The sequence below is a fragment of the Chelonia mydas genome, chromosome 1 (assembly GCF_015237465.2).
Source record: "Chelonia mydas isolate rCheMyd1 chromosome 1, rCheMyd1.pri.v2, whole genome shotgun sequence".
Taxonomy (NCBI): Eukaryota; Metazoa; Chordata; order Testudines; family Cheloniidae; genus Chelonia; species Chelonia mydas.
The window spans coordinates 83,804,532-83,876,620 of NC_057849.1; positions in this window are offsets into that span (position 1 = coordinate 83,804,532).

Consider the following 72,089-nt stretch of genomic DNA (forward strand, 5'->3'; position numbering starts at 1 on the left):
GTGGTCTACACTAGACAAATAGGCTTTGAAACTGGTGAGACATACCACAGTAGGGAGCAATTTTTTAAAAACAAACATGTTTTCAAGTGAACTTTTAGAAGCCAAGAAATGTGGATGATTGCCTATCCTCAGAGCCTGGAAGTCACCTTTGCAAACAGGAGTGAATTTATAAAGATCATATTTACATTTGTAGGATACAAATTATTACCAATATTTTCGTATTAATAATAATTAGTGCTTATATAGTAGTTTTTGTCCATAGAACTAAGACTTCCAAGACAAACATAAATTTTCTAGTGATTTATTTTGCACAAAGGCCATAACTTTAATCAGTAAATGTCCATAACTGACATCATCAGAGTATTAAAATCTCAAATGAAAACCCCAACAAGTCAGATCATCAGAATGAATAGTTAATAAATGAAAGCCCATCTCACGATATTTGATTGCAAGAGCCTTTCCTGGCCACGTGAATGGGTCAATTTGATCACATGGACAATGACTTGTAATTGACAGAACAACTTGTCTAATCAATATAATCATTAATGGAATCCTCTCATGACTCTGCAAAATCTGAATCAGGTAGTATAGGCTGGAAGCCTCCTTCGGCTCCATGCCCCAGTGGTGAAACCCACAAATTACTATTTAAAAAATAACCCTAATACCAGAAGGGGTCAGCTATCCCACCAGCCTTAATTTCACTAGGAGTCTTCTTCTACAAAACAGCAGGAAGGGCAAAAACTGACTTCAAGTTGCTTTCACCTCTTCCACAGTATTCTAAAACATAGCCATAGCAGTTCATACGGGTTCTGAACTGGATAACCCTGAAACAATCCCCCAAACAAAGGAAATTAATGTGGGTAGGCCTGCTTACCCTTAAAGGGTCTCATTTTGAGCTCTCACAGCTTGTCTTTGTTAAAGGTACATATTGCACTGGTACATCTAAAACTCAGGTGTATCAATGAGCATATTAGGCTAGAGATATTTTAACCTCCTGTGCATTATTTTTCATGCTTTAATGGCAATTTCAAAATTATTTTTTGATATCAGCTACCAGAAAATCCTACTTTTCCCTGTACGCTTTCATTACAAAATGCATGCTTCCCTCTCCAGTGAATTCAGCCTTTTGAAATATTTTGGAACTCAGTGCAGAAATTTCTTTAGCATGTGGAATATACCTTTTCCTTCTACATTGCCAGCAGAAATAAGAGTTATAAGATTATTCAAAGAATGAGGCATCTGCTTTACAACACCTTACTTTCTGCAAAGAAAAAAAAAAGAAAAAACACAGTGGTCATTGGTTCCCCATTGTTCTTCCTTAATTTAGCATCTTGATATTGTAACTCAATTAAAGTTCAAACCCTACAGACAGATTTTAGCAATCACCTTTCTTTCTCTGGATTCACCTATTTTGCCAGCTTCGCAGAAATATGTAAAACCTGAGATGACTCAAATTGAAGTAGTTTATCAAAGCAATATATTACCCTGTTATATTTTCTAACCCCCAACTAATGGTTGTAATCTCTCAGGAATGGATAATAGCTTTGATTCTTCATATTAGGTATTACAACAATTGGAGAGAAGAGATGATTATGGTTCATACTTCATTAATTTTATGTGACTGATTAGACTGAGCCATATGTTCATCAGAAGTTATGGGTCTAGAAACTCAAACTTATTCCAAGTAAATTAATCAAAAATCCCACTGCATACTAGCAATTCATGTTGTACTAAAATGTCATTTATTGATAAAGTTGTCAATCTTTTAAAAAATAAAATGGTTAGTGAATGTTGAAGCTTCAGAAATGTTATATTAAAAATAAACAGAAATTAATTGGGTGGAAAACCAGCAGGCTTATCAAAATGCTTGAGCTATGTGAGAACATATGAGCACAAAAACAATAACATCATTTTCTGACACATTGCCTCCTTTGGAAAATGTTAAGTTTCCTGTGCTCAAAGAACAAAACATTTACTTTCAATGTAGATGAGTTTTATTTTTACATAAAGGGTAAGAATAAATAAAAAGAAAACAAACAAGATTTCCATGAGTGAGAAAGCTTTCCATCTTCTTCTTAAATTCCCTCTCAATCCTGCCTCCTAGTGGACAAGATAAAGGGCTTCTTATATTTAATTCGGTACACAGAAATCAGAGTCATGCACAGATGTTGGTATTTTGGAGAGTAGTGTTTTAGCTGCACCCAGTCATGGGCTTTCATTCTTGTTGTTGTTGGTTTTTTTTTTCCCCAAGAAGCTTTAGAAGGAAAGTTATTTGTACATGTGCATAATATAATAACAACTATTAGTTTAAGTAGATGTAATGTACACAGCGTAAGGAAACTATCCAGCCATTTGGGTTGTTGTCAGTATGAATATTATTACCCCAAGAATTTTGAGAGGTTCAAATTAATTTAGAAACATTTCCCTTTAAGCTACACTGTATTGGCATTTTATTTACCTTCATGGCCATCTATGAAATGGGAAGCTGGTATGCAGAATGGTAAAAAAGGAAGAAGAGGGAAAAGAGGAAGTTATAATTGATAGTTGCATCTGAACTCATGCCAGGAGTTCAACAGTAGTCCTGAGCTAATGAAAAGGGAAGAAATATCTAGAAAAAGTAAGGTAAGAGAAGCCTTGAATGTTAGAGAGGAGGAAGACGATCTGAAAGTAGGGTGAGTAGGTAGCAACAGAATGAGGGAAAGAGCCGAACATCAATGAGAAAGTGTCCTGCAGTGCTTGATTTTATTCACATTAATTTCAGTGAGAACTGGATCAAACTTTTAAAAAAGATTAGGCTCTGCATAGAAAACAATCACACATTGGGACATCTCCACTGAACTGTGTGTGGGGGGGAACACATTAACAAGCAAACCTGGGAGATGTTAGAGAATTACTAGTCTAAAAGTGACCAAAATGTAAAATATATTTTTCATATTTTCTTTGGAATCCCTTTTTAACACCCTCTAAAGGAAGCAAGCAGCTCTCAACCAAGATACATACATTTGCAATAACTGCCAAAGATCATGCAAATCTTGGATTGGACTATTCAGTCACATGAGACTTTGCAAACTATCTACATCATAGGCTGCAATTCCCACCATCTCTCGCAGACGAAAGGATGTGAACATAAAGGTTTCACAAAACCCCAGGTTCTTCTTCTCCCTAGGCAGCATATCATTTGAGATAGTCTTTCATTCCCCTCTACATGAGTGTGCCAGAGAGAAGAATTTGGCTTCACTTCAGGATAACAGGCACGAGCAAAATTTCCATTCTGTATCTTCCAACTTGTCCAACTTCTGCTCTGAGAACATCAGTGATGTAAGGAGAAAAAGAAAAGAAATCCTTCTTTTATGTCATTCAAATTTCAGTGTAACTTTGGCAAACTCCTACTCATCTCTCACACATACTTTCTCTCTGCCAGAATTTTAACTTGTTGTGAGATGCACAATTTAATGCTATAAAATTACAATGCCAATCTGAATATTCTACTTTGATAACTTGAATTCTGACTAGCCCATATTTAGATTTGAATATGTCTAGTTCAAACTGTATAAGTACTTACAAAAGATACAGAACATTTCTCACTACATTATCAACAATATTAAAGTTGCACTGTTCTTTTAATCAATTCTTTGTATTTTTCTGTCTTTTTAATATTATCTCATTCTTTCAATTCTTCTACCAGAGAACCACAACTTCCTCATTTTCAGTGCATATTTTGTATTATAAATATGTGCATGTTCTGTAATCGTTAAAAGGAATGAAAAATGCCATAATGAAAAGGACTCAGTGGGCCCTTGTGTCAAAACATTTAGTTGATAAAAAAAGACATTGCTGTATCTGTGGGATTTTGGGGGTGGGCTGGGGGGATAGAACATATGGGGCATCAGCTGCACGTAGAGGTGGTGAGAGGAAAAATGTTAACAATAAGAGATTTTTTTTTCATCTCTGAGCTGCAAACTTTATGTCAAAATGGAGGAGGTGATGAATAGGATCTAAGTATATCATTAGGATGAGAACATGTAACCCATGCAACTTATAAATTGCAAACACTTTTCTTTCTCAAGTTGGTAAAAGACTAAATGATCTATAAAAGTGTATTTTTCTGGAAGATGTCATCTTGGATCTTTGAAGCAGGTGATTGTTATTCTGAGATTTACATATGAAGTAGTAGAGAGATGTTATTAATATTAAACCCCTTTAGTGTCTGATTAAACTACCACTGTAGTCAATGGGAGTCTTTCTATTGACTTCAATGGTAGTTGAATGAGCCCCTAAAAATATGAGTGCCCACCTTCTATACTTTTATTCATGCTTATGTCACAGGTAGTTTCACTGAAGTCAATGTAAGGCAATAACAATCTGGCACATAATGACCAAGGACTAAATTCAACTCCATTGAAGTCAGTGGACTTAAGTGGATGTGGGATCAGGCCCTAAACCAATAACACATTGATAATGTATTGTGGTTAAGGTTAAGATTTTGTCATGGTTATTTTTAGTACAAGCCATGGGCAGGTCACGGGCAATAAACACAAATTAATGGAAGCCATGACCCGTCTGAGACTTTTGCTGCTGAAGTTCCATGGTTTCCCTCACCATCGTGGTGGCTGGGAGCTGTGGGGTTCCCCCTCTGCCCGCAGCAGCTGGAAGCTTCAGCCCGTCCCCCTCCCCACTCTGCCCGTATCAGCTGGGAGCTGCAGGATGAGCAAATTTCCCAAAGAGAAAATGGGACCCCCACAGCTGCTCGCTGGTGGTGCTTCCCCTCCTCCCCCGCCCCCGTTTCGTCCACGCCCGCACGAGGCTGTCGCTCGTTGCTGGAACCCTGAGGAAGGCCCCCTCAGGAGTCTGTCACCTGTCCCTGGAATCTGTTGCCAGTCACTGCTGTAACCTGTTGCTGGAACCCTGTCAGGTCCCCGCTGGCTGCCAGCTCCAGAGTCCAGCAGCCCCTGAGGCTGAAGTAGAGAATGTCACAGAGGTCTCTGGAAGTCACGGATTCTGTGACTTCCATGACCACTGTGACACAAATGTAGCCTTAACCATAGTAAATTTGATGTAGTGTGTGTAATATGTATTGAAATCTATTCCATTCATGCAGAACATTTAGAAATTGCATCAGCAAAGCTATGATAGTGACTTAGCAGCTAATGTGATTTTGCTTGATAAGATTAATTATGCAATTTGATTAAGGGTGCTATATGCATTAGAATGATGGTTTACAGCATGTAGGTTATTTCTATGTGAAGTCATGGACATTAGAATGAGTTTTCTATGGGTTTAATAAGGTAAAATGAAGGACATTAAAGAGATTTTATACATTTTGGTCTGAAGGTGGTAGACAAAAAGTTGTTGAGCAAAAAGTTTTTAAAATGATTAAAAATAAACATTATAGCTGAAGAATGTTGTACTGTGACTAGCAAAGATGGCTTTCATCTGTCACTGCCAGAAGATTGCCTTCCATCCTATCATATGCTGCGATGATTCTGACCTGCAGGCCTGATTATTGCCTCATTATTTATACCTAGGAATGAAGGCAACAGACTAAAAATCTAGTAAAAACAAAACAAAACACAGTAGCCCATCTATTTACCAGCCTAAATCATTACAAATACAGCATCCCCTGTTCCATTCTATGCATTGTGCCCCCTTTCAACATAGAGTCCACTTAAAGGTTTCTGTTCTCTTCTTCAAAGCCTTCTGTGGGAATGGCCATAGATCCCAGGAAGATAATTCTCCTTTCATGAGTGTTACCTTCCAAAAGAAATACATTCCATTGGTACAATAAACCAATACAGGGAAGTAGGGGACAGAATTTTCTTAGGAATTGGATCTAGACTAAGGAACTCACTAAATGAAGACATGTTCCTAACTAAATGCAAAAGTGACAAGTTAGCTTTCCCTCAGTATGTTCAATAAGTGGAGTGTAGGTGCCACAGGATGTACTGCTTAAGGGAACCAGAGTGACTGATCTGTCACACTGATTGTCCAAGTATCCTATTTAACCCTAGAGGGCTGCCTGGGAAGTTGTCTGGATAATTACAAAGGCTTCTGGCCTGTTGCAACTCTAGATGTCCTCTGGCCTCTGATCCTCTGTAAACATAAGCCCCCACCTAAGAGAAAAGGTGTGTGTGAACCAGCCTAGGAGCTTTTGGCAGAGTATTATTTTGGATAGTGTTGTGCATATGAGAGAAAAGTCGATCTCACAGAAACTGAGATCAGACTGAAGGAGCAGCTGAAAGCACAGTTGGAAGAAACCTCAGAAGATGTTATTGGGTCAGTGGTGCAAGATGAAATAAGTGTTCTTGGTGTTGCAAACAAAAGAAGCTGTTCCCTGTTTTTTTAATTTCTTTTGCATTCAGAGGCAAAGGCCTCTGTGCTTTCTTTGTAAATAAACACAATTGCATCAAAGAAATACCTTACTGTCACCAATTTCTGCTCCCAACTGGAAAACCCACAAGACCCCAAAATTTTGAAGAGCCATTTGGATTGAAAGGAGGCAGAATTATTATGTTATTAAACTACTGATAAGGCTGTTTTGATATTGCTGAATTGAAATAGTTTGGAATTTTCATTCTCCAAAGTATTGTGAGATTTCAACTTTTGTCTCATTTTGGACCAAAAACATATTTTGAAATGTTAGAATTTTCTGTAGGAAGGAAATTCTGCTTTCTGACCAACTTTGATTATGGCAGCTATATAAATAGATTAGGCAGATAGAAACTAAGCCACAGACTTTAGTCTTCTGAAAGAGTAAAATGGACTTTTTCCCATGTAGCATTACAGAGAAATATACTGGGTCAGAAAAATGTATTAATACTTCATCTATCAGTAATAAGGATCATGTTACTATGAGGTCCATGGCTGCCAAGTATCTAACAAACTGTTCTGGGTTTTTTAAAAAATATTATTACTTTTTGGTTGGATAGGTTGTTGCCTTGGCTGCAGCTACTTCAATTAGTACTTTTGTAGGGTCATTAATTTTCAGCATACATTCTAACAGCCATTATCTCTAAGGCACCTATACACTGGTCAGGTCTTTCTGGATAGAAGAATCTGTTGTACACAAGGACTGTTTGTGTTTTTCATCATTACTGGAAAGGACAAGATTCCTGTTAACTCCCTGCCTCTCCCCAACAAAGTTTAAACTGAATATCTAGAAAAATAAATTGAATTAATTTATTGAGACCATCCTAGATCTTAAAGCTAGGACTCCAACCTGAAATATCAAATTTTTTTGGGGGAAACATCCTTGTAATTCTGAAAAAAAACCTGTAGACACGACTGAATTTGTCCATCTCTAGTAAATAGCATTAAATACTGGATGTTTGTACACTCTCTATGTATGTTGTTGTAGAGCAGCCACATGAAACATTATATATTGAAAACACACATCAATCTTTGAAATATTTCCCGGTGCATTTAAAAACATGGTGATTCAGTTAAAAACATGCTAAACTCTACATATGCATATAGTTAGATCATGTCTACTTAGCATAGCATGACTAGGGGAGTTTCCATCCTGATACAGCACTTTAGGCTGGTACAGTCTATTTCTTTGGTGCACCTGGCCCACGTTGAACTCAGCACAGTGAGCCAGGGGAAACAGAACAGATGGGCAGCATCACGGCCTTACATCCTCCCTGCCCTCAGGAGACTGCAGGTGCTCCAACTATTGCATAGACAGTGCAAGGAAGGCAACAATTGGGCCCATAAAGTATGTATGCTACACAAGAGATTTATATCTTGAGATGGTGGAGTCTTACTATACCATGATGATGCAGTTCCTTTGGGAAATTTCTGGGCTGATCTAGGAGTCATCCCTTTTCCTTCTTTAGCATTGCCTTTGGACAAAGAACTGTGCAGTTGAGGGTAAAAATTCATTTTCCTAGGTGGTGATGGTGACAGTTAAATGACTTTTATTCCTCCCTTTTTCCAGAACATATTATTGTCAACAGGGCAGGGAAGGCGTCCTAATTAGTGGGATTAGCCCAAAGGGGAGCCAGATATCTCTTGCTGCTAAAGCACTTGTCATAAATATAAAGGGAAGGGTAAACCCCTTTACAATCCCTCCTGGCCAGAGGAAAAATCCTCTCACCTGTAAAGGGTTAAGAAGCTAAAGGTAACCACGCTGGCACCTGACCAAAATGACCAATGAGGAGACAAGATACTTTCAAAAGCTGGGAGGAGGGAGAAAAACAAAGGGTCTGTGTCTGTCTGATGCTCTTGCCGGGGACAGAACAGGAATGGAGTCTTAGAACTTAGTAAGTAATCTAGCTAGGTATGTGTTAGATTATGATTTCTTTAAATGGCTGAGAAAATAGCTGTTCTGAATAGAATGAATATTCCTGTCTGTGTGTCTTTTTTGTAACTTAAGGGTTTGCCTAGAGGGATTCTCTATGTTTTGAATCTAATTACCCTGAAAGGTATCTACCATCCTGATTTTACAGAGGTGATTCCTTTTTACTTCTATTAAAAGTCTTCTTGTAAGAAAACGGAATGCTTTTTCATTGTTCTAAGATCCAAGGGTTTGGGTCCTGGTCACCTATGCAAATTGGGGAGGATTTTTACGAAACCTTCCCCAGGAAGTGGGGTGCAAGGGTTGGGAGGATTTTGGGGGGAAAGACGTGTCCAAACTATGTTTTTTCAGGAACCCAGATAAAGTTTGGTGGTGGCAGTGGAAGTCCAGGGGCAAAAGGGTAAAGTAGTTTGTACCTTGGGGAAGTTTTAACCTAAACTGCTAAAAGCAAGTTTAGGAGGTTTTCATGCAGGTCCCCACATCTGTACCCTAGAGTTCAGAGTGGGGAAGGAACATTGACCTTGGGGAAGTTTTAACCTAAGCTGGTAAAAGTAAGCTTAGGAGGTTTTCATGCAGTCCCCACATCTGTACCCTAGAGTTCAGAGCGGGGAAGGAACCTTGACAGCACTTAACTAATCTTTTGCGTAATGCTCCTGAATATTCAGTGACATGTAGCTCTCCTACCCCAGTAGAAACCCTATGAAGGCATTTTGATTCAGCTTGCTCCTGAAGGGAAGAACACTATATCACTTCTTTACTGGACACAGATTACTTTCTCCTTCACTCAGCTCCATTGGCAAGAAGTGGAAACTTGGAGAGATTACTGGGGAGGAGTATAAATATATTGCTTAAGCATGCCGGTGTGTAATCAAGAATACCAAAGCACAATTGGAGTTGCATCTAGCAAGGAATGTGAAGGGTAACAAGAAGGGTTTCTATAGGTATGTTATCAACAAGAAGAAGGTCAGGGAAAGTGTGGGACCCTTACTGAATGGAGGAGGCAACTTACTGACAGGGGATGTGGAAAAAGCTGAAATACTCAATGCTTTTTTTGTCTTCGTCTTCATAGGCAAGGTCAGCTCACAGACTGCTACACTGGGCAGCACAGTATGGGGAGGAGCTGAGCAGCCCTCAGTGGTGAAAGAACAGATTAAGGACTATTTAGAAAAGCTGTACATGCACAAGTCCATAGGGCTGGATGCAATGCATCTGAGAGTGCTGCGGGACTTGGCTGATGTGATTGAAGAGCCATTGGCCATTATCTTGAAAACTCGTGGCGATCAGGGAAGGTCCTGGATTATTGGAAAAAGGCAAATATGGTGCCCATCTTTAAAAAAAGGAAGAAGTAGAATCCAGGGAACTACAGACCGGTCAGCCTCACCTCAGTCCCTGGAAAAATCATGGAGCAGATCTTCAAGGAATCCATTTTGAAGCACTTGGAGGAGAGGAAGGTGATCAGGAACAGTCAACATGGATTCACCAAGGGCAAGTCATGCCTGACCAACCCGATTGCCTTCTATGATGAGATAACTGGCTCTGGATATGCGGAAATCAGTGGGCATGATATACCTTGATTTTAGCAAAGCTTTTCATATGGTGTCCCACAGTATTCTTGCCAGCAAGTTAAAAAGGTATGGATTGGATTTAATTATTCAATTTTAATTAAAGTGGAACAATTTCAATAGGAGAGATTGAAGGCATCATACCTCAGACTATCCCACAGTCCAATGGACACTCACCTCAGAGGGAGAAGATCCTTGTTCAAAGCCCTTCTCCCCTGAGAAGGAGGGGTGGAACTGGAGGTGTTCCCCATCCTGGGAGAGTACCTTGTTCTCTAAGCGAAATGTTGTAAGGGAGCTCCACTCCCTTGTTTAGTTTTGGACCCCACACTTAGGTCTGTGGATCACATGCAGAAGTAGGTGCCTCCCTGAAGCACATATTTAGGTGCCTAACTCCAAGAGAGGGGTGGGAGCACACCTCTGTCATCAGCATCTCCATTGGCTAGCTTAGGCAGCTCCCTGCCTCGGGTGCTGGCTTTATGGATCACATTCTAAGGTGCTTATATTTCCCCATTCATTGTATAAGGAGCATAGGCATAGGTGTGTCTACCCTGCAGATGGGAACAAAACTCCTAGTCTGAGAAAACAGTCTTGTGTTAGTGGAGCTTGTCTTAGTGAGATAAAAATAGCTGTGTGATTGTTGTGGCACTGGTGGAGGCTTGAGTTACACACTGGAGCTTGGATCCTGGGGATATGATGGGCTTGAGCTTGGGTAGCTAGTCCAAGACTCTGCTGGTGCCACAACATCCACATAGCTATTTTTGTGTGCCAGAAAAAGTACCGCTAGCAACACAACGTGTACCGAGGCTGAGAGGCTCATTCCCAGTTTCAGTATAAATGTTTGTGGATCACAGTATTCTTTTTGTGATTTTCAAGGCATCACAAATCTCAGCACCACAATACCTAAGTCTCTTTGTAGATCTCACCCACAGAGTTTAAGGTGCTTGAGAGGGCTCTGCTTTATTGTGTGTCCAGTTCTTTGTGCATAGTCAGAGCTTCACCGTGCCCCGCTCTATCTGCAAAACTCAGGCTTTAAAGGCACAATCCCCAATACTACAACATCATACTCCCATTTATGCTCAGCCCGACTTTGCATTGACATAATCTGGCCCAAAACACATGCTGAAGCCAGCTAGAGATAGCTACCTTATTTTAGAATATAGAACACCTTTGTTTTCCCATCTTATTCTTTTTTTTCAGTTTCTGCTCGATATTGTTTAGTAAATAACTGGAGCCTAGACATTTTATTAAGCCTCAGATGTGATATATCGGAGTTAACACTGGAAGTCTTCCCTCTGGTACTGCATATGGCATTACCACACACATACACATTCACAGCATTAATGAAAATAATAATAAGCGTACTCAGGGAACATCAGTCAAAACAGACCTTTCCCAATGAGTCTAATTTGAAGATTGTCTCCACCAGTAACACTAATTAATTATTTATCATAGAGCACTATCTGTCAGTGAGCTATGAGTGTGAGGGGAAATCATGATAGAAACTTGTACCAACCACTAAGAAAAAATGCAAACTTGGAAGTGTCAACATTTGTCACAAGCAAAATCACTCAAATATAAATACATAGTCTCATACCATGTTAGCAATTTAAAACTGTCAAGCTGAACCACCAAAAAGTAGGGATGAGTGAAATGTTTCAGAAATAAGATCCCTTACCACTGTGAACTCAACCTCATTTGAACCTTTTAATTTTTTTTAAATGTTTAAAGTTTGACTCCAAAGAGAGATGGGGAAAAGTTCAATATGCCTGTATGTCTGTTCATTCACCCAGCCATTCATATGGCCCTCATCACCATATGATTTGAGCACCATGTCATCTGTGCACTCCAATCACTGTTCCTTCCTTACTTTTCTCACATGTAGCAGCAAAGCATCTTAAGGAGAAGACTACAGTAGTTTTGGGGACTAATTTCTAGAAGATGATTGGCTGCCCATTACAACATTTTCAAAGGATGTCCACTCCGCCTCTCTCATGGTGTTTACATGGCAGAACCTCTCTTTGTGTCTTCAGGAAGCAGTCAGCACACCTGATTCCCTTTGTGGTTCTTCAGAGGTGGCTTTCTCCCTTCCTGCTTTATCTTTTGAGGTATATGGGGCACGTGGCTGGACTGGTCCAACATTCTAGAGTGTTGAAATACAAACATAATTTTTTTGGGTCCTATTTCTTTGCTCTTTAGGGGAGAAAAAAACCCAAAGCAGGAACATGTACAAGGAAGCTCTGTGTGTGTGTGTGTGTGGGGGGGGGGTGTTGGAATAATGACCTGTGTAGTGATGGTCTTAAAAAAAAGTGTGTGGGGCAACCTTCTCAAAAAGTTCTGATACTTCAGATTAGCATCAATTGCTTATGGAGTAGATTAAGAGCAGCCATAACATTGTCAGCTTCATGTGAGTTTCTTTGCCCATCACATTCAACTATCTGCTAACCTACTGCACCTTGCCATGAAATTCAGTCACATGTTTCATAAGACTGCTCTTCATTGTTATGAAAAATCTACTTCTTTTCAAGAGAAGTAGAAAAAACAGATAAATGTCAATTCTTTTCTCCTAAAATATTAATTTGTCAAGTATTCTTAGAGGCTTCTAATATCTGTTTCTTTTTAAATGGAAAGTAATGTAGGTCAAAATGACAACTATGAGTTGCTTTTATTTACCAATGTCTGATAAAATAGATTGCAGAGTAACAGCCGTGTTGTTAAGCTTATGCTCAAATAAATTGGTTAGTCTCTAAGGTGCCACAAGTACTCCTTTTCTTTTTGATAAAATAGAAGATGCCAGTGTCTAGTACAGATTCCAGTCTTAAAGTTCAAAAACATATTTTGCAGAAACAATGTACTACAAAAACAACAGTGACATGAACCATTTCCAAAACTGGACTGAACCTTCACCTTAGTCCTCTACTCCGACATTTATTTTTTATTTATTTGGGTGGAAATAAATGCAGTAGACCCTTTCCTCTTCCTTTGTCTGAAGTATCTCTTCCCCCATTTTGGTAACCCTCTGTAGCTTCCCTGGAAATTGTGCATTTTTGTACTTAACGACTAGAGTAAATGAAATACATCTCTCCCTCCTTCCCAAAGATTTCCCCTTCAGTGAAATGTGTGTGTATGATAGCAGGGAAAGAACCAAGTAGAGTGACCTTTCCCTGAAGAGGAACGTCTGGGAAAGTAATGCAAATTAGGGAAAAGCAGGCTTCTTAAGCACCCATCAAAACAAAAAACAAAACAAAACAAAAATAAAAGCTATGGTGGACCTTGTGTGAGGAGAAAGATAAAGCTAAAGGGAGAATGGAAAACTCTGAGTTTCTTGTCACAAATAAGTAGCCAGAACTTTGGATTCTTATCTAAAGTAAAAAAGGAATTCAAAGGAAGTTCACACATCAGCCATTCTAATGTGAATTTTTTTTAACCTCATCACATCTTCCAAAGAAGATCTTTCCATCTCTTTTTTTCCATCTGTGATTAAACGTACTGTAACAAATTCATTTCTATCCGGGAACCTAAGGGTGGCTTCAGGCTGCTCATTATGGTTACCTAGAACTTCTCAGCATAGCAGAATAGATCCAAGGTTCTCCTGTGGAAGCTACTACCACTTGAACTAAAGGATCATTTCTGTTAGCTTCTAACAGTTATAAGGCACAAAGTTGAGCAATTCTGATTCAATCCAATAGAGGGCAGTGACACAGTTAGGTAATAACCTGATGTAATAATATGAATTTAATAGCTCCTGCACAACTGAGATTTAGATGGTATAATTTTGTTTTAAAATTTAAAGCATGCTTAACTTGAGCAGTAATCAAATGCACACAATTATAAAGTGCTACTGTTACCCTTCCACTAAGGACTTAATGGCAGTAATAAGGACTGCATTCAAGAAATGTAGGGTCCCTTTTGACAAATAACTAAATGATCTCAAGCGTTTACCGAGAAACCTGGGAAAACTAAAAGCTCCCTCCCTGAATGCCTTTAACAGGCAGATAACTGCCCCATTTACAAGCACTCTGGGACTGTGGACAAACAAGAAAAAAAAATTTGGGAAAGGGAACACAGTTATAAACTTGAGAAAACAGAACAGCAACAGAATATATATGCAAATAAAAAGTAAAGTATCCCCAACCTCTTCCAGCAACAGTCTACCTAACTCCATTCCTACCCACTAATGAGAATGTCCCACAGTGATAGTCCCTTGGCCTCACCACTTTGTCCATCTGCCATCTGCCACTCACTTTTTGGATTAGCAAGGAGCAGTCATTCATGTATTTATTTGTAGGTCTGTTTCCAGCCTAAAGGGAGCTGTTTGGCCAGTCTCACTGATAGTCACCACTACTTCTCCCAGCTTATTCAGTTATTCAGCTTTATTAAGGTGCTGCGTAAGCAGGGCCTTACCCAAATCCACCCAGTTCTTCTTCTGTCTTCTGCATCATCGCTCAATGCAAAATCCTCCATTAGCATCATCTCTCAACATGAAGTTCTCATGGGCAGTTAAGACCCTTGAGCAGAGTCCTGGTTACTTGGAAATAATTTCATTGCCACAAACTAAAACCTCTTTCCTCTCTTTGAGCTTCTTTAGAACCCGTATCTGCCAAAATACAAGTACATGTATAGTTATGCTGACTTTCCAAGTGTGACTAGAGTAACTGTGAACTGTGGATAGGTAGCCTATGCAAATGAGGCTATCTATGGCAGTGGTTTTCAAACTGCAGGTCACAACCGAGTACTGGGTCGTGGAAGGTAAGACACTGGGTTACGGCGGCTTTGGTCAGCACCGCCGACCGGACTATTAAAAGTCCCATTGGTGGTGCTGCCCAGCTAAGGCAGGCTAGTTCCTACCTGTTCTGACACTGTGTTGTGCCCCAGAAGAAGCCAGCAGCAGGTCCAGCTCCTAGGTAGGGGGACCACGGGGCTCCACACACCGCCCTCGGCCTGAGCACCAGCTCTGCACTCCCATTGGCTGGTTCCCGACCAATGGGAGCTGGGGGGTGGGGGCAGTGCCTGCAGGCAAGAGCCGCGCAAAGCTGCTTGCGTACCTCCGCCTAGGAGACAGATCTGCTGCTGGCCACTTCCAGGGTGCAGCGCAGTCCACGGTGCCAGGAAAGGCAGGCTTCCTGCTTTAGCACCCTGGCTGCACTGCTGACCAGGAGCCGCCTGAGGTAAGCCCATGCCCCAACCCTGTGCCCCAATGCTCTGCCCCAGCCCTGAGCTCCCCAAACCTGGAGCCCCTTCCTGCACCCCAACCCCCTCATCCCCGGCCCCACCCCAGAGCCTGCACCCCCAGCCCAGAGCTCTGAACCCCTCCCACACCCCAACCCCCTGCTCCAACCCACAGCCCACTCCCACACCCTGAACCCCTCATTCCCAGCCCCACCCTGCAGCCCTCACCCCTGCACCCCAACTCTGTTCCCCAGCCCTGAGCCCCTCTCATACCCCAAACCTCTCATCCGCAGCTCCGATGGGTCACGGGCATCAACAATTTTCTTCAACTGGGTTGCCGGAAAAAAAGTTTGAAAACTACTGGTCTATGGCACCACTTTTCCCTTTTCATCAATAGAGGGAGTAGAGAGCTCTTTACCTTCTGGAGCCCCTGGCCATATTGTACAGCATTCTCTCTCTCTCTCTGTCTCTCTCTCTCCAACGATTGTATTTTACCATTAGGTTCGCATTTTATTATCTGTAATTTTCACCCCATCTCTACCCTCCCCACTAAGAAAGGACATCTTTCTACACAAATCATAACTCTCATTTTCCAAGATGACAAATTTTCTGTTCTACCTCCAAATAAAATAAAATCCTCCTTTCTCCATCTTTTAAAAGCATCTGAGCCTGCCAAGACTTACTATGCCTCAAAGGAACTTCAAAATAGATTGCCAATTGAACTCCTGAACAGTTAGGCCCAGATCCAGAAGTTATTTAGGCACCTAGGGATCAGGATCTTAGTCCCTGTGTATGGCTAGTTCACCAACCCATTGCACCCCATGTTAAGGACTGCATTAATATTTATGTGTTTAAGTATTAATTATAAGAACACTTAATAGGGTGTGAAGAGCTAAAATGCAAATTTTGTTGCTGTTTGGTTTTCTTAAATTACATAAGCAATACAAGTGTAATGGGCTCCTAGTAACAGATTAAAAAGTAAAGGATGCCAGCATTTTATTGATGTTTAACACGATAATTAGAACAAGTAAATTAGGTATTAACATAGTTATTAGAAGTCAGTATTTACAGATTGATACCCCATCTACTTACTTTAGGCTACCGCTACCAATGTTAATTAAGGGTCTAATTAGCAAACATAATGTAAATAGGTCTGTAGGCCAAAGTGCAGAAGCGCCAGCCTCAGAAGATGAATTACACTCTCATTAGTTGCAGACTTGCAAGCCTTTTCTTCAGGGCTTTCTTTTACTCATTCATAAACCATAGGATTTCAGATAAAAGAAGCCGCTCAGAATAGTGGCCCCAACTGCCAGTTTCTTGACCAGCTGGGAGGGGAGAGGACAAACCTTTTCCCCACATGTAGATAATATTACCGCTACCTCTCCTCTACCTTTATATCCACAGCTCCTTTCACTCATGTGACAGGCAGGGGTCTGCATTAGCCCTTCATGTACTGGGGCTTGTGGAGCATCTTTCCACTTTGTCACAAGATCCTATAAGGTTTGATGTGAATATTATGAGGAGGTAATATACATATTCTGGGTCTGATCCAATGCCCAATTAAGTCAGTGGAAAGACTCCCATTGATTTCAGTTGGAAAAATGAAAAACAATCTCTGAAATATATTGGCTACTGAATAAGCATAATACATTGGCTACTGGATTTGCACAGCACCAGCTGTACATGACTGTTTATTCTACTGACCTAATATTGAAACGAATGAGAGATTAGGGTAACATGTTCAGAAGCACATCAAATATATTTTTCATGTAAGTACTTGTGCAATAGAGCAACAGTCATATTATTAAGGAACAGCATAGACTCCTTTAAAAGTTTGCCCTGAATATTCCTTACATTTACAGGGTCAGAATTTAAAAAGACTCAACTCCCAGTTAGGTAGTTCAAATGAAAGCTGCTGGATGCTGAGCACTTTCAAATTCTAGCTATTTAATTTAGTTGCTTTAGTGAGAGCTGATGTCTTTTGAAAGTCTGTCAAGGTGCTGGACATGCATTGAGTGTCTGATGAAGTGTGCTGTAGCCCACGAAGGCTTATGCTCAAATAAATGTGTTAGTCTCTAAGGTGCCACAAGTTCCCCTGTTCTTTTTGTGGATACAGACTAACATGGCTGCTACTCTGAAACCTACTGCTACTTTAACTCTGTAGTGTTACCCGGCCTCAAAAGCCTGAAGACAAAGAAAATCCTATTTTTAATTATTAAATATACTGGGCCTTATCCAAAAGCCTCTTTGTAAACCTTAAAAAAACAATGAAGAGTCCAGTGGCACCTTAAAAACTAACAGATTTATTTGGTCATAAGCTTTCATGGGTAAAAAACCCTACTTCTTCAGATGCATGGAGTGAAAATTAAAGATGCAGGCAAAAATATACTGACACATGAAGAGAAGGGTGTTACCTTACAAGTGGAGAACCACAGCTGATAAGGTCAATTCAGTCAGGATGGATGTGGTCCACTCCCAATAGTTGATGAGGAGGTGTCAATACCAAGAGAGGGAAAATTGCTTTTGTAGTGAGCTAGCTAATCCTAGTCCCTATTCAAGCCCAAATTAATGGTGTTAAATTTGCAAATGATTTTTTTGTTGTTGAAGGATAGCTATGTAAAAGGATAAATGGATACAAATTAGACATCAGGAATGGTAACATACAAAAGCCAGTAGGAGAACAATTCAATCTCCCTGGACATTCAATAACATATTTAAAAGTAGCCATCCTTCAAAAAAACCTTCAAAAACAGACTTCAAAGAGAAACTGCAGAGCTACAAATCATTTGCAAACTTAACACCATCAATCTGGGCTTGAATGGGGACAGAGAATGGCTGGCTCACTACAAAAGCAATTTTCCCTCTCTTGGTATTGACACCTCCTCATCAATTATTGGGAGTGGACCACATCCACCCTGACTGAATTGGCCTTCAACATTGGTTCTCCACTTGTAAGGTAACTCTCTTCTCTTCATGTGCCAATATATATTTATGCCTGTATCTGTAATTTTCAGTCCACGCATCTGAAGAAGTGGGTTTTTTACCCACAAAAGCTTATGCCCAAATAAATCTGTTTGACTTTAAGGTGCAGCTAGACTCCTCATTGTTTTTGTGGATACAGACTAACATGGCTACACCTCTGATATATAATTATAGAACTGTGTCTTCCACTTTTAAATTCTCAGCCCTGCGGTGGAGGCTTTTCTTAATATTTTAACTCTTCATGAAATGCTTCTCCCCTAAGAAATCTAATAACATTAAGTTTGAGTGAATTAGGGCAATAATCCTCCTTCAACAGGAACATAATCCTTCTTCAAACATAATTAGAGCTGTAATCCTTCTTCAAATCTTTTCTGGTATGTATACAAGAGATTAGTCAACTAATAATGAATAGGTGTGGGGTAGACGATCAGTTCATATGTATTGTTTTATTTTTCAAAATAAGATGTATAATGCATACATTTATATATAAACAAATTGTATTCCTCCCTCTTTCTGTATGTTGCTTGTTTCCTCAGTTGAAATCTTCAGGTCAAGGATTAGGTCTTCCCGTGTGTATAGAAAGCTGTTAGTATGTTGGGGACCCAAAACCAGGTATAAGATTATTGTTTACAATTTTTGCTCACAAAAGAACCAAAGTTAAACACACCACAACATTTTCCTTATAAAAAGTGGCGGGGAGGGGAGGGGGGCGGTGTTCTTGGGATTTTGTATTTATGTGTTGATTTCATTTATGCAAGTAGTAAAAATTGCATTACAGTTTCTTTTTCATGAAACCAGCTAAACTGAAAAATGTCATTTTTATGAAAATTTATTTGGATAGCTATGATGTTTGTGCCTCTTATGTTAAAGACATATTTAATATAAATAGAAAATATAAATGCCAGCAGAAAAATTACTGTTAAGTTATATATACACTAGTTTTTGACTTTGTGCTGAAGAAACCTACTGTTTTCCTGTGAGGATATGATGTACCTCTGGATTTGAGATAGATTAGTGTGAGTCAGACACATTTTTGAGGTAATGATCCTATTTGTAATAGCCACAGTTTGCTATTTCAATATGCAGCAGTATCATGTATTATCATGGAATAACTGACAATACATAAATGATTGATGAAGGTCTGAATGAGAATTCATATACATTAAAGGCCTGATCCAAACTCTGTTGAGTTCAAAGGAAAGACTTCAATGGACCTTGAATATAGCCCTAAGTAATCAAATTTGCTATAAAGCAAGACAACTTTATCAAAGCATTAAGACTAATTTATGGAGTATGTTTTTAAAGAGTTAATAAGCCTGGAGAACAATCGGGGAATTGATTCCTTTTTTCCCTGTAGTGAGTCAGAGTGGCCTCCCACTGACCCAGAAGTGGAGAGGCCACTCGCAGAGCCCCGGTAGGTGGAGGCAGGCAGTGCTTACTCCACCCACCAGAAGTCAGTAGGTGGGACAGGAAGTACAAAAGACAGGTCTTCAAGATCAGTTGGGCTGCAGCTGCTGAAGGAGCCAGATGCCTCCTGCCCACTCCTGAACTGGGAGACTGCCATGGAGACCCCTGTGGTGCTGATGACTGGCCGACGCTGCCAGAGCCACACACTGACAAGCCGAGGAGGAGTTGCCGGGACTTCCGCTGGCCTTCTACCCTGATGATTAAGAGGACCTCTTACAGACCCAGATACACCCTGAGGGGGAGATAGCAAGTAACCCAGGGGAACGAGACAATCATCTGGTTGAGAGCTTGGTTGCAGGAGGATCCCCGTTGACCCAGTAGCAGACCCCTCTGCCACTGTTAGGGCCCTGGGCTGGGACGCAGTGGAGTTGGGCAGGCCTGCGTCCCCCATGCCGCCCCAACCCTGGGGTGGCAATACTCCCCCTCAATAGGCCGGAGGGCTTACATCCACCTACAGTCCGCCTAGTGAGGACACTAGACTCTACTCCTGACTCAGCCCCCATAGATTGTGTGTGGGTGCTCTACTCCTATCCTATACTGTGTTTGGGTGCTCTATCCCTGCCTGAACCCAGAGGACTTGCCGCCCCACCCTGACTAAGGGCCTGGGCTCTGAACTATTGGTTTGCTGCTCGGGTCTGACTGCAGGCCCGAGACCAAGGCTCCATACTGCCCCATCCCGACTAAGGGCCTGGGCTCTGAACCAGTGGGTTGCTGCTCAGCCCAGAGTACAGGCTGAGACCCAGACTCTGTACTGCCCCACCTGGGCTAAGGGCCTGGGATCTGAACTATTTGTTTGCTGCTTGGCCCTGAGTGCAGGCCCAATACCCAGACTCTGTATCGTCCCATCCTGACTAAGGGATCCGCTTACTGTTTGTTTGCTGCTTGGCCTGGAATACAAGTCCGATCCATGGACCCTTCGCTGCTCTGACTGCGGGCTAGAGACGCTAACTGCCTATCACTCTGCCCAGACTGCCGACCAGAGCTACAGGCCCAGAGTGACTCAGCTAATTCCTCAACCGTGAGCACCGCCTTGTGATGTAGTGAGGTGGAGTGGCCTCCCACTGACCCAGAGGGGAGGGGCCACTGCTAACCCAGTACAATCCCTCATAAAAGTACATCTAACAATAACTGCTGTCTCTACATTATTTTCTGGTTAAAGCTTTGGTTATATTAGTCTCTTCCAAACCATTATAAACCTTTATTCTGAGAGATTTATAACGTCATAAAAATTACCTCCGTGCTGACAAAGAGTAATAAAAGATAGAAGTAATTGTATACAATTCTGAACAATTTAGCAGTTGATAAAGATATATGGGATTTCCAGCAAAACCCTGTTCAACTTTTTTCATATTCATTTGATCTCTTGCAATTTAAAGTAATTGTTTTCAAGTTGAAGAGTGAAAGCCCCTCATCCATAATACATGTTAATCCTTTATGCCAAATCTTGTGATTCTTGCTGAAGAAAAACTCCTCTCAGAGGCAAACAGAGTTTTGTCTTTGTTAAAGATTAAAGGTTTTGTCCAGTAGTCCATATAAGAATACTTCTCAGCTATGGTACTCTGTTATCTGAGATATGAACCCAAACCTAAACAAAGGATTCAGCACCCAACACATTTCCAGATCATAGCTACAATGGCATGCTGAGTGGTGTAAGAAGTATACCTGAATATCATGTGACAGATCAATCTTCTACGTAGGTGAAACATGCTACTTCTAACATGGAAGTCAAGTGGAAGACTACACTGCACTGTACTTAAATCAGAATATTGATACCACTGGGACCATATCTCGTCGAGTGCAAAAAGTGACTGACTACCTAAAGGCAATTGGAGCCAGAATGAAAAAGCAATTGTCCTAGTCTAAGTGACTGATATTGCAATCCTTACACATTTAGTCCTTGCAGGAAATCAACAAGACTAATTATGTCAGGGCTACTTATGTGAGAAAAGGTTTCAGAATCAAGACATAAATACACACAAGACTGAGATCAAGTTAATAGGAAAGGGAAAACACTTTAATAAACTAGCTGGTGTTATGACTTTACTCTTTATGGGGAGCATCCTAAGCACAAATAATCAAGCTAGTGCTTTGTGCCAATGTCCTGCTTGTGGATTCATTGCTATTCCTGAATACTAAAACAACAGGGGATGATTAAAAATAGCCTTCTTTTATCTTTGGCAGCCCGGATTCTAGATGGTACTTGTTTCTCCTTGATGCAGACCTAGACCTTTATAACTTCCAGACTACATTACTTTTTCTGTGATTTACTGCGATGGCTACCAGTCCTGTAACTGGTCCATAATACAGCAGTCCATCTCCTGAATGTAATGAAGCATACTAGGGCTTCACATTCTGCACTGGCTCCCTATCTAATTTCAGATGACTTTCAAAGTTATTCTTATTTTCAAATCCCTTTATGAACTTGGATATCCCAGTGTCTGTTTTACATACCACACCCCGCACTGGTAAATGTGATTAATTGGGAAGTTGCAACTGACTCTAAGTACATCAGTGAAAGGTGCCCAGTTGTAAAACACATAAAGGAATTTCCTAGTATAGTAATTATAATATCTATATTGTTCCTGCCTGCTAGTTATGTAGGTTGCTTGAATTATCAGTAAATAATTCATTTCTTCAAGGTTTATAAATTATTTTTCCTTTTGTTTGAGGAAAAAAATTACTATTTCTGGGATTTGTTCTCTAATCTATAATTCAGTTTTATTCCAGTAAAATAAGGCTTTCTCTGAGACCCCAGGAATAAATTTATTAAATATCTGAACTTTTTATGTTCCAGAGTACTGATTTATATTCACTGCACACTTCTTAACGCATGCAGAAAAAAAAATTGAGCATGTTAATATCAGACTTGGTAATGTATAGTTTTTTTCATAGTTAGTTCAAAGTGTTGATTACTTTTGTAATAGTAAAGCTCATCCATGCATTACAATTTTGTTCCATCGTCTACATGATTTTACCTCTGCACAAGATTTCTTTCACGTTGACTTACGTTTATACCTTGGGGTAATATGTGAGTTTTTAAGAGAAACAGTACAGAAGGTTAAGAAAGACATCAGAGTGTTGTCTGTTCTGTTTGTTTGTTTTTGGCCTTGGAGCAATTTTAAATCTTCATTAATGCAAATATGAAAAAAGGTCAAATCTCAGGGTTTTTTTTTAATTATTGAATATTCTAACAACTGAGAAACCTATAATAACCCAGTGAGAGCAGAGCTTTTGTGACTTTACCAAGCAAGTTTCTTTTTTTAATCCATATAAAATTATTTGCCTGAGTGTGCCAATAAATATGTTGCTATATATTTGCAAAACCTTGCCAATTTGTATTAGAAGAGATAGTGTACTCCCAGGACATAATCTCTTTCATTTCTGTTAATAAAGAGAGAAATAAAAAAAAAAATAAGTAGAAGCACTCTCAGCAATATATAGCTGTCTCTAAATATTTTAAAATGCATTGGATATCTCAATTCAGCCTTTGTTCATAGACAAACTATGCACCATGAATATGAATGAAAAGGGGTATATGGGGAATATTTTCACTCTGATGTAGTAAGTGGGGTTCTAAGGAGATTATTAAAAATAGAGCTGAGTGAACCATTGGACAAAATAAGAACCACACCCTGTCCCCAAAGGCTTTGCTCATGCTGAATTGAATATAAAATCTCTTTGAGTTACTACAATGTTACTGTAGCTATTTTTAATGTCCAGATTCTGATCCAGAGATCAAACTGGAAGAGTCACAATAATTCAGTAAAGTCTGTTTTCTCAATAGCTTGGACTACCCAGTGTACAGTCAGGAGAATGGACCTATCATGTTAGCCTGAATGGGTTATGTGAGAACAGACCAACCAGTCTGTATCTCACTGATGCAGAGGAGAGCAAGTTCACCTACCTGCCTTTTTACAAATGACCCAATGGATATCAGATTGGAACAAAGGGGTGGGTAGATGGTTGTGTTGGGAAGGTACATAAGGTCTGTCTGAGTAAGAGCTGTGCAAAGATCATGGAGACAAAGAGAACCATTCCAAACCCTTTGACAAGTCACCAGACTTTGAGATGGTGACCTGGACTTCAACTCTTTGGAGGGTCACCAGTTACTAAACAACAACACTGTGAGGTCAAATCTAATTCATTTTACTCCATGCCAATGAAATCCATCACAACAAATATCTAAAAGCCAGTATAACATGAATTAAAATGTATGTGATCCATTCTCTAATGCATTTTTCCCCTTTACCTAACATGTTGCCTAAGACATTGATTTTTATTGTCGGGGCCACAAACAGGTGCTGAAGGTTGTGATCACACTGTGCTTTCCATTATTTTTAATGGGAGGGGGTGCCTAGGACTTCCCGCTATGGAAACGTTTGAGTATAACTGGCCAAAAGATTCACACTTTGTCTTCTTCCTTTGGTTTTTGCTATAGTTCAGTATGGAATGGTCCGCAGCATGTTCAAATACTGATGAGAAAAGGAACTATATACCATCCATTATATGCACCGCAGCAACAATTTTATCCACTGTTCAGTTTACAATTAGTTATTCTAAAATTTATCACTAAATGACCATCAAACATATTTCATTTCAGTCACAGATGCCTCCATGTAATACACCCTAATCTCTGTTACACTTCCTCCAACCTGACTCATATCCTTTCGTCTTCTGTTCCCACTTAGGCATAGTGCCCCAGTCTTTCACACAACCAGTTAATATAAGGTCTGATAGTGTATTTTCACATGCCAGAATCCAGAGTTTTACCACACAGTGTTTCAGAAAATAAATTGAATCAGTTATTTGTGATCATATAGACAGCATTTATTTACACAAAGCATACAGAAGTGTAATGCCAACACACCCTGTAGTCAGTGGGCAGGATCAAACCTGGAACCTCTGAAGCTTAGTGCATGAGCTAGAAGACACATGGTTCTTAGCTAAGGCTGTAGCAGACTCATTAATCTCTAAATGGTCTAGATGCCTCTAGAGGAGGACAGAGCACCACACCCAGTGGTCAGGGGTTACATATGCTTCCCATAGCTGAGGATGCACGTCCCAAGCTTCAAGACTTATACGTTGATATCCCAGACAAGCCCCTAGTTGTAACGCCGACAGACCCCTGTCACCAGCAGAAGGCATCGAACCTGGGACTTCTGAAACTTTGTGCATAAGCATCTACTGCATGATCTAAAAAAAAAACACATGGCTCTTAGCTAAGGCTGTAGCAGACTCATTAATCTCAAAGTGGTCTAGGTGTCACTAGAGGGGGACAGAGCACCACACCATGCAGACAAGGGTTACAGAAGCAGCACGTGTAACCAATTTTATACAAAATAATATTTTTAAACAGAAAATGCAAGCCAATGATTATCAAACTGGGCCCAAAGAAACCTCAGATCCAAACATCACATATTTTTTGTGGCTTCACATTATGGATTCAAATTTATGGCCCAGATATATCTTAATTTTCAATAAAAAGAATATCTTGTACAATATCCTATTAAGCAAATAAGAAAAAAAAAACAGTCACAAATTACAATTCACAGAGGATTTAGGCATACAGTCAAAGAGAGGTTAATTTTCTGAGTTCCCATTCCAACAGCTGCAGTCTCCAACCATCCCATACACTTCACAACTAATTTACTCAGTCAAAACAAGACAACAAACTGTTCCAAATGCAAAACAAAACTATTCCTCCACAAATTAAAGTCCCAGTCCTGCTCTCATTGAAGTCATAAAGGAGGTTTTTTTTCCATGGACTTCAATGAGAAAAACATGATGTCCCATAACACCAGCTTATAGTATTCATCAGAGTTTACACCTTTGCTACAATATTTTATACACTTTCTGTTTGTAAGGTCCCTGGTATGTCATGCCTTTCAAAAATATGTTTTGTTTTGTTTTATTTTACATCTTACCTATAACAAAATCTTGCAACAAACTAAACACATTGACATAGTTAGAACATACCATTGTAAGCCTTGCTGTTTAATGACTTCTAAACTTTAGAGATGTAATAAATACAAATGAAGTTAAAGGTTGCACACTGTGAACATATTGTTACAGTTTAGGTTAGACCTCATTGAAATGCTCAGTTAACAGCCCCCACCCTTCATCTGGGTTAAAAGAGAGAAACAATAGGGGCCTCAAACAAAGACACAGGCTCATGTCATAACCCAAAGCAAAAAGACAAGTGAACTGGTACAGAAATTAGAACTATGTGGGTGGATTGTTTTTGCTGGGTATTATTTGGTAGAGGTGCGTTTGTATGCATGGGTGTAGAGAAAGAAAAAAATCCACCAGAAAAGGAATGAGACAACATGGACAGTCCAGACAGAGCCTGAACAAGCCCTGGGAGCATGGGCCTGAGAAAAGACTACAGAGAGACAGAATAAATATTTTTTTGGATATTTTTTTTTTCAAAGAGTCTATGTTTTACTGCTGATGGAACAATCAAACAAAATAATCAATTTTAAGACAAAAATCACAGCTTTGCTGATTGAAGTCAATTCAACTATATTTTAATTGTCTATTATCTTATTATATATTAAAAGGAGTTTTTCAGTAGAGATGATTTTATTTGGATTAAAAAGATCCTCTGGGTTTAGAAAAAAATGCTTTTATTTCTTCCAGGTATATTTCCTTCTAAATGCTCTATTCTGCATATTCTGCTTTTGAATCTGTATCTCTATCTTTTTTCATGGCAGATCATTTCTTATTTTTTATTCTGCACTCTAGATCTATGGGATAACGGAACATGACATCTTTGTCATGTTGTTGTTAACAGGAGAAAAGGAATCCACTTCTTAAAACTCTGCTGCTCCCACTAATTTTGCTACACTGGGACCCATTATGGTTTACTGGGAGCCCTTCTGGGAGCCCTTCTGCATGATTTTAAGACAACCCAGAGACTCTGGCAAACACTTCTCTAAACCACTATGTTTGTTCTCAGAAATGGCTGAATGGCTTTAGCTGAAATTAAAAAAAAAAATCCATCGGTGGCAGACACCTGTCATGGAAAATGTCAGCTGAAAGATTAACACTTGGCCAAGTTTTAAGCACCTGTATACAGGGTCTTCTGGGAAGCATTGGAAAACCTGAATAGACAAGACTGATAGCACCACCTATAATATATGATATAAAAATATCCCTCTTGTTGGACAGAGTACTGATTCAGGTTGCTGAGCAGCACAATATCCACTTTGCACATTAGCCACCAATGCTTTAGTAAGTTCCTAATCCATTTTGATATCTTCTGTAATTTTCATTATTGGTGGTTATAGCAAGCATGCCTTCCAGCGCTTGTGTTGCTTCATATTGTGGCAGGTAAGAAATATTTTCTGCTTCACAATATTTAGTGAAGACATTTTTCAAAATGAGTACAATTAAAATACCTAAATATAAATAAGGCTTAGTATGAATGCATTGTGGATTCCGAAATGTCATTACTTCCATGGCAGAAGCTGGTTAAAATGTATCCATCAAAGCAAATTTTGTTCTGTTTAAGCCTTTGTTGTTGTTATTTGTAAATCATTTGCAGAACAATCCTGATTATTGTCAAACTGTTAGTTAATCAAAAGTATTTGCCAAATAGGAAGAATAATTTTTACTGTCTGGATATTTACTATGATTGCTTACTGTTTATCATGTACTGAGGGATTGGTCACATGGTATTCCTTCTACTCCTTGACTGCATGATTAAAACTGTTTAAGAGGCAAAAGATGAATCAGCAAAGAGCTAATAACTCCCTTACAGTGTGACATCATAAAACTTTTGGGATTTGCCAATCTTTACGTGATTTTACTTAATATATATATATTTTCCACCACATTTATACCTCAGTATAATATAGGAAGCCAAATGTAAATCACCATTTAATTAAGGGGCTGGCAAGCAGAGAAGGCCCAGGGCAAATCATTTATGAAAGAATTAAACTTTCTGATAGCATGCCAATCACAGAAAAATCTCCCTTTCTTCATAAGATAAAATAAGAATGTGGAGGAAAGGGAGTCAGCAAAGATTGCCTGACTGCTAAATCAAATCACAGCATTAAAGGGACAGACGCATTACGTTTTATTTCCTGGACTGGCTGTAGTACTCTGTTGTGAAAGTCAACCTAAAGCAGGGGCACAGCAGCACAAACTGCCCACTCACCATTCTGCCGGAAAGCCTAGTGTAGAGGCCGTAAGAAAGTTTTGGGTGAGTGTTCACCCCACATCAGCCCCTTGAAAGGGTTAATGAAGCTGATGGCAGTGGTCGGGGGGGAACTAACTCAATAGGCTGCATCTAAAGGGAATTAGGCTAGGTAAGCAACCCCTGACTGAGAACAGATCCGAGCTGAAAAGGAACAGGTGAGGCCATGATAAAGCCAGGAAGTTGGCAACAGAAGAGGGCTGCAGTGTGGAGGTATGCAATCACTTCCAAATCTCAAAGAGGGAAAGGAGGTAACCAGGGGGAGAATAGAAGCCCTGGGATCCTGGCCCTGAGGTAAGTACATACCAAGAGGTGGGTGGAGAAAGAGCCTGATATAGCTGAGGTAGGAGCAGCCCAGGGAAGGAGCAAGCTTTGGGGACAGTGCAGACCTTGGCTGCCGGTTGTGGGGTCCCTGGGCTGGAACCCAGAGTAGTGAGTGGGCCTGGGTTCCCCTACCAGCCACTGGGGAGATAGGCACAGACCAGACAGTGTAGCACAGTGGTGGGCAATTTGCGGCCCATGCGCCGCATGTGGCCCATCAGGGTAAGCTGATTGCATGTCCCTCTGGCCTGCCGCTTCCCACAGCTCCCAATTGGCCGGAAATGGTGAGCTGCAGCCACTGGGAGCTGCGGGGAACCATGTCTGCTGATGGTCACTGTCTACAAAATGTCTCACTGCCCGCAATCAGCTTACCCTGTTGAGCCGCAGGTTGCCAACCATTGGTGTAGCAGAAGACTGCCAAAGACAGTCATCCAGTGGGACTTTGGTACCCCAGAAGGGGAAAACATACAGTGACTTGGATGGAGAGCCACGCCACAAAGAGAGAACACCCTGAATTCCAGAGAGAAAGAGAGAGAGAGAGAGAAGCAGCAAGGTGCATTAATGAGCAACAGAAGGGGACATCAAACTTGAGTGGTGCTAATCCCCAGAGCAGCCAGGGGGAGGTGCTCCTACTAGTGAGTGTACCCCAAGACAGTGAGGAAAAGGCCAGCTTTACTGCTGCTGTTAACATACTGTTCCATTTGTGCAGCTGCAGACTATTTCTCTTCTTAATTTTGTGTGTTATTTTGACCTATATATTTGATAAGAATCTGCCTTAGTTTTGCACCTTTCACCATGGTGCATTTGTCTTATATAGTAGCTATGTGCTTGATTTTGAAGCAGTTTTGCTTATTTTTTTTCCTGTCCTTACTATAGACATGTTAGTATTTTAGGTTTTGGTTTAGCACTTTCATAGATTTCATACAGTTTAAAGCCAGAAGCGACCATTAAATCATCTAATCCAACCTCCTGTATACCATGGGCCATTAAATTTCACCCAGTTTCTTCTGGGTTGAGATGAATATCTTGGATTAAACTAAAGAATTTTTTTCCTTGAGAGACTCAGTTGTTGTATGACTCAGGCAGAGAACAGGAGAGGTAGAGGTGCCATGAAGGCTTCTGTAATGACTCGGAACTGACTAGGTGGGATGTGCCCAGATGACCTATGCACCATGCTGGAGACAAAGGTTGGGAGGGGTAACTAGATTCCTGCCAATGGGATCTGGTCAAAATTTCTTCCTGACCCCGAATCTGACAATCAATGAAATCTGAGCATGTGAGCAAGATTCACTAGCCAAGCATCTGAGAAAGAGGATCCTCTGTACCACTTCAGAGCAATGGTCCAATAGTCCAGTGCCCCATCTCCAGTTATGGCAATCCCTGAAGTTTCAGAGGAAGGGTGGAAAAAATGGTCCAGAATACATCAAGGGGAAAAAGTCATTCCTGACCCCTGCAGGTGACCAGCTGAAGTCTTATAACATGAGATTTAATTATAGTCAATCACTTAATGCAGAGCTGCAAATATTGAACATCTTGACAGCAATGCAAAGCGTCCTGTTCTCTCCATTGCCAACGAAGGAAGTAAGGAAACAAACAGGAGGATTTGTAGATTTACAGATACCATTGACAGAAAGGACTATTATGACCATCTAGCCTAACACACACACACAGAGCCCCTCATGCTTTAATTTATCTTCTGGGGAAAAATTATATGGCCTATCTTTTAGAAAGATCGCTAATCTTGACACAAAGTGGTAGTGAATTCAACACTTCCTCTGGTAAGCTGTTCCAAAGTTCAGTTATCCTGCCTATTAGGAACTTGCATCTTATTTCAAGGTTGAATGTCTTACTTCAGCATCCATCCATTGGATCTTGAAAAGATTGAAAAGCCCTCCACCATCAGCTATACTTTCCATGCATTAGTACCTATGCACAGTGATTAAGTTACTTCTCCATCTTCTGTTTGGTAAGATGAATATGTTGAGCTCTTTCAGCTTCACGTCATATTTTCCATATTTGTGACTTTCTTTGAACTGTCTCCAGTATTTCCACATCATTCTTGAAGTATGGATATAAGAATTAGACACAGTATTCTAGGTTTGGACTTACTAATGCTGTATATAGAGGCAAAATTACTTCCCTACTTCTACTTTATATTCCTCTTTTTATATAGCCCTTTTTACTACAGCACTTCACTGAAAGCTCATGGTGAGGTGGTTATCCATGTTGACCCCTCTCATGTTTGAGTCATTGCTTTCCAAAACAGAGTCTCACATCCTGTAGCTACAACCTGTGTTCTTGTTTCCCAGATCAATTACTTTGCTTTTGGCTTTATTAAAACACATTTAGTTGTAAAGAGACTGTGACATATTGGACCTCAAAATAGCACCCTGTGACCCCCACATTCATCGATTTTATATGGTTATATTTTGTACCAAGACTGCCTTGTGAGGTATAATATGAATCACCATGATCTTCTGAAGTTCATTGTTCTGACAACATATAGAGATCATCATTGTGTATGGAGTTATGAGATTTTGCTATATGGTTGTTATTGAAATGTGTTGTGAGTCAGGGAGACGCCCACAGATAGCTCTCCACTGGAACAATGGAGGTGACCTACACCCAGACGGGTGTTAAGCGACCATCACCAGCCATTGACAAGCAGGGAAATTGTAAACAAAATATTTACAATTCAATAAGAGACAGTTGCTCAAACTCCACACAATGGGGATTGGTTAACTCTGTGACTCAGCAAGGTATCAGGACGTATGATACTTGACTCCATGTTTCAGCCTGTACTTTTCCAAGCACATGATATGAGCATATAAAATAAGGCACAGTGGCAGGAGTCCAACTCTCTCCTCCCCCCACCTACTCTGAAGGCAACAAGAATGTTTGAAAGAAAAGCCTTTGGACTGGGAAGATTTGTCCCAAGCTGACCAGGGAATTCAGCCTGTGTATTAAGAACTGTGAACTGTTTACAATGCCTAGTGGGATGAGAAAAACTAAATGATTCAAATCTTGCTAAGTCTGATAAAGTTTAGGATTTAGACTGCGATTTTTACCTTTTATTTCTTAGTTAACCAACTCTGACCTCTGTGCCTAACACTTCTAATTACTTAAAATCTATCTGTAGTTACATTTATTTTAATGTTTTATCTTTACAAGTGAGTTTGTCTAAAGTACTTGGGGAATCAGCTCAGATTACAAAGGCTGCTGCATGTCCACTATCCTTTGATGAAGTGGTGAACTAAAAAATGAGCTTGCGTTGTTCAAGAGAAGGTCTTGAGCAGTGTAAGATGGTACATGTCTGGGGTGCAAGGCTGGGGCTAAGGGGATTTGCTGGTATCTCCCTGTGTATAGTTCATGAGAGGCTCTGAGAGCCTGCATGTAACTTTGGGTGTGCCTTCACATATTAATGTCTGTGTGAGAGAGAAGACTGAAGGGGCTGCTTGTCACTAGCAGAGCAGTGTGAGAAGTATCCTGATCTAGAGAGTTAAAGGGGATACAATGATCCTCCAGTACAGGTTGTATCCTGGGGATGTCAAAATGACCATTTAACCGGGCAATTCAGATTCCTCTAAAAGTAAAATGTCCTCATTATTTTGTACCCCATCAGTTTTAGTGTCATCTGAATGTTTTCCCAGTAAAGATTTCATATTGTCATCTAGATTGTTGATTAAAAAATATTGAGTAACATTGGATTCCTGGAGGTCTCTTCTCAAAATGGCACCACTCATTGATAGTTCCACATTAGCAACTACATGTTGAGGTCTGTCAGTTTCGGGTGGTGAAATTTGCTCTGAAATTCAGAAGTCTTGTGGTGTTTGGGTATGAGTATCATGTTCAGGAGGAAAATATTATCTTTACCATTTGGTGTCAGTTTTTGATTTTGTAGTTCTTTGAGGTGTAGGGAATGTATTCTGCTTTGGCTGATGTTGCACCAGATAGTTAATGTCCTTCATGGTATAGTAATTATTGTTGAAGTTCCTGGGAACATGTAGTTTTTATTTTAGAAGTGCCAGTGTCGTATTTCTATCTGCTTTTGTCCCAACTGGTGTTCGTGTTGGACCTCTGACTCTGCTGCCATAGAATGAATTATACCACTGAATAATTTAGCAGTAACCTTGTCTGTAGGCTGTATTTATCTAGTTAAATAGAATTATCCAAAACATTTTCTTAAAATACTGTGATAGCCAGATGAAATTTCTTGATGCATTTTAATGAGGCCCGAATGTGCTTAGATATGTATAATTTAGGGTGTGTTCAAGGTTTTCAGTTAAATTAAGTTAAAGATGTTTTTCTTCAGTGTTTGCTAATCTTGTGTTGCTTTTTATCACACTTATTAGAGTTAGATTGTATGAGTTCATCAAATGTATTAAATGTCATTAAAATTCCAATGTTCTCAATAGTATACCAACCTACAAATAAGCAATTCAATACTTACAATTAAGATGTGGAAATAATCATTAAAATGACTGTGAAGTTATAATATATTGTACTGTGATAGCACACATCTGTCTTAAATGAACAAACTCTCAATAATGACTGCAATCATCAAGAACAAAAAGAAAATGTTTTGGGAGATAAACCTAATTGCATTTCCAATCAGAGCTGTGAAATGCAACTATAATGGTTATGACATTTATTGAAAATGAAACTGTCTGCTAAATCTCAGGACACAGTAAACAACTTGAAATCCAAGCAACTATGCCAAGTCAGTTTAATAAAGTCATTTTCCTTTATCTTAAGAAGAAAATATTAATCCCTGACTAACTGCAGAAAAGAAATAAAATGAGTGAAAGCAAACTATAAAAATGAACTCACAACTTCTGTATTGAGAAACACCTACAAAATTGTAAACATATATACTAAAGAAAAGATTAGAGGTTTACGTGTCAGAACTTTTGCTTGTGTTCTGTTGACTGGTCCCAGTAATCACATTCCAAGTTTAGTGAGGACATTGCCAGATTTGATTCATATTGCATGTAGATACGTTTAACTACCAGCATTCCAGATGAATATAGAATAGTAGAAAATCAAAAGGCATCTTGCCATTGTGTTACAGAAGCTGAAGGGAAAGGATCATGATATTAAAGGATAAAACTTAAGCTAACAAAACAAACAACATTCAGAGTTAAGGCTTAATGACATATACTGTACCACTGTGTATCACACAGATGTAATCAAGAGTGATATAGAATTATGGAAGTATTGCAATATTGTCCCTAGTTTCCCAGTAATAACCTAGCAAAGCCCTGAAGCCATCCGTTTTTTGCTACCCACCTCTCACTCTCCACCAGTTCAAAAATATAATACCTCAAATGGTTTTGGATGCCAGCTCATTGCTCACGTAGAATGACCATCTGCTACATTGTTTTTCAAGATGTTCTGGCTGAAATAAACTACTTTACTATATATTTTTGAACAAACAACCAACATTTATAGTACTCTGATCTTCTGATATATTCATTCTGAACAAGATAATAAGCAGACTGGCTGTGTCACCTATTATCAAAATTACCCAACAGTTCCTGTTATAATACTCTCTGCTTTCAGTTGTGTATAGCTTTGCCAAATCTCAACTGATTGGGTGAAATTTTCCATGCTATATGTCTCCCTGAGGGTTTCTTTTTTTTCAGCCATAATGGTTCAGCCATTTCCGAGAACAAGTCTGAGGAAAAATATGCTGCTTTGCCCATGTTAAAAAATTATGGTGACCTTTTCTTTGAACAGCTCTAGCTCAACTATGCTTTGGAGCAGAGACTTGAAATTTGGCACACAGGATGGCTTTTAATGCCAGTGATGTGCCTTGTCCCATCCCCATATGGATGTGCATAAGCATTATGATACAATCTTTAATTATATGATCCATTAGAGCTGGTCAGGAATTTTTTGGATTTTTTTCTTTAAAAATACCTATTTATAGAAATAAAAAACTTTGTGCAGAAATATAACTTTTTCTCAGGTCCTGGATGTAATTTCTGGTCAGAACCAGAGAGAGAGAGAGAGAGCATACCCTGTGGATAGGGTGCTCACTTGGGATGTGAGAGACCAAGGTTTGAGTTCCTGCTATACATGGCTGCTGGAGTTGTTCCACTTTGTACAAATAATTATATATTCATCAGGCCAGTGAGGAAGAAACTGACTCTATAGTGTGGTGGTTAGGGCACTCACCTGAGAGGTGGAAAACTCTGGGTCAAGGTCCTACTCTGAATTAGGTAGTGTAAGGACTTGATCCTGGTTTTCTGCTATTCTAGGAGAGTGCCTACCCACCATGCTATTGGATATTCTAGGTTGGGCACTCTTTTTCTCAGTTTAAACACCAAGCATGACTGGTAACTTTTGACTTCTGTTCCTCAGTTCCTCTTCTTAAAAATGAGGATAATATCACCCCCCTCACCGCACAGAGCTGTTGCAAAGATAAATTAATTAATGTTTGTGAAGCAGTCAATGTACTGATCACTGATGAGTGCAACAGAAAAGCCTTCCAGGAAATTAATTATCCTCTGAAGCTCTTTCCTCAGCATGCCTATTGTACCAAGCTTTCTGATCTTCCTGACTTTTTCTAATGTTTTGCTGCACCAAATCCATCATCGCCTGCAGTCTCTCTGTAAAGTGGGAAACATACTGCCCTACTGGCTGTTCTGTTTTTTCAGTATTGCTTTCCCAGGAGTCACAGGTAACTGGCCTCCCTTTAGGGTAAGATGTTTTGAACTCTGGGCTCCCATGAGCTTTTTTATCCACGTTGGGGTTAGGTTTACTCCTAGACCCTTCCTTTCTTTTAAACTGGGGTGAATAGTGATTATTCTTTCCCAGGGCCTTACTTCTTTCATGACTTCGATTCTGCACAAATTCATCTGCAGTTTCAGCAGCCTGCAAAACAGAATTGGGCTTTCCATCACATATAGCAGCCCGGACCTCATCTGGCACCAAATTTACCATTTGTTCAAGTGTAATTAATTGCATTAACTGTTCAAAATTACCTCAAGCTTTCTCACCAATAATCCACTTCCTGACAAAACCTAACAGTTTATGAGCACATTCCACGTAAGAAATATTAGACATTTTAAAATTTCTAAATTTCAACCTGTACGTTTCAGAGGTAACCTTAAAAGGTTTTAACACAGTATCTTTATACTTTACATAATTCAAAGCTTCATCCATACCCATTTCATTGAACATTTCCCTGGCTTTCCCAGTCACTCTGGTTAGCAGGACAGGCATATGTCGCACCTCTGGGATATAGTGAATTTTACATAGACGTTCAAAGGAAGAGAGAAATTCCTCTATGGCCTCAATATCTTTGTAAATGGGGCAAATTCTTTCCCAATTTTTATTGTCCAGAGGGGATGGATTTCCAGGTCATGGCAGCTTTTTCTGCTTTCCAACACTTAGAGCTGAAGTCTGGCAGATTCCTGTTGCATCTGGTGAGCCTTCTCCTCAGCAGCTAGCCATTCTATATGCCTTAAATAGGCTTCTTTTTCCATTTTATCAATCCTTTCTTTAGCCTCTTTTTCCATATCAGCTATCTTTTGCTTCTCCAATAAATGAAGATCCGTAAGCTTCTGTTCAATTTCAAGTGGTTGTTTGTTTCTTATTGCAAGCATTCTCACTGGTTCTGCTTCCTGATCATTTGCCATTAGCAGATTTTTCAGTTCTTGATCTGGGGCTTTTTACTTAAAAGACAACCCTCTCTATAATAAAAAATCTTCAAGGCTTTTCCTATCAAGTTCTTCTTATGATTGTTGCACACTCATCGCAACTGATTTTTAACCCTTAAACTCTCCAATATAAAAATTAAATTTTGACAAGTGTTTGGTTCTGATCCAAAAACCCAATTAACCTGCGGTAATGTGCATCCAGCTTCCTCAGTGCTGCTCTTGTCCCTCTTAAGTTTTCTTCTTATGTCATACATTTGTAGTCTTTCTTTTGTGACCCATGGTTTTGTCTTCTTACGATGGTTTCCAAGAATGTCCATTGCTGCCTCATTCATTACAACATTAAAATTGTTGGTCATTGTTTCTATGTCTTTCTCTAGAGCAAGAAGTGGGGCAAATTTTCCATCGACCATTGCTTGGAATGACTCTGGAATGTTTTGGTCTCTGAGTCTTTCTAAGTCAAACGTGGTGTGACGTTGCACCCCATAATGCTTTATGGGAATATGCTCATGAATGTATATATGACATAACTGGAATATGTTTTGTGCTACATATGCCATGTAACATATCTCTGTAAAGGTTATGATCTACTGAATATATTCATCCTGTCTGTATGCATGTATCATTTTTGTATTTGAAGTTATGAATATTGGCTGTGTACTTTTTTGATTTTTAAATAGCCTTAGTAAGGCATTTGGTCAGCTTCTTGAGAAAGGAATATGAAAGTTAAGTGCTCATCAAGAAACACTTAAGCTGACAATAGACCTTAATAGATGCCAATCCACATCTGAGCTTCCCTGGTTATGTGGCTTGGCCTGTACAGTTCTGACTCATGCATGTACACATGACTTGCCCATGTGACTCCAAAACTCCATTTTGTAGCTGTAATTCTGCACAGGTGGAGGGAGCAGTTTAGACCCACAAGGATAAACTATATAAACCCCTGAGAGACCCCTCCATTTTGTCTTCAGCTGGCTCAAGAGAGGCTCTCCACCCACAAGGATACCTGAAAGAAACTGGAACAAAGGACAGTAACTATAGGGGGTGTGAGTGATTGCTGGACCCAGACTAGAAGGAGACTAGTCTGTAAAAGGAACCTTACTGGAACACCTCTGAGGGAGAGGTTTTATGTGTATTCAGTTTTCTTACTGTATTGGGCATAGGCTTGCATGTTTTATTTTATTTTGTTTGGTAATGTACTTTGTTCTGTATGCTATTACTTGGAACCACTTAAATCCTACTTTCTGTATTTAATAAAATCACTTTTTACTTATTAATTAACCCAGAGTATGTATTAATACCTGAGGGGGGAGGCAAACAGCTGTGCATATCTCTCTATCAGTGTTATAGAGGGAAAACAATTTATGAGTTTACCCTGTATAAGCTTTATACAAGGTAAAATGGATTTATTTGGGGTTTGGACCCCATTGGGAGTTGGGCATCTGAATGTCAAAAGCAGGAACACTTCTTAAGTTGCTTTTAATTAAGCTTGCAGTTTGTGGGATGTGGTTCAGACCTGGGTTTGTGTTTGTGGCCAGCAAGCGTGTCTGGCACAGCCAGGCAGGGTTCTGGATTCCCAAGCTGGAAAGGAAGGCAGGGGCAGAAGTAGTCTTGGCACATCAGTTGGCAGCCCCAAGGGGGTTTCTCTGATCCAACCCATCACATGTTGTTCTGGTGAACTTTGGCCTTATGATTTTTCTTAGCTGCAGCCTAAAATTTAGCATCACAAGGTTTTGATCACTTACAGTGTCAGTACCGGGGAAGCTCCTTGTTTTAGCTCTGTTAATCCCGGAATGAAATTGTTTTTGCACCATGATGTAGTCGATCTGGCTGTGATGTTGACCATTAGGTACATGCCATATTGATTGTCTGGATGCTCTGTGTGTTTGCAAGAACCAGATTGTTATAGCTGGCAAACTCCAAAAGTCTCAATACTCTCTCTTGGTTACTGCATTACAGAAAGGGCCAAAATAATCCTGCCAATCTGCCTGTGCATCAGTACCCATTTTACCATTCCAATTTCCTTGTACAATCAGGATGTCTTTCTTGTGTGCCTTATTGATGATGTCTTGGAGCTGATTGTAAAAATCTTCAATTTGCTCATGGTCATAGTCACACGTGTGACATTAGAAGAGAACTTAAGAGAGACAAGAACAGCACTGAGGGAGCTGATAAATACAGAGCGATTGGTAGAAAGATTAAGAAAGGAATGAAAGTGGCCAAGGAGATATGGACTGAAAAACAATGCCCTAAAATTGAAGAGTGTATCAATAATAAAAATAGCAAACGAGCCTTCCCAGTTGTAAAAGATCTGACAAAGGAAAGATGGACCAAAGCTAATGCAATTCAAGACAAAGAAGGAAACAGTCTTACAGAAGAAAGGGACATCATCAATAGGTGGACAAACTACTGCTCTAATCTATACAACCACCAGACAAATGGAGATCCTAGTGTCTTAGACAGCGGTTATGGGAGTGGTGATGATGATGATGATGAGTGTGCATCCAAGCACAACTACTGCACTGTGACTGGGGTCCTAGCGGGGAGCCAGCTGTGGTCACTCAATTAGAGTGAACTGCAGAATGGGGCAGACAATCCCCATAAATCTTGTGGATATTCCAATACTTAGATTCACCAAACCAGCAAAAAAACCCAGCTTCTTTATTACTTTACTGGTTACTCAGAAGTCAAAAAAACAGTTTCCTTACAGTGATCCAGCCTCAGGCCTCCATCCAGGTACTTATGTCAAATATAATGAAAATTTCTGTAAATCTTATTTCATCATATAAAAGAAAAGGTTCTGCCAATCCCAATGAATCAGACACATTACCTCCCATGTTAATGAATGTTTCAGATCTTACCTAAATACATGCTACAACCAATTCTTATTAACTAAACTAAAATTTATTAAAACACAAAAGAGCGAGAGTATGGTTAAGAGCTCAATATACATACAAGCATGAGTTTAATTCATTGAGGTTCAGATTCAAAGCAGAGATGGTGAGCTTTGTAGTTGCAAAGAGTTCCTTTAAAATTCAGTTATAGTTAATAGTCCAATATCCAAATCTCATATTCAGGGCATACCAGTATAACTGGGACCTCAGTCTTGCGACTCAAACTTCCCCTGATGAAGTTTAAGCAGATCTGAGATGACAGAATCAGGACCTAAGGATCTTTTATACAATGTCATGTCTTTTGACAAGTTGGAATTCCTCAGGGAACAAAAGGTAATTAGGATGACTCTGAAAGAGGTCCATCACCAGTATTTAGCTATGCGAATTAACATAAGGCCATTCGCTTATTCCTCCACCATTCACAGTACATTTCAAAGAGAGATGAATACTGAGATATCCCATGTTTACTATTCATTTACATGATAGGATGTTCTTTTGACCTCTGAATTATCAGAATACAGCATAGACAGGGACAGTTGATTACACTGTCCATCCTACTCATACATATGTAAATACACAAAAATGCAAACATTATCTCCCCACATGTCTTATGAGGATTATTTATTTTGCAGGATGTTTAACCCTTTCTAGCCATGTGTCAGAGGCATGAACAAGAGATAAAACAAAATATTGAATAGCTGCACATTAAGTGAGCACTGTCCATCCCGTGTACTGAATGAGGCACAGGTGCTGTGGCAAACACACTATGCGATCATGTAATTAAAGAATGTATCATAATGCATGAGCACAATGGGACCAAATGAAGGTTGCTTTTGCTGGCATTTCCTAACTTTTGAGTGCTTGAGATTGCAACCTTCATATTAAGAAAAGGAGTACTTGTGGCACCTTAGAGACTAACCAATTTATTTGAGCATGAGCTTCTGTGAGCTACAGCTCACTTCATCGGATGCATACTGTGCATCCGATGAAGTGAGCTGTAGCTCACGAAAGCTCATGCTCAAATAAATTGGTTAGTCTCTAAGGTGCCACAAGTACTCCTTTTCTTTTTGCGAATACAGACTAACACGGCTGTTACTCTGAAACCTTCATATTGTCATTTTAACATAGATTGTTTGTATATTATTTAGAGTGGCATTTTAATTTGTTATTAACATGTCTTATTAATTGATTTGACTGTAAAGTGACCTGAGATATTCACATGAAATACACTCTGTGGGTCTGATTCTCCTCTTTTATAGCAATGTAACATCACTGACCTCAAAGATGGAGGTTCCAGAATCTGGTAGGGCTGAAGCACGAGGTCTTTGATAGTTGTTTTTTTTTTTTTTAAACAATATGGTGATTGGTGGGTGGGTGGAGAAGGGTCAATACTAGGACAAGACCATACAAGGGTCTAAGGTGACCCATTTAGATTTGTATTAAGATATGATTTATATCCATGTCTGAATACAAATTGTATGCGCTGGTATTTATATCAAATGAACAGGAAGGAATATTTTGTATTTATTTATATTTTCTTCTGAATATGAACAAGGCACAAGGAGTCTGAATTGTTACCATGTTTGTAGATATCAAAATTTCAACTGTCCATTGCATAATATGGGGGGGAAATTACATTATTGGTTGTTTTTTTTCCAGTGAGAAGTATTCTTTCCCATGGAAAATTTCTTTTTCACAAAAAAAGTGTTGAGTTGAAAATCCAATTTTCTTTAAAAAAAGTGTTGATGAAAAATTGTGGATCATCCCTAGTCAATATCAAGGAGATTTAGCTTTAATGATTATGCCAAAGAATTAGGCAGATGCATATTCTGCATCGAGTCCTGTGAGGCACTGAGCTTGAAGTCAATCAAAACTGCTGGGGGCATTCAACCCCTCACAAAACCAAGTACCTTCCTGTCATTTCAAATGAACACTGTATGTTCTACAGTACAGCACTCTAAAAATATACAGACTGCTATGATTATTAACCTTGGGCTCGCAAAGCAACTGTTAGTCTGGAATGTTTATGTACGTATCTAAGTATTGATGTAGTCGCCTATTATTTTCAGAGTTTATTCTTGCTCATCTGTTTCCCCCCCTGGTGCTGTTGGTTCAACAAGAGCTAATCTGGACTATCTAATTTAAATCTCTTATACAGTATCCAAGTATTGTGCTATCCCTCTGACATAACCTAGAGCTTTAAAAACATTTAAATTATGTTTTAATTATCTAAATGAATTATGCATCTGCTTTTGATTACAAATTCTAGGAGGCTGTTGCTTGATTAGTGATGATATAATAATTTTACATTTGTTTCAGTTGATAATGGTAACTTTCTTTTCTATCCATCTATTTATTTATTGTGATGAGTGAATAATTGCTAACACCTGGCTTACACACCAAGACTATTCTTGAAAAAAGCATTGAACTATAAGAAACTTACTGGTGTCAAAACTTAAATAGGTAAATGAATTTAACTGAGTTGAAATTCTATGGTTTTGCTTCAGAACCTTGCCACCCTTTGGCATCTGTTTTTATATGATAAACAATATATTTGGCTGGAAGAAATTTTCATCACCTCTAATGTGTACATCTCATATGATTTCTGAACTACTGCACTATCTATCCTCTTCTGGGCATCCAAAGACTGAAACACAGTAATCGTGTCTAATTTATGGTACATTTAATTTTCAGAATTCCTATGAGGGAGAGTTCAGGGTCTGTCCCAGGACTAAATTTTTTACCTGGTAGCACATAGCACTGGTTCCATGATTCTAGGATAAAACAAACTGTTACTTTTTATTCCTGCCTTCTTCAATCCACTTTTTGTCTCCCATAAATTGCTCAGAGTGAAAATCAGAAAATTTAAAGCAAGAAATCTAACTGTCATATCCTGAGGTTACATTATGTCTTTTTGCTCATCAGCAAAGATGTTTATTGAGGTGTTTCTATTAAATTGTTTAGAAAAAACATCTCCAGAAAAAAATTGTTGCTGAAAATAATAGGATTGAACCTTGAATGTCATTTTTGCATTCACTATTCAGCTCAAGCTGCGGCAGCACTCACAGTTATGTATCAGGATGGCTTGCAACTGCCTCCATAAAAGTAACAGGATGGAGGAGGATATGTGGAGCAGTTAATTTCAAAATTAGGACACCATATATTTGGAAGCAAATTATACATTTACCGGTTTCTCAAGTGCTCAGTGATTTGTACTTAAAATGACTGAATTCCTAAGACAGACAAGATGGGTGAGGTAATATCTTTTACTGGACCAACTTATGTTAGTGAGAGAGAGACAAGCTTTTGAACCACACACAGCTCTTCTTCAAGTTTAGGAAAGGTACTCCCAGCATCACAGCACAATGCAAGGTGGAACAGATTGTTTAGTACATATTTTAAGGGACCATTCAAGGTAGAGTGGGTTCTGCTTGGATGGTGGCAGCATCTACCAATCCAGGTAAAAGAAAAGCTCTAACCTTGGGAGTTCAATACAAGCATGGAGTGGCCAGTATTAATTTTCAGAATCCTTGTGGGCCCCCACCTTCTGCACTCGAAGTGCCAGAGTGGGGAATGAGGCTTGACATGGTAGCAGAGCCATGGGACAATTTTGAACCAGAAGCACAGACCTCAGGATTTTAAAAGGACACATTTTTCCTTTTAGCAGCCTGCAAAGCCAGGGGGGTATTTTTTTCTTTGTTTTCTTTCATTTGCTTCTGGAGGGGGGACAGGCACAAAAAGGTTCAGCCTGAAAAGTCAGGGAGTCCAACAAGCAGTTTATTTCCCCCCCTAGCTTTGTGGCAATGAAATATCTAGGCTAGAGAAGGGCAGCCCTGTGTATGAGATTGCAGTCGGGCACTGAAACCCTAGAGCAATCAGTCTTCCCAAAGCACCGCACCATGTAGAAGGCAGACCCTGATCAAGCCCATACATCCAGCTCCATGACAGAAATGCAGGGAGGGGATGGAAGATCAGAGACTTCTCCAGGGGGAATGGTCAGCCCTCCCCAACCCAAGATCCAGGTTCCAAGGTGGAGGGATTCTGTCAAGGTTCCCTCCCCACTCTGAACTCTAGGGTACAGATGTGGGGACCTACATGAAAGACCCCCTAAGCTTATTCTTCCCAGCTTAGGTTAAAAACTTCCCCAAGGTACAAACTTTGCCTTGTCCTTGAACAGTATGCTGCCACCACCAAGCATTTTAAACAAAGATCAGGGAAAGAGACCACTTGGAGATGTCTTCCCCAAAAAATATCCCCCCAAGCCCTTCCTGGGGAAGGCTTGATAATAATATCCTCACCAATTGGTACAGGTGAACACAGACCCAAACCCTTGGATCTTAAGAACAATGAAAAATCAATAAAGTTCTTAAAAGAAGATTTTTTTTTTAAAGAAAAGGTAAAAGAATCACCTCTGTAAAGTCAGGATGGTAAATACTTTACAGGGTAATCAGATTCAAAACATAGAGAATCCCTCTAAGCAAAACCTTAAGTTACAATAACAGGAATACACATTCCCTCCAGAACAATAAATATTACAAGCCAAAAAACAAAAGGAAATCTAATGCATTTTCTAGCTAGATTACTTACTAACTTTACAGGAGTTGGAAGGCTTGCATCCTTGATCTGTTCCTGGCAAAGGTATCACATAGACAGACAAACAAAAGCCTTTCCCCCACCCTCCAGATTTGAAAGAATCTTGTCCCCTCATTGGTCATTTTGGGTCAGGTGCCAGCGAGGTTACCTTAGCTTCTTAACCCTTTACAGGTGAAAGGATTTTGCCTCTGGCCAGAAGGGATTTATAGCACAGTGTACAGAAAGGTGGTTACCCTTCCCTTTATATTTATGACAAATGCCCTTAACCCAGACTGAGTTCTAACTGCTGAAGACAGGCATTTCTTCCTAGAGATGAAGCGCTTGGAAGCAGAAGCGGAGGAGAAGCACTGTCAGGGTTCCCTCCCCACTCCAAACTCTAGGGTACAGATGTGAGGACCTGCATGAAAGACCCCCTAGGCTTATTTTTACCAGCTTAGGTTAAAACTTCCCCAAGGCACAAATGATTTGCCCTTGGACAGTACGCTGCCACCACCAAGTGATTTAACAAAGAATCAGGGAAAGGACCACTTGGAGTTCCTATTCCCCAAAATATCCCCCCAAGCCCTTACACCCCCTTTCCTGGGGAGTCTTGAGAATAATATCCTAACCAATTGGTTACAAAGTGATCACAGACCCAAACCCCTGGGTCTTAGGACAATAGAGAAATCAGTCGGGTTCTTAAAAGAAGCATTTTATTTTAAAAAAAAAAAAAAAAGGTAAAAATCATCTCTGTAAAATCAGGATGGAAAATAACTTTACAGGGTAACAAAAGATTCAGAAACACAGCAGAACTTCCTCTAGGCTTAGTTTCAAAGTTACAAAAAACAGGAATAAAGCTTCCTCCAGCAAAGGGAAAATTCACAAGCAAAACAAAAGACAATCTAACACGCCTTGCCTGTCTTTTACTTACAATTTTTGTAATATGAGAGAGTTTTAGGATGGTTTATAGGAGAAGGAGTTTTCTGACCTGATGTTTCTCTGCTTCCCAAGAGAACATACACAACAAAGCCTCCCACCTCCCACCAGATTTGAAAGTATCTTCTTTCCCCATTGATCCTTTTGGTCAGGTGCCAACCAGGTTATTTAAGCTTCTTAATCCCTTACAGGTATGGAGGAATTCTAGGCTACCCTTAGCTGTATGGTTATGACAAGCGCTTGTAGGCAAAGTGCTTGGAGGTGGAGGAGAGGAGAGAGGTGAAGTGCTTGGAGGTGGAAATGGAGCAACATCAGGGCTAAAAGCGTTATCTAGGCATTGGCAGACCTTTTTGCCAGGGTAGGTTGGCCCTAAGACATCCTTACGGATTCGGGAACTACCTTCCTGGCAGGGACCATGAAACGTATTTGGGAAGCTCATGGGGTGAACCACTTGGCTGCCACTCCTTACCACCATGAAACAAATGGCCTAATGGAGAAGTTTAATGGGACTTCGGGGGCCATGATACATAAATTCGTGAATGAGCACTCCAGTGATTGGGACCTACTGTTACAGCAGTTGCTTTTTGCCTACAGGGCTGTACCACATCCCAGTTTGGAGTTTTCACCCTTTGACTCATTTAGTTAAGTTAAGGGGCCATTACAGTTGGTGAAGCAGCAATGAGATAGGGTTACATCGTCTCCAGGAACTAACATTTTGGACTTTGTAACCTCTACAGGGTGCTGAATAAGAGCAAAGGGCCTGGTATTATAAACATGCCAGAGAGCATTTCTTCAGAGTAGGTGACCAAGTCATGGTCCTGAAAGCGCTCCAAGCCAATAAGATGAAAGCGTCGTGAGAGAGGCCATTTATCGTCCAAGGGAGCCTGGGAGCTGTTAATTAACTCATAGTGTTCCCAGGCCCTACCCTAAAACCTAAAGTATACCATGTTAATTCTCTAAAGCCCTTTTATTTCCGAGAAATCAAAGTTCTCCAGTTTACAGCCCAGGAGAAAGATCATAGAATATCAGGGTTGGAAGGGACCTCAGGAGGTCATCTAGTCCAACCCCCTGCTCAAAGCAGGACCAATCCCCAATTAAATCATCCCAGCCAGAGCTTTGTCAAGCCTGACCTTAAAAACTTCTAAGGAAGGAGATTCTACCACCTCCCTAGGTAACACATTCCAGTATTTCACCACCCTCCTAGTGAAAAAGATTTTCCTAATATCCAACCTAAACCTCCCTCACTGCAACTTGAGACCATTACTCCTTGTCCTGTCATCATCTACCACTGAGAATAGTCTAGAACCATCCTCTTTGGAACCACCTCTCAGGTAGATGAAAGCAGCTATCAAATCCCCCCTCATTCTTCTCTTCTGCAGACTAAACAATCCCAGCTCCCTCAGCCTCTCCTCATAAGTCATGTGTTCCAGTCCCCTAATCATTTTTGGTGCCCTTCGCTGGACTCTCTCCAATTTATCCACATCCTTCTTGTAGTGTGGGGCCCAAAACTGGACACAGTACTCCAGATGAGGCCTCACCAATGTCAAATAGAGGGGAATGATCACGTCCCTCGATCTGCTGGCTATGCCCCTACTTATACATCCCAAAATGCCATTGGCCTTCTTGGCAACAAGGGCACACCATTGACTCATATCCAGCTTCTCGTCCACTGTCACCCCTAGGTCCTTTTCCGCAGAACTGCTGCCTAGCCATTCGGTCCCTAGTCTGTAGCGGTGCATTGGATTCTTCCATCCTAAGTGCAGGACCCTGCACTTATCCTTGTTGAACCTCATCAGATTTCTTTTGGCCCAATCCTCCAATTTCTCGAGGTCCCTCTGTATCCTATCCCTACCTGCCACCGTATCTACCACTCCTCCTAGTTTAGTATCATCTGCAAATTTGCTGAGAGTGCAATCCACACCATCCTCCAGATCATTTATGAAGATATTGAACAAAACCGGCCCCAGGACCGACCCTTGGGGCACTCCACTTGATACCGGCTGCCAACTAGACATGGAGCCATAGATCACTACCCGTTGAGCCCGACAATCTAGCCAACTTTCTACCCACCTTATAGTGCATTCATCCAGCCCATACTTCTTTAACTTGCTGACAAGAATACGGTGGGAGACCGTGTCGAAAGCTTTGCTAAAGTCAAGAAACAATACATCCACTGCTTTCCCTTCATTCACAGAACCATCTCATCATAGAATGCGATTAGATTAGTCAGGCATGACCTTCCCTTGGTGAATCCATGCTGACTGTTCCTGATCACTTTCCTCTCGTGTAAGTGCTTCAGGATAGATTCCTTGAGGACCTGCTCCATGATTTTTCTGGGGACTGAGGTGAGGCTGACTGGCCTGAAGGAATCTACTATGAAGGGATAAGCAATGATGGCATAGAAGAGGTGAGCCTTTCCATAAGCCTTGGGCATAAGCAGAGACAGCAAATCCAGGAACTGTGCACCAGCTTAGCGTGGACAGAACGGGCGTACCACTCCATTGACACAGGTGATGCTCACCCAATTAGAGCCGAAACCTACTGGATGGCTCCTCAAGCCAAAATCTCAATAGAAAGGGAGATCAAGGACATGCAACAGATGGGTGTAATCTGACCCTCTGAGAGTGCATGGGCCTCTCCAGTGGTTCCGGTCCCCAAACCAGATGGGGAAATCTGCTTTTGCATGGACTACCATAAACTAAATACTGTAACTCACCCAGAGAACTATCCAATGTTGTTTAATTAGCTGGTGGTAACAGCTGATTTCCTGTTTTTTTTTTTCTCAGCTCTTCCCCAGAGGGGTGTGTGTGTGAAAGGGCTTGAGGGTACCCCACAGGAAGGAATTCCCAAGCTCACCTTGCTGGGCTCTCAAAGGGGTTCTGAACTTGGGTGGTGGCTTGGGTGGTGGCAGCATCTACCAATCCAAGGTCAGAGAGAAACTGTAATCTTGGGAGTTTAATAGAAGCCTGGAGTGGCCAGTATTAATTTTCAGAATCATTGCAGACTCTCACCTTCTGCACTTGAAGTGCCAGAGTGGGGAATTAGCCTTGACACCCTCCCTGACTCCTAGTAGGCCTCACACCACTGGTGAAGCGTATCTTGCAGACTTAGCCTGGATTGCAAACACAGGGACAGCGAATACCTATTTTTATGTGTATATGCAGCACCTAGCACAATAGGGCACCAGTCCTTACTGGAGCTTCTAGGCACTGATTTGATAAAAATTATACTAATAGTTGTTGTAGTTTCCAGTAATCCAATCACTTTAAACAGACTGCACAAGTTTTACTTCTTCTCCCAGGCTGTAGTACATATATTTCCAGTTGGGTAACTCTGATCCCAGGCAGCATGGAAAGTGAGCCATTTGATTAGAGAAGAGAGTCAGAGTCCAGCCAGTAGAGTAGTATACCTGAACTCATCTTTTACACTCTGAATATCATGAAAAATATGTGTCCTCTTAAAAATCAGGGGTTCCGCTGGGATAGGGGAGAAGGTTCAGTGGCTTATATGAAACCAAGTATATTATCAGGAGACAGGGTAAAGTACACAGTTGGATGAGAGAGAGAGAGAAAGGGTGAAGAATGTTATGAAGGGACAACACAGACTGGATAATCTGAATTTTCAAATTGTCCATATAGATATTTTCAAAAGTGAGTAGCAATTGTTGGGTGCTTCTTTTCTGGGGTGCCCAGCCTGAGACATTTTAAAACAGCCTGATTTCCAAAAGGTGAGCGCTCAGCATCCAACAAGAGGTAATCACTTGTTACTCTTGAAAATATTAGACCCTTACTTTTAATGTCAACTTTTAGACATTCTTTCCTCACTAGCAGTTTCCCCTTTTACCAAAACTTCCTTTTGAGAGTGATTCAGTTAGATGTTTAGGTTCTGACAGCATGAACATTAAGTACATAATTAGGCACTCAATGTAAATGAATTGGCAGATGCTAACATTTAAGTAATTTAAGCATCTTCTACCCACTAGTGAGAATCCTGTTTTCCAAGTACCTTTCAGTGATTAATTTCTGTAGTATGGCAAAAGTCTTCTTCAAATAATAGTTTTCCTTTACATTAGAAATGGAAGAGATGATAAATTTTAAGACCTTTTAAAACATACCTTTTTTATTATGTTTTAAACTTGTTTAATTTCTCCCAGGGAAATGATCATTATACTTTCGAACAACCCCATGTTTCTTTGCTTCAGGAGTTATTGTTAAACCTAAAAGTAATAAATCAACCTAAAATTATTTTTGGCTAAATTTCATTTGAAGTATTAGAATAAATTGTTTGAACACCACATCTGCTCTTTGATAGTTGGATTTATTGCTCAAGGATATTGTTTTTCTACAGTAAACACACACACACACATGAATTGAGGTCACCACTAAACACTTGAAACTGAACAGCAATACAGTGCTTATAACACCGCATGAAAGACCAATTCTAAACAACAAAAGAAAAGATAATATAATGTAGTCCTTGTGCTAATAAAACACAAAAAGTTAGGTGGCATAGAGCTCAGAGTATAAATGCCACTCATTTAGTTATTTTTAAAAGGAAGGCAAAGTAGGGTAAAAATTGTGTGACGCTGGTTTTTGTACACAAGTTTGTGACGCTTTGTTTTTTCTCTACTTGCATTCTGTTATTTCTTAATTCATTGACTAACAGGTAAAATAATATAATGAACAAGCAAGAGAGATTAACAGAAAAAAATGTTTCTCTGACTAATACTGACGGGTCAGAAAAAGTGTAGAATGGCAGATGAAGAAAAGAGAGAAATATAGCCCCAAAACAAGAAATCAGATCAACTATCCCGGAATTCTAGAAAATTAAAAGTTGATATGAACTGTGTAACAGTGACACATCGTTTGAATATTGGTATCTAATCATTAGAAACAAGAAAATAACACAAAATGTATTCTGTGTTTCTCCTCTTTTTCTGTTTGTCCACAATTAATCACCATTTTCTCAAATGCATTTGTTATTTGACAAAGGATTTTGTTTGCTTTTTCCTGATGATTTTATTTATTCTATGGCTTGCAATTCAAAATGGAAGCTGAATCACTTAGCTGTGATTGATTGCTTAGCATATAATGCTATTGTTTCTCTTCTCTGATTATCAGTTATCTGAAACCCCATAGAATGAAGATATAACTTAATTTGTTCTCCAAAAGAATTCATGCTAGTAAATTTTATGAAACACAAAAGGGGCACAGACAATTGAGACACATTGTTAGATACAAAAGAACATTAGCCGAATTCCCGCTCACCCTTCCCACAATTATTCTTCAAGCTCAGCTAAACATGTAGGTCAAGAAACGATGACCACATGTCTATAAACATTTAATTTAATTCCGTTCTAATAACACATCTTTAAATATACATTTCTGTAAATCTATTTTTCACAACACAGAGAGGTTAACAATCTTCTAACCTTAGAAGAGGGTTATTTATTTTAGTAGAAGAAATGAGTAACTAGCTGATAAAAGTAATACATTATCCTAATATACTTGTATTTACAGATTTCAAATTCCCACAGATATAGAAATTGAACAGAAATAGTCCTTAATCTTTTATGCAGTGGAACAGAGATGGGAGGATGGGTCTCCCAGGGGAGTGAGCTAATCACTTCTTCTTAGTGTATGTGCAACATGGCTCGGGTGGCACATGACCAGTATTTGTCACCGAATTTGGTCCTCTGTAAGATCATTAGCTTCCCTGGCCTGGCTGGGTACTGATGGGGAGCACAACAAGAATGTTGACCCATGCCCTCCAGCTAATCACGGGGCTACAGAGTCAGTCTCACAACGATGTTAGCCCAGTGAATATGTAAGTATTCCACACAAAGTAGAAGTGCTTCAACAGGACACTAACCCCAGCATACTCTATAGCTCAATGGTTAGAACACTCACCTTCGATGGGTGGTGAAAGACCTAGGTTCAAGTCTCTGCTCCAAATCAAGCAAAGTGTGGATTTGAACCTGTGTCCCAGGTGAGTGCTCTAACCACTGGTCTATTTGTTATAAAAGCAGGGGTATAGTACCACCACTTCCTTGGCTTTGTTTTATGCAAGGCCCAATCCAATAGGTGGCATCTGAGAATACCTACTAGATCAGGTCCCACAACTAAGATAGGTGGGGGAATATCTAGTTTGAGAAACCCACTGGGGCTTAGGTGGAAAGTTGCTCAGCACTGGCAGGACTTAGGCACCTTTGCACATGCACACCAGCAGAAGTTTAGTCACCTAAGGGGCTTTATCAGTGGAAACTTAAGTGCCTTTACAGTTAGATGGAAGCTGAGCAGGACTCTCAAGGATCTAAATTTGGACGTAAGTACATAAAGTGGCAGTTAGGTGTCTACATTTTTTTGTGGATCTAGCCCATAATGTCTGGTGACATCTTGTACAACAAAAGCAAGCCCCCTTGAGGGACGGGTATAAGCCATTTTCAATGAGGATTACTCCAAAGGAGGGGGGGGGGAACAATTACACTGAACAATGACTCTTCAGTGTGAAGTCTGAAAATATAGAGTGAACAGAGAAAGGATTAATAATCCCTTCCATTTTATTAGATCTCTTCAAGGAATTCAGTAATGTCTATAAACATGTAACAAAATACATATATTAAAATAATAATGTTACCCGTAAAAGCAAATTGCTCACCTCTTTTTTTATACGAGTTTTCTACAAAAATCCTTATTGGATATTTTGTACTTAAAAGAGATTACTCAGTCAGTGTAATGAGGGGAAAGAAATATAAGGCCATCTGCAAGCCTCTGCTTTTAATATTCATAATAGCACAAAATTTTGTGTGTGCTGTCTGTGTACACATATCCAAGACAGAATACAACTGCCAGTTTTCTAGCTTGACAAGAGTCAGAGCTGAAGGCTCATTGACAAATAGGATGTGTATGACCTTTCATTAGGTTATTGTGATCAGTAAGTATGGAGAAGAAAAGAGAGCAAATGGAAAAATATGTCTATGGAAATCACTGCTATATTATTGGGAATAAAAATATAACAGGTAATGTTCAATGTTTCATAGAATAGAATATGTTTTGTTGTGTGAACAAAAGATGAAGCTACAGTCATTGGGATTCTAACATCTGCTAAAAGGCTGATGTGATAACTTTAAGATGCACAGAAGTGGGGTCTGGGTGGGATCTTTTTAGGTGGGCCAAAATCCTCAAAGAGATTTACAGGTTGTAATTCTGTGCATTACATCACCTAAATTTTAGGCACCTAGCCACACAAAGAAAGCCACAAACCCTGAATTAAACATTTTGATTCCCTATACAATACATGGGGAGAGATGGATGCCTGAGAATGAGATCCACAACAGTCAGCATGCTAGGCAGGGATCTGCCTAAACTAGCCAATGGGAGATGCCAAGCACAGGAGTGTCTTAAGCCCTATTCCTCTCACAAAATTAGGTTGCCTAAGTGCAGTCTGGAAGGAGGCAGTTATTTCCATTTGGGATCCAAAGCTGGCAAGCCTCCAGGAATCAGATGCCTAAGCTATTGCAAGCCTGGCAAGAACAGTGGCAGCACAGGCCTAATCTCACACAAGACAGCCATGTGGGGAAAGGGGAGAAGGAAGACACACCTATAGGCTTATAGACCTATAGACACACCTCCATCAAGGGGCCTGAGCACCTATCTTATGCTTAAATCCCAGCAGGACCCCCAAACCAGGGGAAGGTAGGTGTTGCCCCACCTCTCTTGTCTGAATGGCCCAATCTGAAATGTGTGCTTGGGGAACACCTAACTGCTCGCCAAACAGCGTTGGGGGGAGGGGAGAGGGACCTCACTTGTGAACTTTAGCTTATGGGTTAGGGCACTCACCTGGGATGTGGGAGACCTCTCATTCCATTTTCCCACTTCTGCCTAATGCGGAGAAGAGATTTGAACATCTGTTTCTTAACTCCCAGGTGTCTGTCCTATCCACTGGACTATAGAGTCATTCTCTCTCCTATTCTGGGCCAATGCATATTTAATTATTTATTCACAGTGGAACAACTTCAATAGAGATAGGGACCCACATCAGAATATCACATAGACCAGTGGCTGGCCCTCACCTGAGGGGTAGGGAACCCCTGTTGAAATCCCTTTTCATCCACCAGAGGGGAGTGGGGGAAATTGAAGCAGGTTCTCCCCCATCCCAGGTGAGGTTCTCTAACCACTGGCCTAAAATGCACAAGGGAGGCCACCGCTATTACTGCCTTGTCATACTGATCCCCCATCCCCCATCCCTCCCTCCCCCACCTTTATCCCCACTTCCCAGGCTGTTTTGTGTGGATTTATGAGTTCTTAAAGCACACCTATCAGATTGGGCCCTGCAGGAAGATGGGTGGGGCAACACCTATCTTCACCTGGCTTGAGGATCCTGCTGGGCTTAGATAGGCACTCAGGTGTCTAGGCTGATGTGTTGTATACATGTGGAGAGACTGAAACTTAAGTGCCTAGGGAACGTCTATAGCAGAAATTTAGGTACCAAGGGATTTTAGGTGCCTCCAGAGTTATGTGGAAGATGAGCAGGGGTTTTGAGGATCTCAGTGGTATCTAAATTCTGGATTTAGGTGCTTAAAGTGGGAGTTAGGAACCTAAGTCACTTCGCAGATCTGGGCCAAATTATATATCTCTGTGTAGTTTTGTTTTCAGAGCACTTGGGACTCTTTCCTATGGAATGCTGAATATCTGCAAAGTGCTGATTCCCAAAGGTTATACCGTTGAGAGTTTGAATGGATCTTCAGTTCAGGGCACTTCTGATAGCTTTCAGTGTGAAGCTTGCCATTTCTGCATTCTCTGGTCGCTCTGTCTCAATGCAGAGCTTTCCCTGTTTGAATAGCCTGGTATTTCTCTCAAAATGAAAAACTTTCTGTGCCTGAATATTCTAAGCAAAGTCCCAAGACTCATTTTTATATTCCCACCCCTCTGATAGTGGACTCCGTGGCTCCCAAGTACATCACGTAAGATGTGTACCAAAAAAAATCACTGGGCCTTATGACATGCCTACCCATATGGGGAGAACTTCCCTCAAGGCAAACCCACCACCCAACTTGGAAGAGCTCCCAAAGCTCCATGTAGGCTAATATACCCTGATCCAGCAAAGCACTTAATCATGTTTAACTGCCTTGCTGGACTGGGGCATAAACCAGTGACAGAATCTGTTTAATTCATCTCCGCAGGGTGCCTTGGTTCTTTTTCATTTCTGGACATTCAAATTAAAAACAAAGTAAGCATCCTGGAGAGATGAACATAAGTCTTTTTTTTTTAAAGGAATGTTATTAACTTGCAGTTAAATCATTTAAGAAGTGTGTTGGATGCCATTTTGCTGGATGCCTAATTCAATAGAAATCCTCTCTAACAGTGAAAGTGCCTTCATGTTCTGCCATCTCAATATTTTCCTTTTTGGACAAGTCCTAAACAATGTAATACAAAATGACAACTTTTCAGTAGGTGTTTTTAACCCTCCTGCAGAAGTCAGTGATCAGGCATTAACTAAATACAGTCCTGAAGTTGAAGCTAGATAGTTTCAAACTAGAAATAAGGAATTCATTTTTACCAGTGAGAGTAATTAACCACTGGCATAACTTACTATGAGTCACCTGAAATCTATAAACCAAGGCTGGACATCTTTCTGACCTTTCATCATAGGGATCATATGCCCTTTTAGCCAGAAAATGCAGGAACAACTGGTGGAGTTTCATGCTCCAGTGGTCAAGTCCTTAAAAAAAATGTGCCCGAAAGAACAATGTTGACAACACGACTAACAAAGTTTAAAAAAAAAAAAAGTTTCTTCCAGGACTACCCAGATACCACATAAAAATATCAAACTTACCTTTGAATATCACTTTTCTGTTTCTTGTAAGCAACACAATAAAACATGACAATTTCCCTGTGCACTTTTTATCACACATAACATCTTCCTTACCCACAGAAACAAAACATCAATTGCTCGTGCATGCTTAGGGATAGGGTTCTGTGACTGGGTATGTGTCTGAATAGGGGAGTGGAGTGTGTGTCTAATTAAAGACGGTGGACGGAGTGTGTATGTGCAGGAAGGTAGAGTGTGTGTGGGGAGGGAAGGTTGTGGCTGGCTGTGTCAGTGGGGGTTGTGAACGGGTGAGACCATGTTTGAGGATTGTGGTAGGTGGAGTGAAGTGAAGATATAATGGTGATGGCAGAAATTGTTTGGGATGAGCATCTGGACAAGGGGGAAATAGTGGGTGGGTGCCTGGGGAAGGGACTATTGGGGGTATCTATTGTGGGGATGTGTCCTAGGGAACGAGTGTTAGGGGTATCTGTTTAGGGGATGTCATGAGTGTGTGCCTGAGAGAAGGAGATTTGGGGGAGGCGGCGTTGTTTAGGAGATCTAGTGATCTGTCTGGGGGACTGTCTATTTATGGGGTACAGTGGGATGTGCAATTGTTTGGGGAAGGAGTGTGGTGGCTGAAGGGCTGAGGAAGGGAGGAAGTGTGATGGGGAGCTGACTGGAGAGAAGGGGGGTGAGGAGGAGAGAAGATTAAGATGATGCTTTGCTGCTGGGGCTTGGACTGACCAGCTCCCATGTTGGCACTAGCACACATACCATGAGGCAGGGCACCACCTCCTCACACTGCCTCCTCCCCATCTTCTGCTTCCAGACCTGCTTTGGAATAGCCAAGGTTACCGAGCTATCTCTTCTTCCTGGGCTGCTCAGGTTACCTAACTGCCATCTCTCCTTTCAGAGTGGGCATCCAGAACCACAGTGTCCCATTGTTCTTTAGGAGGCCCCATGGAATCCTCTAGACCTGCTCTGGATGGACATGTGGCAGCTCGGTAATCGGAAGTACCAGAACATTTTTCCAGCTCCCCAAAGAAATGGCAGAATGCGATTCAGAGTGTTTCAGCACAACTTGAGGGCTGCAGTGCTCAAATTAGGTGATCATAGTGATGCCTTCTGGTATTAAAATCTAAGAAATTTATATTGGATGACTCAAAAATCAATAGGATATTTTTCTCTAATAAATTCTATCATATTTTAGAGTGACATCTAAAGAATAGATGCTTTGGGGGAAGGGACTATCTTTTTATGATGTGTATACAGTGCCTAGCACAAATGAGGCCCTGAAATCTGCTCAGAGATTCTACATGAACAGAAATAAAAATAAATATAATAATAGAACCCTATTGATTTAATCCTTATTAAACTGTACATTAATTTCCCATAAGGATCTGTGCTATTTGAGGCTGGGAAGGCTGCAGGGTGAGTGAGCTCAGTCCACAGGATATGGAGGTATCTGAAGTCACACTCATGTCATCCCATCATGACCCATGTAAAAGAAAAATTGAAGGACTTCTGGCAAGTCCTCTGGCCATAAGAACAGGTGTATCCAATACAGTTTTACTGGCAATAGGAGTAGTTCCAAGGGGGAGGACGGGGGACTATTTTTGAACATAAAAGTCTGTGGGCAAAATTCTCCTCTCAGGTCCACAGGGCAGATCTTGAATTAGGCTTTGTGCTCTCTTCACCATACACACAATTTCCATAGACATAATACACTTTGCATGAAGGGAGAATAAAACATCACAGTCTAGAGTTGCGGTGCAGACCACAGAGCAGGATTTTGCCCTTTTTGCTGCAGATCAAGATGCGTGCTTTAAAGTTCTTAGAAGTACACTCATTTTGAGCACTGCAAGATGGTAACAACAGTTCAGGTCAGAAAACATGAAGATGTTTAAAAATACCTACTTTTGAAATGAAGAAAAATCCCAATCCAATTACCTTATTAGGAAGTCCTCTTTGGGACTGAGTGTTCTTTGTGGAGAGGCTGACAGCAGTATGAAGTGCACATGACAGTCAGACTGGGCTACTTGTTGCATACCAAACATTTTTAGACAAATGAGTTAGTGTCTGAGAATACAATAAAAGAAGTTCAGAGTTTCACCATCTGTGTTTTCCTTCAGAAATTTCGTTTTCACTTAAGACTGACACTTTTCCAAATAATTGGGAAAAAGTAAAAATATTTTCCCACATCAAGAACCCAACTTTGTCAATTATGATGATATTGTACTAACCATCTTCACAGATGCAGTGCTTCTTTGTAAAAAAAATTGAATAAATCCCAGTGTTTAAACAGTCGAGAGTGTGTATTAGGTTGAAGGAGATTGCAGATTTAGGTCTCATATAACTAGACTTGGCAGAATTTGATGGGTTATTTATATCGTTGCAACAGATAATATCCAGGTTTATTTTAAGCATTGTAATAGATTTAAATTTTCACAGTTGTGCAAAATTATGGGTTTTAAGCATTATTTTCTATTTAAGTTTTCTTGTATGTGGGAATTTATGGAGGCAGGCCAGAAAATAACAGTCAGACAAAATTATTTAATGATAATAGATACTGAGATTCAAAAAGGTAAAGCTTGATAACCCTTAAAGCACAAATTGTCAATATCACATGTCAAAATATATAAATAGCAGCTACTAAAGTTAGATTTTTTTAAAATTTAGCAGGTCTAGAAAACTCGCATCTAAGAGTTTTAAAAGAACTGGTTGAGGAATTCACAAGCAGTTAATCCTGAATTTCAATAACTCTTGGAATACTGGCAAAATTCCGGAGGACTAGAACAAAGCTAACTGTGAGGGAGCAGAGAAATTGCCATCCAGCATAGCGGAGGTAAAAAACCAAACCTTTGGGTTCAGCTAGCCCTGACCCGCTATACCTGAAGCCAATGACAGGCCTGGAGGGGAGAGAAAAAGGGAGACTAGCTCAGTTGGGGGCTGACTGGCGAGGAGGCAGAGCTCTCTGTCTGTCTACCTGAAGGAATGGATCAGCAACCTGCCGGCCCGCACTGCCACTTGATGTAAGTAAGGGCTTCCCTGCCAAGGGAAAGATGCAAATAAGCCCCAGCACTTGGGGCAACTGGACTATTGTGGCCATGCCCCAAACTCAAGAGACTTGTAGGAAGCAGCCCAGGGAAGTGCATCTTGACTCTCCTCCGGGAGGGAGATCCATCTCCCTTGTACAGGAGTTGATCTACACAGGGACCTGGTAGAGAGGGAGGGTCCAGGTCCCCCTTACTGTCCTCTCTGGCTTCGCAGACTGAAAGACCAGCTATCTAGCCTCTAGGCCACCCAGCCACAGCAGACCCTATCACAAGTGGTGGAGAATGCAGGCAGACACCCTAGTCCCTTCCAGAGGGAAGTACAAAAAATCAACACTCTTGAATGGAGATGGAACAGCTGGTAAAATGGACGGCTGCAGCAGCAACAGCAACAGCAGCAACTGCTGCAGCTGATGTCCATGCAGCAGCAGCAGTTAATCCACAGATTGGCAGCCCAGCAGCAGCAGCAACAGCAGCAATATTATGACCCAGTGCTCCAGCAGAGTCAACTAATTCCACCTCCATCAGGCTCACCAAGATGGGGCCTGATGATGACCCTGAGGCTTTCCTGGAAACTTTTGAAAAGGTGGCCACAGTAACCCCGAGGCCAATGGGCTGCAGTGCTGGGCCCATATTTAACCAGGTTAGCACAGACCACATGTCACACTTTAGACCCTGCCACTGCTCAGGAATATGCCCGAGTTAAGGCCATGATTCTTGATGCCCTAGACATGTCACAGGAGTTGCTCTGCCAATGCTTCCAGGGGAAGTGGTACTCGCCGGGAGCCGAACCCCATCTAGTCGCCCAGAAGCTGTGAGACTCATGCTGGAGGTGGCTCAAGCCAGAAGTGAAGACAGGAAAGCAGGTCACTGAGCTGGTCCTACTAGAGGAGTTTGTCCAGATCTTGTCAGCGGGGGGAAGAGAGTGGTATTGTGGCACCATCCTGAAACCATGACGGATGCCATCCAGCTCCTTGAGAATTACCTAGATGCTAGGTTTCCTGTGACGACAGCCCTCCCCACCCCGCAGGGGCCCTGCGGGGACCAAAAGTGCCCAGACAGGGAACCACCACACCACCCAAGATCAGGATCAGTGTTTCATGTGTGACCATTTTGGGCACCGGTCCAGAGTGCGTCCCTACATGGAATGCACTTTGGGGAAGATCTGGACTCTGGGGACATGAGCACACCAAGGCAACCCAGTGCAGGTAAATGGGAGAAAATTGATGGGGCTTGTAAATTCAGGGTGTACCTAGACCCTTGTACGAAATGCCGTGGTTCCTAACCCAGGGTCATCTCAGGGAACCATCAGGTTACTGTGTGTGCATGTAGATGCAAGGGCCTACCCAGAACTGAAGTGACTTTAATAGTAGGGAGACAGGAAGACCCCAGGATTGTTGGTCTGGCCCTGACACTCACCTACTCCGTTATTTTAGCCAGAGGCTGGAATCATCCTCTCTCTTCCCAGGGACAAAACAAGAACCCTCCACCCACACACTTGACACTGGGTGTCTGCCTTTCCCTCTGTGGCTTGCAGTCACAGGGTGCTTTACCTTGCATGTATGAATCAGCAAGGTCAGCAGCTTTTTGGACTGAATCTAGGGGTTTATCCATGATAGCTTGTCTGATTTATTCAGAACATAGCTCAGGGATTGTCCTTGAGCAAAAAGATCAAACAACTGGTCACAATTCTCTGCCCCTTCCGCTTGCCCCATTTTTTATCATATCACACAATTTATGCACATGTTCTCTCTGACTTATTTTGTCATGTATTTTGAAATCTCTAAATTTCATTTTATACATTTCAGGGGTAATTTGTAACCTTTGCAATACAGTCCTTTTAAACTCAGCATATTTCAAAGCCTCTTCTACTGGCATTTAATGAAATACATTCAATGCTTTCCCCAAGCTTACTAATCAAAGTAGGGACTTTCTTGTTCTTTGGAACTTTATGCATCTCAAATAACCTCTCAAAATAAGTGTAGTATTCTTCAGTACAGTCTATTTCTTTTTATGCAGAGCACAGCTTGCCCCAGCTGATCATTCCTCAGATGGAGGAAGTATCTGGGGACTGTGGGATAATACTTTGGACATGCAGCCTTTCCTTCTCATTTAATTGGGTTTCATTCTCTTTCACATTGGTGTGCAGTAGCCTCTTTCTCCTCTTTCTCCCTTTCAGCTTCCAAGGCCTGATGGTGTCATTCTTCTTCTTCTTTAGCTCTCTGGCTTGCTTCCCATCCGTGGTATTTATGTTCTTTGTCTTTCTGCCCATCATTTTTGGTGATTAAATTCCTCTTCTATTACATCATTCTGCAACCTACATAGATCTAACTTTTTGGTTGCTTTACTGATGCTTATGTTTATGCCTTATTTTTGTTCTATTTCCATTACCCAAAATAGACAAACAGAAAACAATAAAACTGTAACCTTTCTTTTGACTGTTCTGAGCCTTTACAATTGATAATCACTTAACACTATTTCACTGGTGTTTAAAGTGTAAACCTCAGTTAAATGTGTACATTTAGTGTAGTGAGATGTGTACAAATCCTTGTTCAGTTACACCAGTTTCACATTCTGGTGTGCAATCCAGAAAAGTGAGGGGTGATGACATCACCTTCCTTGTAACCCTGGGTGCCTTAAAGTTACCTTCCTTGTAACCTTGGAGCTGCTTTGGCTCCTTTGTCTGGATGCTCCTAGCCAAAATATAAGCATGCACTGAGTATCTGTTTGATAAGGAGTTCTGTGCCAGAAACTCTGACTCCAGCAGCCTGCTTGTTACACCACAGCCACACTCTGACCTCCACCAGTCTTAGTTACACATGGCAAGATCCCCCAGGCCCATATTTCTCCAAAACCATGTGCTCTGTAAAGTCTAGTCCTTTTCTGGACTATTCAGATGAATAATACAATTTCTTTGTTATTCTATAGAGTCAAAATGATCAGCTTATCACTTTAAGTAAAGTTATCATTTTAATTCAAACACGGCACTGGATTAGTTTAGATTGGTTTAGATTAAAGCAAAATAAGTTTATTATCAAAAGTAGATAGGATTTTACATCAGCTCAAGTATAAAGGATAGAGTTTGCAATGGTTACAAGCAAATAAAAAGTGAAAGATGCTTTCTAGAGACTAAGACTTAACAAAACATCCCTTTGGTCGCGATCTCCCACAAAATCCAAAGTGTTAAGTTCCTTTGTCTTCTTAGGTGAAAGATAACTTCGGGTCCTTTGCCCCTCTCTTTTATAGTCCAGTGAATCTTTGAAATGGATTCTTCTGAAGGTTACCTCCCAAACTAAAGTTCATTGAAGAAGTTCTTTGAGAAGATGGAGTCATGGAGTATCCTGGTGAAGGAAGTTCTATGGTGGCTTCTTCTCCTTTTGGTGTTTGCTGAAATGCAAATTGATCTATTCCTGCAATCTCCTTCCTCTGCCATGATGCTGAATGGTCATCCCCTGCCCTTGTTTCCTGGATGGGTCTCTTTATCTTTTATGTAAATGCATTCCCATTGTCTCTTAATGTACCTTGGAAATACCTAAAGGTGGCAGAACCACATTCCTTTGTCTAATGTGGGGCAACTTCAGCCCTGCCTGTCAGACACACTTCAAGAACATGGTACCCAATATGTCTGTACTTCTCAGTTTGTCCTATGTACATGCACCAGACAATAATATTAATGATCAGTATGTTATTAGCTTTCTATTAATGTCTTACATGACACCTTTTAGATGCAGGTTATGACATTAGTGAGTTTGCATATCCTGAAATGGTCAGGCCAACTGAAACTCACTACCAGATAACAGTGAGTCCCTTGGCATCTTGCACTGGGATGCTGTTAGGGTCACAGAGCTGACTAAGAACACTAAAAGGAAGGATGGCCACTTGCTCATGAGGAACGAAACGCTTGCTAAGCTGCAAAGAGCCATTGTTTTCAGCAAATTTGATATACTGGTAGGTTTTTGGCATACAGAAAGTTCCAAAATTTGCACTTTCAAGACACCATTTAGCAGACAATGCTTCCTGAGATTGTCCTTCAGAATCCCTAAAACACAAGAAGTATTCTCAACACACAGTGTCCCAGCTACTAAAATGTTTTGTAATAGTGAAAGTGTATATTGACATACTAGTCTGGACAGCCCCTCTATTGAGCAAGAGGAATGATTGCAGAAAGTACTGGAAATTGCAAGAAGATACAGTCTTCAGCAGAACAAGGCCAAGTGTCAATTTTAAACAACTGAAATCTCCCACTTAGGAGAGAAATTGATTACTGTCTGTTGCTTCCAAGGTTCAAGTGATACTGAACATCCAGAGAACAGAATGTACAAAGGAATTCAGAAATGGAAAGGCATAGTTAATGTCAGCGAGTTCACAGCCAATTACATGCAGTTCACTTAACAACCCGAAGAAATCTCCTTCACAAAAATCTAGAATGGATATGGATGTCAGAGACTAAAAGAAAGTTCAGGGATTTAACAACAGTGCCACAATTGCAACTCTTGGCCCATTGGAAGAGAGCTTGCTCTCCACAGAGTCTTCATGGTTTGAAATTGAATTGGCATGGAGTAGAGTTGGTGGGATTTTTTTTTAAAGGAAAAAATCGCAAATGGTTGAAAGCAAAATTTTTATGGAACTGTACCAGTTTCCACAAAAGTTTAGCTGAGATTTTTTTTCATGTCTAAAATGACATTTCTACTGAGAGAGAGAGAGAGAGCGAGAGAGAGAGACTATAGAACACACAATTTTCTGGTGGTTAGGGCACTCACCTACAATGTAGGGGTATAGCTACATAACCCACAGCAGTGAGTCTTCCAGACTTGGTTGACAGGCTCAGGCTAGTGAGGCTCACACTAGTGCTCTAAAAATAGCTGAGTAGACAGAGCTTAGAAGTTGCAGCTCAGGCTCGGAAGCCTACCCTCTTCCCTAGGCTTCAAATCCTCAGTCGCAGGTTCAAATCACTGTCTACACAGCTATTTTTAGAGCAGTAACCCAATTCTGTGGCCTCACTGTGGACCTGGGAGGCTTATTGATATGGGCTGCATATACACACATTAGATCAGGGACTTGAACCTGGGTCTCCTTTAGCTTGGGTGAGTGTCCTAACTGGGCGATAGAGTCAGTCTCTCCAGTTAGATCTGTTCCACTTTGTACAAATAAAGATTTATAGGGTCAGTCTAGACTGACTGTATAGCTTGGTATTTCGAGCACCAACTTAGGATGTGGAAGACGCTACTTCGAGTTGCTGTTCTGAATCAGGCACAATCACCATCAAACCAGTTGTTATTCTGGTTGGCTCTCTCATGTTTATTTTTCCACCAAAAAAAAAAAAAGAAAAAATCAAAAGGTGTCATTTGCATTCTGCATTGAAATGAAAACAAATTTTGAAACCTCAAAAGTTTTAATGAAATGGAATTCTTGAGTTCTGTCTAGCCCTACTGTGGAGTCATGAGGCTGAATGACTGTTGTGAGAGCTAGGACAACAGTGGCAGAGAAAATACATGTGCAAATTGAAAAAATAGATTCTAGGTTTTGTATATGGTTGTACAAAGTATACTTTTTGTCCACAGCTGTTGCTTCAAAGCTGAAGCTCACCATAAGCCACTGATGTGACTTCAAGAGAAAGAAAATATTTTGATAAAGCACTAGAAAAGGATACAGCCATTACTTTTGAAAGCACAAAAATAAGACATGCAATAATTACAAAGATGTTGTCAAACATACATGTTTTGCCTGGTGACACAAAACCAGATGTTCTGGAACAAATTGTAACAGTGCAAGTGAATGTGATAAAAGTATAATGTTCTTTATTACCATAAATATGGGAGTATCTAGAAGAAAAACAGGTAGTCAGAAAACACCACAAGCAATAATATACACAACAAGTAATAGATAAAAAACATTCGTATTCCCCCATTCTGTATTCCCATCATAAACACAAACTTTCTGAGATTGAGAGTACTCATGAAACATTCAATAATAGTAGTTCCCACTGGGAGAAGGAAAATATTGAAACGAATACACGAAGGACAACTTGGAAAGACTCAGGGCTGGTATACACTGAAATGTTATATCAACATTGCTATGACTCTCAGAAGTATGTAAAATCCACACCTCTCAGAGATGTCAAGCCAATTTATGCCCCCCCGCCCCCGCCCCTTGGGGAGCCGTACTACCTAAATAACAGGAGAAATCCCCGTCCCCCACATTGCTGTAGCGTCTACATGGAGGCCTAGTCTACATTAGAATATTAAGTCAATTTACATATGTCACTCGGGGATATGAAAAATCCATGTCCCTTAGAGGCATAGTAAACGGGCCTAACCCTCAGTGTAGACAGTGTGAGTTGACTGAAGAATTCTTCCATTGACTTTGATACCACCTCTCAGGGAGGTGAATTACCTATGTTGACGGGACAACCTTGACATAGATCAGGGGCGGGCAAAGTTTTTGGCCTGAGGGGTGCATCAGGTTTCAGAAATTGTATGGAAGGCCGGCTAGGGGAGGCTGTACCTCCCCAAACAGCCAGGTGTGGCCCAGCCCCCACCCCCTATCTGACCCCCTCTGCTTCTCGCCCCCGACAGCTCCCCTGGGATCCCTGCCTCATCCACCCCCTTGCTCTCTGTCCCCTGACCACCCCCATCCCCCCAACTGCCCCTGCTGCCCCATTCAACCTCCCCTCTCCTCCCTGATCGCCTCCAGACCCACCGCCCCTAACTACCCCCCACCACTGCCCCCCACCACCCCATCCAACCCCTTCTCTCATTCCTGACTGCCCCTCAGGATCCCTGCTCCATCCACCCCCCCCACTCCCTGACCGCCCCCAGAACCCCTGCCCCTGACTGCCTCCCACCGCCCCATCCAACCCCTCCTCTCCTTTCTGACTGTCCCCCACACCCCCCCGGGACTCCTGCCCCACCCAACCACCCTTCTCTCTGTCTCCTGACTGCCCCCAGAACCCCTGCCCCTGACTGTCTCTCACTGCCCCATCCAACCCCCCCTCCTTCCTGACTGGTTTTTGAATGTTATAATTCTTGATGTCTGATTTGCGTCCATGTATTCTTTTGTGTAGAGACTACCACATCAACCACACCATCAGGGGCTCGTTCACCTGCACATCTACCAATGTGATATATGCCATCATGTGTCAGCAATGCCCCTCTGCCATGTACATTGGCCAGACTGGACAGTTTCTTTGCAAAAATCAGTAGGAGAGCACTTCAATCTTCCTGGACACTCAGTAACAGACTTAAAAGTGGCCATTCTTCAACAAAAAAACTTCAAAAACAGACGTCAATGAGAAACCGCAGAACTGGAATTAATTTGCAATGTGACACTATCAAATTAGGCCTGAATAAAGACTGGGAGTGGCTGGGTCACTACAAAAAGTAATTTTTCCTCTGTTGATACTCACCCCTTCTTATCAACTGTTGGGAATGGGCAACATCCACCCTGATTGAATTGGCCTTGTAGCACTGACCCCCCCACTTGGTAAGGCAATTCCCATCTTTTCATATGCTGTATATTTATACCTGCCTACCTGTATTTTTCACTCCATGCATCTAATGAAGTGGGTGATAGTCTGTATCAGGGAAAACAACGAGGAGTCCTTGTAGCACCTTAGAGACTAACAAGTGTATTTGGGCATAAGCTTTTGTGGGCTAACACGAAACCTTTCTTCTCAGAGACACACTTGAACAAGAATTTTATATTATGAGAAGATATGTGGACCTATGATTTCAGAGAGCCATAGAATTCTCCCTCCTGCCTAGGGAGAAGGAGACATATGAACATGACACACACGCACACATGAACCACTGGAAGTGGAAACTACAAACCTGATATGCAGAAGTATTGGTATCCACGGTACAATTTGCCATCAATGGGAGCCGCAAGCGCTCAACAGCTCTAATTAACCTGGTGTCTAAGCTCATTCAGCAGTGTTTTGGTCTAAATGCCATATGTATTTTTTTAAATGTACATTTAAAATAATGATAAACACAATTACCGCAGATAATGTCCACTGCCCTAAAACTGACTATAGCCTGACAGGATGTCTTGGAAATAATGAGCCCTGGTATATTATCTGGAAGATTTAGGAAAATATTCATTATGCATGACATGACACAGAAGCTGTTTGAGATTATTTTTCCAAGTTTTTATTTGGGTTTTCAGGTTAAGTAGCACTACAGTGTTAAAGTGGACTAAATTCCCTACTCACAAGCTATGGTAATGTAAGGTAGAAACAATTTTATTTGAGGTTCAATGATGTTTTTCCCCCTGTAAGGATTTAGCTGCAATGAAAATCAATACGCAAAGCCTCAGGATGACAATTTAAGTGTTTAAAGTCTACATGTGGTAACCGACAACTTTTAGGCCATTTAGGCTGCTAAAAAGCCTCCAGTGATTGTTTATGTGTCCTATGTTCAGTACAAGAAGCATGAAATATTTACTGTAAACCTTAGGCTTAGTTCTTCATTTGGTTATACGAGTTTTCTCAATTGACATCCAGGTAATGGAATGAAAAATGAGCCCCTTAACTCTAATTCCCCTTACATGATCTTTAACTTAACCACCAAATGATATTCAGGACCAAAATAAGTATTGCACACCTAACTGGGAACACTAAAATTAGTGTGGAGGCCTGAGGTCATGGCCATGCATTTAAACATGCAAGTGAGTATTCAATATAAGCAGGAACCTACATTTAAGACATGTATACTAAAATGTATATAACTGTAACCTAGCCCTGGGGCACAGCCTTCTCCCTTTCTCCTCAGCATTAAGGGTTCATTTATAAGGGTGCCAGGTGCCACAACCCAAGGAAACCCTTCCTAGTGCAGAAAACACAGAGGGCTTGTCCCTTGAGAAAATATTTAACACAAAATCCCATAAAGAGAAGTGTCAGAGCACAAATAATAAAATAGCTATCACAATTCCCAGAGTAACAGAACAGTAATCGAGGCTTTATTAGGTATGGGGAACTTGTGATAGGGGACAATGAAAACAGAGATAAGGATAATGAAAGACAAAATTAATAATATATATACTCTGCCCCTTCCAACAGTTACAGTACAAATGACCCTATGCTCCCTCCCTGCATTGCCTAGGAAAATAGTGAGTTTAGGCTCAGTATTCGATAAATGGTGCAGCACTGAAATTGATGGCTGGTTTAAAACACAGTATCAAAATGAATAAACAAGGGTGTTCTTATAAAGTATTGACATCAAGAATAGTAAGATTATCCTCATGGCTCTCTGATCTGGATTCCAATGTGCAGTTGAGCTGGCTCTTCACCTTGACTCTCTCCTCAGCCTCATGGGTTTCTCGTCTCTGCTGAAATGACACTGTTCAATATCCCAGAAATCCCAAAAGGCTCAAAGTCTTCCCTTGAGTAGAAATGTGGAGGGTAGAAGGATCCTCCCTGTTGCTTCTCTCCCTGTTCCACTCCAAAACACAGCCAAAACTGAAAGTAAAACCAAACTTTTTTTCTCTGATGTATTATTAGTTCCGTTAGTGTTGCTAGCCAGTTCTATCTCTGCACTGGACCCTAGGTAATCTGAGAAATGGAATCCTAAACCTCTGTCACCATTGATGAGGCAAGTCCCCTAGGGGCTCAATGTGGTATTTCAAGAGCATTGCTTCAAAAGGTGTTACATAACGTATTGAAAACCACTTTTTTATTTCCTACAAATTAGACACATAAGTGATGCTTTTTAACTTGAAACTGTATTGAAAAGATTTATTTTTGTTGTTTCAAGTTCTCTTTATTAAATGTTTGTATAGTGAAAACATATAAAGAACAAAACTGATTTTAATAGAATAATGTTCTGCTATTTGGTATGATCTAAAAATGACACAAGGCTGAGATAGCTGTATTATTCATAAGTGCAAAAGCACAGAAAATAAATTGTCAATGTGGGGAGTCATTCCTCAGAGTGCCAACAAAATTCTTATATCACATCATATCTAACCTTCCTGTGGGTGTGATCTTATACATGTTTTAGATGACTCACCAACTATTATTCACTAAAAAATATCACACCCACAGAACACACACAAGGGCTGACCATAAACTGTCTCTCTTTTAGCAATTGTCAAAGGTGTAGATAATCCATTTCAGAAAAAAAAAAAAGAAATATGATGGATTAACAAGGCCAAGAATACAGAATTTAGCTGTTGGGGCAAGAAACAGGACACCAGCAGAAAGGTGTGTATTTCAAAGCTGCATTCCAACCTTTTAAATTTTAGAACAGATGAGGAAGATACCATATAAAATTAATTAGCAGGCTCTCTCTACTAAGAATATATCCAATTTTTTATTCCACTGTTGGATCTGCCTTATTTGAATCCACTAATAGCTATTTAGGAAGAACCAATAAGTAATGAACTACAGGTGTAACTGACATTAGACCAGACAGTACCCAATTTTCCATATGTTATATGTAGCATTAATTCCTGGTCCCACTTCGCTTTCATTTCTGTGGTTAATAGTACAAAACAAGATTCAACCATCTGAATGTTTTCCCAGAAAAGTAGCCACCAGATGACAGGTTTCAGAGTGGTAGCCCTGTTAGTTTGTATCAGCAAAAACAATAACACCTTAGACACGAACAAATTTATCTGGGCATAAGCTTTCATGGGCTAGAACCCAGTTCATCAGATGCATGGAGTGGAAAATACAGGAGCGGGTATAAATACATGAAAGGATGGGAGTTGCCTTACCAAGTGTGAGGTCAGTCTAACGAGACAATTCACTTAACAGCAGGATACCAAGGCAGGAAAAATAACATTTAAAGTGGTAATGAGAGTGGCCCATTTCAGACAGTTGACAAGAAGGTGTGAGTAACAGTAGGAGGAAATTAGTATTGAGAAAATTAGGTTTAGGTTTTGTAATGACACAACCACTCCCAGTCTTTATACAGGCGTAATCTGATGGTGTCCAGTTTGCAAATTAATTCCAGTTCTGCAGTTTCACGTTGGAGTCTGTTTCTGAAGTTTTTTTGTTCAAGAATTGCCACTTTTAGGTCTGTTATTGAGTGACCAGTGAGACTGAAGTGCTCTCCTACTGGTTTTTGAATGTTATGATTCCTGATGTCAGATTTGTGTCCATTTATTGTTTTGCATAGAAACTGTCCGGTTTGGCCAATGTACATGGCAGAGGAGCATTGCTGGCACATGATGGCATATATCACATTGGTAGATGTCCAGGTGAATGAGCCCCTGATGGTGTGACTGATGTGGTTAGGTCCTATGATGGTGTCCCTTGAATAGACATGTGGTCAGAGTTGGCACTGGGCTTTGTTGCAGTTTTTGGTTCCTGGGTTGGTGTTTTTGTTGTGTGGTGTGTAGTTGCTGGTGAGTATTTGCTTCAGGATGGGGGGCTGTCTGCAAGCAAGGACTGGCCTGTCTCCCAAGGTCTGTGAGACTGAGGGATCGCCCTTCAGGATAGGTTGTAGATCCTTGATGATGCGCTGGAGAGGTTTTAGTTGGGGGCTATAGGTGATGGCTAGTGTTACTTTCTTTGTTGAGCCTGTCTTGTAGTAGGTGACTTCTTGGTACCCTTCTGGCTCTGTCATCATTTCTTCACTTCACCAGGTGGGTATTGTAGTTTTAAGAATGCTTGATAGAGATCCTAAATCTGTACCCTGCTGTGTTATTTTCCCAACAGATGTCTGGGTAGTTGAAGTCCCCCATCACCACCAAGTCCTGTGCTTTGGATGATTTTGTTAGCTGTTTAAAAAAAAGCCTCATCCACCTCTTATTCCTGGTTCGGTGGTCTGTAGTAGGCCCCTACTATGACATCACCCTTGTTTTTTACCCGTTTTATACTTACCCAGAGACTTTCAACAAGTCTGTCTCCTATTTCCATCTCAACCACAGTCCAAGCATACACATTTTTAATATATAAGGCAACACCTCCTCCCTTTTTTTCCCACTGGTCCTTCCTGACCAAGCTGTACTCTTCTATACTAATATTCCAGTCATGTGTATTATCTGACCAGATGACAACTGTGATGCCAATTATGTCATAGTTGTGTTTATTTACTAGCATTTCAAGTACTTCCTGCTTATTCCTCATACTTTTTGCATTAGTATACAGACATCTAAGATACTGATTTGATCCCCCCACCCCAATCTGTCTTGTTTCTCCTTTATCCCTGCTATAACATCTCATGCTCTCCCCAAATTCCAAACCTTATCCCAGGTATCCATGTTCTTGACTTACCTGAGAGCTTTGTTCACCTGCCTCCTTCAAACCTCGTTTAAAGCCCTCCTCACTAGGTTAGCCAATCTGTATCCAAATATGCTCTTCCCCTTCCTCGATAGGTGTACCACATCTCTGCTTCACAGTCCTTCTTCTGGAACAGCATCCTATGGTCAAGGGAGCCGAAGCCCTCCTGGCAACACCATCCTCTCAGTCAGGCATTCACCTCCAGGATGCATCTATCTCGGCTTGGGTCCCTACCCTTGACCGGAAGGATTGAAGAGAACACCACCTGTGCTCCCAAATCCTTCACCCGTACTCCCAGAGCACTGTAGTCACTTCTGATCTACTGAGGGTCATACCTCGCAATATCATTAGTGCTCACATGGATGAGTAGCATGGGGTAGTAGTCAGAGGGCCAGATGATCCTCAACAATCACTCTGTAACATCTCAGATACGGGCCCCTGGCAGGCAGCAGTACCTCCCGGGATGCCATGTCAGGGCGAAAGATGGGTGCCTTTGTCCCCCTCAGAGGAAAGTCACCAACCACCACTACCCTATGTTTTCTCCTAGGAGTGGTGGCTGTGTGATCCTCCCAGCCTTGGGGGTACATGGGTTCTCCTCCTCCTCTGTGGGTGATTCCTCATCGCTCTTTGCCAGAACAGCATATTACAGCACCATGGTGTATGGGTTGGGAGCAGTGTTCCCTCTAAGCTGTGCGCGCGCACACAGATCCTAAACTCTGCGCACACAGAGAAACACCGCGCGCACAAACATTTTCACAGAAGCACAACAATTTGCACAGAAGAAATTTTTTGCTTACATGGCCTGTCAAAAATTAGAGGGAATATTGGTTGGGAGTAGGGGTGGGGTACTGTCTGCTGCCAGAAGTATCCATCTGCCAGTGTCCTCCCTGTGACAGAGCCCCCAGTGGTGTGACGGCAATCCTCTGTAGCTGGATAGCTTCCTCAGCCTTGGATGTCTCCATGTGAATACTGTCGATGAATTCCTCATGGACATGGATGCTCCTCAACCTAGCCACCTCTTCCTGTAGCTCTCCCACCTGATTCCTGAGAGATTCCACCTGCAGGCACCTTTCACACTGGATGGCTCCCCCAGCTTGGCTTTCTGAAAGTGGGAAATGCAGGCCACAGTCTCTGCAAATCCACATCAGGATCTGGGTAGAGGCATCCATTGTTAGGTGGTCTGTCTGGATACAGGTGCAAGTGGAGGAGAAAGGAGCAGTGTTGGCACTGGCGATGTGGCCCTTCCTAACTTTGTGAGGTCATGTTCAGCTCATTATCCACCATGATCCCCTAAATATTTTCAGAGTCATTGCTTCCTGGGATAGAGTCCTCCATCTTGTAAGGATGGTTTACATTTGTTGTTCCAACATGTATACATTTACATTTAGGTATACTAAAATGCATATTGTTTGCTTGAGCCCAGTTTACCAAATGATCGAGATTGCTCTGAATTAGTGACCTGTCCTCTTCATTATTTACCACTCCCTCAATTTTTGTGTCACCTGCAAACTTTATCAGTGATGATTTTATGTTCTCGTTCAAGCTAACATTTTTATCAATAAAAAGCAAAGGGCCAAGAACTGATTCCTATAGGACTCCAGTGGAAACGGACCCATTTGATGATGATTCCTGTTTACAGTCACATTTGGAGACCTATCAGTTAGCCAACTTCTAATCCACTTAATGTCTGCCATGTTAATTTTACATTATGCTAGTTTTTTAGTCAAAATGTTATGCCATGCCAAATCAAATACCATACAGAAGCCTAAGTATATTATATCAACACTAATTCCTTTATCAATGAAACTTGTAATTTCCTCAAAAATATATAGAAAGTTAGTTTGCCAGAATCTATTTCCCAAAAACCCATTTTGATTTGCATTCATTACGTTACCCTATTTTATTTCTATATTAATTGAGTCCAATATCAGCCACTCCATTATCTCACCCAGGATTGATGTCAGACTGATAGGGCTATAATAACCCAGGTCATCCTGTCTACACTTTCTTCCAGTTTTCTGGAACTTCCCAGAGATATAAGTGGAATGGAAAAAGTATTATCAGCTTATGATGAGATTATATCATCTGTTTTTTTTCCCAAATACAGAATAGAAAAAATTATTGAAGATTCATGCATTTTCTGAATTATTATTGATAATTCTACCCTTTCCATCTAGTAATGGACCAACTGGAGATGAATGCCTGGCTGCAAAGATGGTGTCACCAGGAGGAGTTCAGCATCCTTGACCACAGGATGCTGTACCAGGAAGAAAGACTGCTGAGCGGAGATGGAATCCACATATTGAAGAAGAGGAAGATCATCTTTGGATACAGACTGGTGAATCCAGTGGGGAGGGAGATTGTATGAGGGTAGGAGACAAAAGCTCACAGGTAAGTCAAAAACTTGGAGACAAGGGTGAAAGGTCGGAATCTGGGAGGAGGATGGGCTGTTATAACAGGGATAAGGGAGAGACAAGAGAGAACATATAGGGGAAATAATTTCAGTATCTTAGATGTTTGTATACTAATGTGAAAAGTATGCGGAATAAGCAGGAAGAACTAGAAATGCTAGTTAAGAAATACAACAATGACATAGTTACCATCACAGAGACGTGGTGGGATAATACACATGACTGGAATATTGGTATTGAAGGATATAGCTTGCTTAGAAAGAACAGGCAGGGAGAAAAGGAGGAGGTGTTGCCTTATATATCAAAGATATATACGCAGACTGAGGTTGAAATGGAAAAAGAAGACAGACTTTTTGAAAGTTTCTGGGTAAGGATAAAAGGGGTAAAAACAAGGGTCATATCCCGGTAGGGGGTCTACTACAGACCACCTAATTAGAAAGAAGTGGTGGATAAGGCTTTTTTTAAACAACTAACCAAATCATCCAAAGCACAGGACTTGGTTGTGATGGGGAACTTCAACTACTTTGAT